Source organism: Panthera onca, chromosome C2, assembly GCF_046562875.1.
Source record: "Panthera onca isolate mPanOnc1 chromosome C2, mPanOnc1 haplotype 2, whole genome shotgun sequence".
Lineage (NCBI taxonomy): Eukaryota > Metazoa > Chordata > Mammalia > Carnivora > Felidae > Panthera > Panthera onca.
This window is the reverse complement of record NC_138347.1, coordinates 35,142,403-35,214,491: the sequence shown is the minus strand read 5'-3', so window position 1 is coordinate 35,214,491 and position 72,089 is coordinate 35,142,403. Positions and strand designations below refer to the sequence as shown.

Genomic DNA, 72,089 nt, shown 5'->3' with positions numbered 1-72,089 from the left:
GTGGGAGGGAGAGGGCATGTCTTTGGAGTGTAAAAAGGGAGAAATAGAATTGGGCAGATCTGAAAAACTCCCAACCAACCCAGTGGGGACCTCTGCGCTGCCTGGTGCAAATGCCCAAAGGGATCTCAAACACACTGTGGCTGGAAAATGTCAGCCAATGGCAGTCCTTACAGATTAAAGGCAAGTGCTTTCTTGTCACACCAAATAATAAAACATTCCTATATTAGTAAAGTGTATTTTGGAGATGTTCTCATACCTATGTAGTGAGAATTTTCAAAAGGGAGGTTTGCAGTGAGAAGATCTGCAATACAAATGTGTTCCCCAAAGCATTTATATGACTTGTCGGGTCTAGTTAATCACAGAAATCATTTATATAAATGAAATCTTACAATAAACTCCCACGCTGTAAGAAACAAAAAGCCTAAGAATTACTTTATTAGTATAAATTTATTCCATACAATCAAATTTATATGTATTTATTGCAATTTTAACCAATGAGAACCATGAGATGATTTTAGTGAACACAGACATTTAGAATTGCAGGTTATGAATGACAATGACAGTCATATCACTATTCTAGCATCCAATGTAATTTTGAGTTTTATTTCCATTACACAGAATTTAGGAAATCTGATGACCAATTGGAATTTAAAACTGTTTGTACTACTTTCTTTTTCTTAATGTTTTTAATGTTCATTTATTCTTTTGATAGCGCAAGCCGGGAAAAGGCAGAGAGAGAGAGAGGGAGACAGGATATGAAGCTGGCTCTGTGCTGACAGCAGCAAGCCCAACACCAGGCGCCAACTCACAAACTGCAAGATCATGACGTGAGCCAAAGTTGGATACTCAACGGATGAGCCACCCAGGTACCCCTGTTCTACTTTCATAATAATTGCAGAACATTGTTCAATAAGGGAAGATCGGCAAGACACAATTTTCCGTGCAGATAAAACAATGTATCAGTAGTTTTTAATTGCAAGTACTGAAGAATACACGTTACTTTTATCATAATTCCTAATAGCTACAGTATATATAAAAATAAAAACCAGATTAAAAGTATGCAGACTCTCTGAGATACACAGCTCTAAAGAAAACAGTTTGAAAATGATTAATCTTGATTATAGTAGGAGATTCATGGCAATACTTTTCTAACTCACGGGTGTTAAAAGGCTTAAATACTCCTGAATAACAATTTACATGCTGAGGAAATTAATAAAAATTAGTGGTCAATAAACTTTCCAGCATCTGTTAGGCTGCACCAGATCTTCTAAGTATTATTTTTAATTTAGCAATCAAATAAACAGAGAAAAAGGGGGGGGGGACATTATATTTATGCTTAAACCATCTAAAATTAATATCTGATATTCTCAGATATCCATAATTATTCTCTTTTAAATTTATACAAAAATATCAAATAAGTTACATTTTGGTCTGATGCTTCTATAGATTTAAAAACACTGCTGTACTGCTTTACTTCTCTTTAAAGTGTTTCAAGTTCAGTTGCTGTAGTTAGAAAAAATTATCATTTTCTACATTTGGAGATTCCCTATATACATTTTCCTTCAATAAATCTCTGTTCACTAATAAGCAAAGGGTCATAAACTCACCTATGACTATACAAGATATGAATCTCAGCAGCTTTTTCTTACCTGCAGACAACTTTATTAAGGAATGACTAGGGAAAAAAAGAGATGATAAGCCTGTAAATGTGTTACCTAAGTAATTAGAGGCTGCCTATTTCTTTGCTTTCAACTTCATAGGTCAGATCAGTATACTCTTTACAGATTTGCCCATGGGTTGGGAGGCTAGTCTTAACATAATTATCTATTGAAATGAAATTTAAACAGTAGTGGTACGTCACAGCAGAAATGAATTTCTATGAGCCTCCATTCACCCAATCCCTTGTAAATGCAAGCAAGCACACACAAGGGTCCGGAATCTATCTCTCTCTTGGTCTCTCTCTCTCCCTCCTTTCTGTCCTCCCCACTCCCTCTCTCCCCCTGCTTCCCTCCTTTTTTCTCTGTCTCACACATACACACACATTCACACACACACATTTTCTCACCAAATTTACTTTTGTCATTTTATTCTATTTCGTGCACCATGTTTGCAAGCAGAATTTCTTGGGGCACCTGGGTGGCTCAGTCAGTTGAGCAACAGGTCATGATCTCATGGTTCATGGGTTTGAGCTCCAAGTCAGGCTCTGGGCTGACAGCTCAGAACCCTGAGTCTACTTTGGATCCTGTGTCTACTTCTCTCTCTGCCCCTCCCCTTTCACGCTCTGTCTCTCTCTCTCAAAAACAAATAAATATTAAAAAACAAAAAGTTTTTTCAAAGCAGAACTTTTCAATATATTTCAAGCAGGTTTAACTATTACTACTCTGGGACACTTGAAACAGAGGTGGGTTTGGTGCAACCCCAGCAAATGAAGCTTTCTTCAGCCCTACCCTCTAAGTTCTATCTAGTGAGTACCTCTCCCTCTATGTGCCACAGTGTCCCATACAGTCATTTCCATTTTCCAGTTCTATACTAACTTAAGAAATCTTGAGAAATGTTGACAAGCATCAGCTTAATTGTGCAACTTATTTGCTTCAGTGTTTAGTTCTTCCTTTCACCTCAAATTGTGCACATCACATTAGTAACAGTTAAGCTAATACAACTTAGAAGTTATTACATGCATATTTCCTTATTGCTGATTATTGCATAAATTATAAAGATCAGATTATAGAATGACTCATTTCTTAAATGCTTCCTGGAAATTAATCCAAATGGTAGTTTATTAGCAAGCAAAAATTAGATATAAACTGTTCTATCATTTTATGATTTTCTTAATATACAAAAAGTATAACATTGTAAAAATTTTTAAAATAGAAAAAGTGGAGTAAGATTTACATTTAGTCATTATTCTATTAATTCATTATTTTTTTTCGATAGTACATTTTTATTTTTCTAAACTTTACAATATTAATATGAACATTCACCGAATTCTTTTTATAAAAATTAATATTTATTTTATTTCTGAAAGAGAGACAGAGCATGAGCAGGGAAGGGGCAGAGAGAGGGAGACACAGAATCTAAAGCAGGCTCCAGGCTCTGAACTGTCAGCATAGAGCCACAGAGCTGATGCGGGGCCCGAACCCAGAAACCATGAGATTATGACCGGCACCAAAGTTGAACCTTTAACTGACTAAACCACACAGGCACCCGACATTCACTTAATTCTAAATACTATTTCTTTGGTTTTGTGCTCAAACTTGTTAATCTGTTGTCTTTTTTTTTTTTTAATTTTATTTAACACACAGCATATTAGTTTCAGGTGTACAATAAAATGATTCAACGATTCGATATGTTACTCACTATTATCACAATAAGTACCTTTAATCTCCTTCATCTATGATCAGTATTATTTTGCCTATCACTAACATCCCTGTCCTTTAAATATACATCTTTTGCATAAAATTTAAACCACTGGATACATACATATCTACTTAATGCTTTTGCCAAGGTTGTATTGCTCTCTAAGCATTTTCTATGTTTCTATCCATTCTGCCTAATTATTAATAACTGCATAACACTCCATCAAACTGATGCACCATGTTTTCATTAACCAACGAACAAATATTCCTAAATCAAAGTATGTTTACTTAGCTTCAATTTTCCCAGTGTCTAACACCATGTGAGTATTTGGATCTGCATAGAAGCACTGTATATGTATACCAAAGTATATGAACATACCAAAGTATATGAACATATACATGGTTCTTAGTAGCCTTTGTCAAAACACTTCACAAAAGCATTCTGATGAATTTCACTGCCACCGGTGATATCTGTGCATAATATTTTAGTGGCGCTAGGTCATCAGTGAGTCTTTGCTACTAACTTTTGAATGATGTTTGGGTTAAGAAGATTGGTAGTAAACAGAAATCTAACTCTTTTCTCATACCTCATACTGACTTTGTGCATCAGCCTTTCTCTCTGACCCTCCATCATAGTAAGAGCAGCAAGAGCGACTGGTCCTCTGTTCCAACCCTTTTATTTCCTTATGATAAAATTATTTTTTTTTCATTTTCATTATTTTCATTTTTTTCATTTTTTCATTTTCAAACATCATTTCAAACGTCTAAGAAGCCAAACTATTGTCAGCCAGACCCTGGGAGCTGCTGAGAAGCAGCAGGAGGACACCAGGAAAGCCCAGGAAGTGCACATGGCAATGCCTGACTTTGCAATGGTAAGTTTCTTCTCCTCTAGGATTTGTCAATTTTGATTTTGCAGCTCAGTCAGCAATGCCATGTGCTGTTTGCCTCCTGTCTGAGTTACAAAATAAAGAGTTATTTTCTCTTCCAAGGTGACAAGTTTGAAAAAAATAGAAATAAAACCCTCCAACTCTCCATATATATTATATTTTCTACCTGGATGACATAAACTTTTGAAACATGTGAACCGCAGACACTCAAGTAGTGGCTGAGAATGTTGTATCACTTTCTCCTGCATGAACACAACTCCCCTCAAATACTATTAGCCATCATTATTAGTGGGTAAGAAGGAGATATAGGTAGAGAATAGCAACAAATTTTCTTATGATTCATTATTGATATCAAAATCTGAAAATCTAAAAAATGATATAAATAGTCTTAAAGTAAAATATGTTATCATTAATCAATTTACATAATGATAAAAGTTTTAATACAGATCTCTCAACATTTTCTTCTGTGCTTGCTTGCTCATGATATTGTTTATATTATAATTTTTTTTTAATTTTTTTTTAACGTTTATTTATTTTTGAGACAGAGAGAGACAGAGCATGAACAGGGGAGGGGCAGAGAGAGGGAGACACAGAATCGGAAGCAGGCACCAGGCTCCGAGCCATCAGCCCAGAGCCCGACACGGGGCTCGAACTCACAGACTCACAGACCATGAGATGGTGACCTGAGCTGAAGTCGGACGCCCAACCGACTGAGCCACCCAGGCGCCCCTGTTATAATTTTATATAACTCTGTTATATAAGAGGACTCTGTTCCTCTTCATTTTTGTTTTTATTATTATTTTCAACATATTTTTTAGCTGTTAGTATCACAAATCATATATATACATTATTGAAACATCCACAAATTCAGAAAAGCCCTAACAAATTAAGAAAAAAAAAATGTGCCTGTAATTCCCATGTTCAGAAATATACATCAATAGGCATGTGGGTATAATCCTTTTATGTTTAAAAACACATATGAAAAGTAATATTTGATAAACTTGGATCAAACTGAACATATTTTTTAGAGCTTTTTTCTTGAAAATTTAGTGGATTTTTTTTCCTTTTTTAGCATATATTCCTCTACTATCTAATAATTAATTGCTAACTCCATTATGCTACCATAAAAAGAAAGAAGAAAGTGAAGCCAGCAAAATGAGAGAGCATTTTACGTTGGCATCAAACAAATCTGGATGAGAGTCTATCTGCTACTAGAGAGCTGTGTGATCTTCACTTTTCTATGTCTCGGTTTCAGACAGAGATTGGACATCTCCTAAAGCCATGTCTAATCTACTAAAGGGCCCACCAACAGTGTTCTCCATTTCTGTTATAGCATTTTTTTTTTTATTTCTAGCATTTTTTTTGATTCTTTTATTGGAATGTCCATCTCTCTGCTTACATTGCCCATATGTTCCTGAATATTGTCTACTTTTTTCATGAGTCCCCTCAGCATATTGATCATAATTATTTTACATCCTTAGTCTGATATTTCCCACATCCGTGCTATCTCCAAGTCTGGTTCTGATGCCTGCTTTCTCTCTTCAAACTGCTTTTTGTCTTTTAGTATGCATTATAAATTTTGTTGAATGCTGGGTATGGCATACTCGGTAAAAGATGCTGCGGCAAATAGACCCTTAGCAATGTGGTGGTGAGATGTCAGAGGAGAGGAAGCATCCCACAGTCCTGTGTTTAGGTAACAGTCCTTTAGTGACTAGGTGCCCCTGGGCTATGACCTTCACTAGTGCTTCTCAGTTTTTTCCCTTCTTACATGGGACAGAATGACTAGCGGAGGCTGGAGTTGGCTATTGCCCCTCTCCCAGATAAGTTAGACTCCAATAACTCCAATAGACTCCAGCAGGTTAGGCTCTCATAAAGAAATTCTCCTGAGGGCGGGACTTGTCAAGAACAGAATATTTCACATGTATTTCAAAATGGCTACTTTTCCCTTCTTCCTGACAAAAACATGAAGGGATTTTTCTTCAGTTTTCAACATGAGATACTGAGCTCCTGGAGATGAACTTCACAAAAAGTGTGAGGGTCCTCTACTAAAATTGAGTCCCTCTGGAGTTCTCAACTTCCAGAATTGTCCACACAGAGTCTCGAGAAACTTGATAACCATGGTTCAGGTTTTCCTATCCTGGCACTGGCTCTCATGGAGGTCTCTACTCCTGCGCTTCTGCTCAGATGAGTTGTAATTCTCTGTCTCTGCCTGTCTGTTATTCCAATTTGGGGGACCCTGTGACCTCAATTTCCTGACAAATCTAAGAAGAGGTATTAATTTTCAACTTGCTCAGCTTTTTACTTGCTGTTAGGATTGAGTGGCAATTTCCCGGATCCTTACATGTCAAAACAGAAACTATAAAAGACTTGGAGTGTTATCAAGATTTCAAGAAATGACTCGGGAAAAGAGCTAGTCAGGGTGCCTGGGTGGTCAGTTGGTTAAGCATTGGACTCTTGATTTCAGCTCAGGTCATGATCTCATGGTTCCTGAGATCTAGCCCCAGGTTGGGTCCTGTGCTCATAGCATGGAATCTGCTTGGGATTCTCCTCTCTCTCTCTCTCTCTCTCTCTCTCTCTCTCTCTCTCAAATAAACATGTTTTTAAAGGAAAGAAGCTAGTCAATATTTGGCAATATGGTAATAACAGGAAATTTAAGAAATTATTATTAGGGTGCCTAGATGGCTCAGTCAGTTAAGCATCTGAATTCAGCTTAGGTCATGATCTTGCACTTCCTGGGTTCCAGCCCAGCATCAGGCTCTCTGCTAACAGCTCAGAGCCTGGAGACTGCTTCAGATTCTGTGTCCCCCTCTCTTTGCCCCTTGCCTACCCACAATTTGCCTCTCTCTCTCTCTCATAAAGTAAACAAACATTAAAAAATTCGATGAAAAATTATTATTATTATTATTATTATTATTATATTTATTGTCTATATATTGAATATCTCTATATAATGATAAAATCCCAGAGGTAAAATTGTTATATATATATATATATATATATATATATATATATATATATATATATATCACAAAGCTACTTATTGCTAAAGTACCTTCTTGAAAGGTTATAAAATTTTTGAGTTTTCATCAATTTAGTCACCATTATTTTTTATTTTTTTAATGTCCATTTTTGAGAGAGAGAGAGAGAATGTGAGTGGGGTAGGAGCAGAGACAGAGGGAGACACAGAATCTAAAGCAGGCTCCAGTCTCCGAGCTGTCAGCACAGCCTGATGTGGTACTTGAACCCATGAATCACAGGATTATGACCTAAGCTGAATTTGGATGCTTAACCACCTGAGCCACCCAGGCCCCAGTAGTCACCATTATTGTTAATAATTATTAATTTATTAACAAATGAGATCTTGTTATTTGAACATATCTCATTCATTAGTAAGGAAGCCAAAGAGGTTTCCATTTGTTTATTGGATACCTGTGTTCCTTTCTAATGAATTTCTTACATATGTCATCAAGAATTTCCCTGTTATTGGGGTACCTGGGTGGCTCAGTTGGTTAAATGTCTGACTTCGGCTCAGGTCACGATCTTACAGTCCATGAGTTCAAGCCTCACATCGGGCTCTGTGCTGACAGCTCAGAGCCTGGAGCCTGCTTTGGATTCTGTCACTTTCTCTCTCTCTCTCTCTCTCTGCCCCTCCCTTGATCGCGCTCTTTCTCTCTTAAAAATAAACATGAAAAGAAAATTAAAAAGAATTTGCTTGTTATTCAAGTAAATACAACCAAAACCTATATTTCAACTATGGTAATAAAGACTTCACTTTACATCATATTTTATATGATTCCACGAGGGTCATAAATACCATTCAGTAAAGCCATGATCCAAAAATATGAAGAAATCTTTACATTTGGGACAGGTAGTAATTAAAAGCCAGAACATTGCCTTTTAGTATGATTGTTAAAGTAAAAAATGTTATTACTCATTTAGAATTTAGTTCTTCTAAAAATATGAAATGTATATATTCAATTGATGCCTTAAATATAACCAAGTACCATTGTTATCATGCCATGTATGTTTCCAAAATGGATTTATTTCCATTTTCTCTGTTAATTACCTTCAAAACTTCTTGTTTTAATTACTATTCCAAAAATGTTTTTATATTTTATAACATAGTAATTATGCAATGACTTATCAAAATGAATCAAGTTTTCATTTGCTGCTTCAGCCAAAAAGAAATGAAAGAATATAACTTATCTAAAATCATGTTTTAAAGAAGAGAACGGATTTTGATAGCAAATATTGATAAGTACATTTCTTATTTTACTAGCTAGCTTAGTCTAGTCACATGAAAGATCAAACTTTGCTTTTTTAAAATATTTCTCTGAATACATTGCTACCTTTATTTCATTTTCGTTCCTTTTTCACCCTAGGATGGGTTTTCTTATTGTTATAAGTTTGAAATATGTACTTGTCATAAGTGAATAAGAAGAAAAGCTCACCTCTGATATTAGAGAGGAGTCCCAACTAAACCCAAGTCCAAATGTGGAGAAAGTCATGTTTCTTATTCAAAAGCCTCAAAATGGAGAGGAAAGGAAAGGAGAGAAAAGGGGAGGAGAGGGGAGGGGAGGAGGAAGTAAAGAAGGAAATAAAAGGAGGAAGGAAGGAGAATTAAGTGTCAACCTTATACATAGTGTATAATCTACATATGGATATGATATGCAAGAGATAATGAAAGTGTTGAGAAATTGATTCTTCACAAGCTAAATACTAGTTTTCAATATATAACTAGTAATTTTTAAAATAAATAAATAGGGGCATCTGAGTGGTTCCATTGGTTGAGGATGGGACTCTATTTCAGCTCATATCATGGTCTTATGGTCCTTGAGGTCTAGCCCTGCATAGGGCTCCCACAGCACACAGCTTGCTTGGGATTCTCTCTCTGCACCTCCCCTGCTCATTCTCTCTCTCTCTCTCTCTCTCTCTCTCTCTCTCTCTCTCTCTCTCCCTCTCTCTCTCTACACCACCCCTCCATACTCATGCATGCTCTCTCTCTAAATAAATAAAACAAATAAACAATAAATAAATAGCCAGCAGATTTATTTTCTTCTCTGTATGAGTTCTATAACTTCTACTCTGCCTCTCTACCTGACTCTCTGGTGGTGTTAGCCCCAGACAAACTGGATTAATTTGACTTTGGTTTCCTTTGAAAGTCTTTGTAAAATTATCCCTTGTAGATTCCAGGGACCTTGCCAAAAGCTTCAGCTGATGCTATGGTATGTAAAATCTCACTCACGGTGCCACAAACAGATCTGCCCTCTAAAGGGGCTGTTGCAAAAGTCACACAGATCTTGTCATACATTTTCCCTTTAGAATCATAAAATAGTGGAGCTAGGAGCCCTTTGGATTTATCAGAAAGAATATGTCAAGATTATGTGATTATTTAGGACTCAAAACAGAAATTCTGATTTCATGTTCTTTGTTCTTTGTGGAGTTTTTTTCCCTGATCATATCACACTAAGTCTTTTACACACAAGACAATTGCCCCAGTGTAATATCATATTGGAAAGTATCAGGAAAAAAAATCATTTCTGGCAAATGGAAGTGACTGTTAGTATAAAATATTGATCCTTTCCAGGGATATTTTCTATTTAACCCAGGGAAATTTAGGGCACCATACTGGGCAGTTAGTCAAGTCAAAGGAGTTATTCTATCTAAATACAAGATTGATTATGCTTTTTAGTATTGCTATTACTAATTAGGCTCACTAGGAGATTTCAATCAAAGAAAGGGAGTCTCAAATCACTCATTGATTCTGTTTTACAGTAATGTTAATGAGGAAAATAGTGACTTTAAGTCTAAAATTAAATGGACTGTTCTGTGAACTTCAACTATACATCTCATCCTTTTTACATTAATGTAATTATTTGGAAATTCCTTGTATTTTATTTTATATAATCAAGAAATCTCTCTCTCTTTTCAATTTTTAGCTGTAAACTAAATGTCACCTAGCCTTATAGCCTGTGACAAAAAATAAAAATAAAAATGGGTTCACTATGACATTTATTCCCCATTCCAGGGGATCCATGGTCAACACTTTTCCCCTTCAAGCAGTTATTTCAGCAAGCTCCCAGAAACCTCTGCGCTTGGTTGCAGTCTCCCTAGGTGTCCACCAAGCAACTTCTTTTCCTGCTCCAACTTTGCCCACAGCCTCTTCCTGTGAAGCTGCTAAAAGAAGCATCACCAGTGTCACTGTAGCTTCTGCCACTAAAAGAATGCTAATGTGCATACCAATGTCCTCTTGCCAGTAAAGCCACCAGTCCTCTGGGTACCAGATAACCAGATTCCCAAATTCCACAATTCTGTGCAACAGTAGAGAAAATAACTCCCTGTCCTCCATGCAATACGTTTCAGCTAGAACACAAAACAGCTAAGTTTGAGCTCGCAGTCTCAAAATCTTATAAAATCAACCAGCCTCACTGTGTAGTGAGTTGAAGAATTGTCAGGAAAAAAAAAGTCAAGTCATCCTATGAATGTGATCTTATTTGGAAAAAAGGGTCTTTGCATATGTGATTAAATTAATCTAGAGGAGATGGTCCTAGATTTAGAATGTACCCTAAATGCAATGACAGACACCATTAAAAAGCCACGTGAAGAAGGAAGTAGAGGTTGGAGTTAATGACAAACCAAGGAATGCCGTGATCCAGCAGAACCTGGAAGAAGCAAGGAAAGGTTCTACCTCAGAGATTTCAGGGTGAACATTGCCCTGCCAAGACACGAGTTTAGATTTCTGGCCTTCAGAACTATGATAGAATAAATTTGTATTGTTTTAAGCCACCAAACATGTGGCAATTTTTGTGTGTGTGTGGCAGCCCTAGGAAGCTAATACTTGCCTCTTGTAAGAGAACACAAACCTAGACACAGGATCAGGGCAAGGTAAAGACAACACATTACCATTCTGTTGTTTATTTGTTCAGTGCATATTTATCGGGCAGCTAATAAGTACTAGAGCTAAGGCATAAACCAGATAAACATAGCCCTTTCCCTCAAGTAAGGTTTAGTCTTGCAGAGAAAGGTATACATTAAATTAGTGAATGAGATAATTTTTATGACAAAGGTATTTAGCACATTATGAGAGACTAGAAGACAAGAAGGCTAAAAGTTCAATATCAAGATGTAGGCAGGGCATAATCTCTCTGAAGGTGCTTGGCAAAGTGCTACTCCATGTCTGTCTCCCAGCTTCTGGTAGCCACAAATGTTCCTTGGCTTATAGGTACATCATTCCCATCCTCTGTCTTCACATAGCATTCCCCCCCGACCCCACTGTGTCTTCACTTGGTCTTCTCTGTGCATTTCTCTATGTGCAAAATTCCCCTTTTTGTAAGAACACCAGCCATACTGGATTAGGGCCCACCCTAATGACCTCAGTTTTACTTGATTATCTCTGTAAAGACCCTATTTCCAAATAAAGTCACATTCTGAGATACTTAGGATAGCATTTCATCATGTCTTATTTGGGGGAGGAGATACAATTAGGAAAACAATAATAGAAATAATTAGAGAATTCTTTAAGCAAGAAAGAGGAATGAACAAATTGTTAAAAGATGATGATGACTGTAGAGCATTCTGACATTAGAAAAGAGTAAGAGTGAAAGAAAGGGGATCATTAGAGATTCCTTCTTGTACAATAAGAAGGTGTTCCCTAAGTGATACCTAAATTTTCTTTTTTACTCAAAGCTCTAGCTGAAAGGAAATTGCAAATCCTCTCCTAATTATAACACAAAAGCTTGGGACACCTAGGTGGCTCAGTTGGTTAAGCATGTGACTGCATTTCGACTGAGGTGATTATCTCACCATTTGTGAGTTTGACCCCACATCAGACCCTGCACTGCCAGTGTGGAGCCTTCTTTGGATTTTCTCCCCTCCCCCCACCTGTCAATAAATAAATAAATAATAAATAAATAAATAAACAAACTTTAAAAAAATAAAACAAAAGCTTCATGAACACCAGTGATTGCTACAAAATAGGCCTGTGTAGATGGCCTATAAATAGAGAGAGAAAAGAGAATGTTATCTATGCTATTGGTATCACTATAGTCCTTAGTTTCATTTTCTAACAGATTGAGAGGTCTATCCCCTTATAGTTTATCAACCAAAGTTCTTTGGTTCAATATTCTAAATATATTCTCAACTTATAGAATATATTAGCTATTTTAACCAATGTATTAGCATATTAAACCAATTCTAAAATGTGATTATAGCTCAGGAAAATTAATTTCTCCCACATGGTTTTCTTACTTAAAGGACTGTACAATTTCAAGATTATCTTCTTGAAGGTAGAATGCATTTTGAATTCATGTCAGGCCACTTGCCATTCAATGCAACACAATAAAATGGTCATTTTCTGTTTGTATTAGTGTGTGTATGTGAACTAGAGGATATTACAATATTCAGGGAGTAGACACAAATGCACAACCATGTTAGGGAAGTGTCCAATTTATAGGGAGATAATGAAATGTATGTTTTATGAAGGGCAAGTGAATTTTCTCAAGGCTTATTCTTAAGGGAATCGTGTCTGCTTGAAAGAGTACACTCAGAAAGCAAAATCTATACTGTTCTACAGCAGACACTATAAAAATGCAAATTAAGGTTGAAACATGCCTTATTCATGAATTTCTTAAAGTATTGAATTTGAATCTCTTAAAAATACAAAGCTAAAGACGGTTTTCATTTAAAAAGCCAAAAAATAAAATATGTATTTAAAGGGATAAATTATACATAAGCATGATTTATAATTTATTGCCCATAAAACTTTTATCAAAGAAACAAGGAGAGTGGTATGTATGCAAATACAGGGATGCAAAATAAACATATTTCTATAAGCTGTGCACCAGAAAAGAAAGGGCACTTGACTTATATTGGTTTTCTCTTTTAAATGTGGCTACAATCCAAATATTTTTTTTAATAGTAAAGTTTAAGGTATTGCTAACACCACAGATGTGCTTTTTTTGTGCTTTGGTATTAAAGCCAAATATTTTGCTTGGGTAGGGGTACCTTCTGTTCTGTTTCACACCATCTAGTTAGTGACAGAGACATGTACATTTATTAAGTCTTTAAAGACCATTTATTTTCTGTTGTTTGTACTGTTGTTGAGTCCTGGTTCCTTCCTGAATTATTTCCATAAGTGTCTCATGCTTGACAGTCCTACATATTTAATAGTCAAGGAGGATATCAAAACCATAAAGCAGGTTTAGATTTTCTAATCCACTACTCTGGCCTTTTAACAAGAGCCTTTGTAAGAACCATACAAACCTCTGTAGCTTTCCACTTTCAGTCTGCTCTTCAGGTTTATGATAATGAAAAAATATATCCTGTATCTAGGTCTGCTGAAGAAAATTATAACCATAGTTTGAAACTTAATGGGCTATAGCATCGGTTCAGATTCACTCAGGATTACTTATTAGCTTCAAGAAATTGGTTACATTTATTACACTACCTCACATTCATTTTGACAATATACAGCAAATAGAGAGAACATAAATAAAACCATTAACTATTTTTAAACTTATTTTTCTCCAATCACAACATGAGTGAATTTTCAGGATCTTAAACACATCACAAAGAGAATATAGCGTGCATTAAAAAAAATCTTTCTTGAATTGTACTTATCAAGTGTCTCTGTCTTCAAAGGGTATATTGACCATGAAAAGAATGTATTCCATCCCAAACCAAAAATTCATCAACTTCTATTAACTTTGTATATGAAAATAGAGAGTACGTAGAAACTATCAGAGACAATTACATGAATTACAAAACAATAACAGTGAATATTTATGGCCTATGTATCAAGTGCTGAAGAAAAAAAAAAAGAAACCAACTTAAAGAACTTTTTCTAATTGTAGTGCTTCATCTTTACTCCTTTTTAAGGATTGATCTGATTGTTCATACCTTTTTCTAGTTTTGCTGAAGTCAACTATCCAGATAATTCTCTAAATTACGTTAATTTTGTAATTTGCTTAAATGACATTTGAAAGACTTACCAGGTCTCAGATACCATATATCTACTATTCTTAATAATTCATTTCACTTTACCATACTATCTGAAATTTTATCATAAATTCAACCATCAGTGGTCTATTTCACAATGCTATAAGCCCTAGTTACCAGTTACATATAAGCAGGTCACTTGAATATTTTTTTTTTAATATGAAATTTATTGTTAAATTGGTTTCCATACAACACCCAGTGCTCATCCCAATGGGTGCCCTCAATACCCATCACCCACCCTCCCCACCCTCTCACCCCCCACCAACCCTCAGTTTGTTCTAAGAGTCTCTTATGTTTTGGCTCCCTCCCTCTCTAACCTTTTTTTTTTCTTCCCCTCCCCCATGGTCTTCTGTTAAGTTTCTCAGGATCCACATAAGAGTGAAAACATATGGTATTTGTCTTTCTCCGTATGACTTATTTCACTTAGCATAACACTCTCCAGTTCCTTAAATAGTATTGAGGGAGTGAGGCATTTGATGAAGAGGACAGGGCAATTTAATAGCTTGTCTATGAGACTGTGGGTATTATAGTAAGGGTAAAAGCTAAGAAAAAGATGAATATAGTGTGCAAACATATGCCAGGGTAGGAGAATTGGGGTACATGACACCTAAAGTTTATGAGATGACAATTCTAGAAAGCTGGATAGCAGTACAAAATGGAGTGGACAATGCCAACAGTACCTTATGTCAAGCATCAGCTTTCTTCATACACAGGTCTTTGGATTACTTTTAGTAACTTTCAGTTAGTACCAAATTGTGTTTGTACAAAACCTACTTCCAATTTTCCCAAATTTCCTTGCAGTGTCATTTTTCTACCTTCTATATGGTCATCACATTTTGTGTTATTGGGTCAATTCACTGTGATCCTTCAACTTTTAATCATAGATCATTAATGAGAATGGTGACCCTGACTAGCAAACACACACTAAGTCTTTCATGTCATCAATATACTCTATAGTGAATTATGAGAAATAACATTTTACACAGATCCTCCTTGCCTAGATTCAATGATTAAATTTGCTTTTTTGGCCGTTAGAGGCAGTTATCTGTCTACCCCGAGGCCTTCTCCTCACAAAGCTCTAGTGCTTCAAGCCTCTCATTTAAGCTTCACCAGCCAAATAGCATCGTAGAAGTTTGATGTGGCCTTTCCAAGAGCCTCACCTCAGTACCCTATCACACATACTTTCCATGGCTTCTGTGTTATTTCATCAATAAGATTTATCCAAGGAAGTTTCAAGAACAAGCAATCTCCAAATTTCAGTGGCCTAACCTAAAAAAAGTTTATTTAGTTCTCACATTGTGCTCTAGCTGGGTATCTGTAGCAAGTCTTCAGTAATGTTCTGCATTTCCTGTTTCCTGGAGTCCAAGTTTCTGAGCTGTTCCTTTCTCATTCTCATGGAAAAAGGAAAAATGAAGTGGCTGAACCCCTTAATAACCCTTAAAACTTCTTTCCAGCTTTTCATATCACTTCTGCTTATATTCTATTGACTAAAGCATGTCACATGGCCAAGCCTAAAGAAAAGGACACTCGCCTCACAGGGAAGCACTACAAATCGTGTAGCTCTCCCTGAAGGAGGATTATATATCCCAAACGGCTGCCATGTGACTGCAGTGCCTCCCTGGGAGAGATGTACCTTAAATGTCAGAGATGATTTTTCTGATAATTGGGAACAATATGTAATCTACCACAGTTGGAAATTGTCAGAAAAATTATTTCTGACATTTAAGGTATGTTATTGATAATTCCTGGCTTCCCTGCAGCAACTCACCTATTGTCACTTTAATTATGTTGTTCCCTCTGGGCAGTCTAGTCTCAACTGATAACATCTGTGACTAAAAGACATTTCTTGAGCAAAGTTGTCATTTGATGGGCATGGATTTCAAATACACAGTTTTCCTCCTGGCATCATCTTATATTTGGGCCCAGTGAGTCACTGACTATGTCCTACTCACTAATCCCTCAAGCCAGGTACTTACCCACTTCTCCCATACACAGTAATTAACACGTGCTTCAATACCCATTTCATTGGAGTATTCCATATAGTACCTGTTTTTCATCATCCTATGTAATCTTTACTATGTCTGCCATCCCCTTAAAATGTGATTCAAATAGCTGGACACAAAATAGAAATGAGTATATTTTAGTTCTATGCACCCTATTTCTAAGAATGCATCCCAAATTCCTTAATGGTGATTATAGTATAGTCTAGCCTTCTTCTGTACACAAGGTCTCCATCAATGCATCCTAATTTATTTGTGGTAGTCACAAGTCATATTAATTTGTAACAATCTTAGAGTTATCCAGGCCCTCAAAATAATTTTTTACATAAAGTGTCATTACTTCATTGATTTCAATTTCATTATAAAGGATATTTGTTTTGTTTTTTTCTTTTGAATGTGTTTCAGATTAAGTGTGGAATTTTGTATTATCCATTAAACTCCTTCTTGTTTGATTCAGATTCCTTCTTGTTTGTTTCACATAGGTTGACTTCACACTTGTTAAGATCTTTAGAATCTAAATTTTGCATATAATTTATTCACTACCAATCTTGATCACCCACAAATGACTTTTGTGTGTTCCAAGAAACCATGAATAGAACTGTCAAATGGGACATTTTTAAAGGAGTAGAGCTCTGAAACATATTGTTCAAGACCTTATCTTAGTAGACAATGATGCATTAATCAGCAATCACCTGTCCTTCAAACCACAGTCCTTTACCAGCACCCAGTGTGTTTCTGCATCTTATCCACAAAGATATCGTGACAATGCTACAAGGGCTGTCGACTGTAACCATCCTATCTGGTGCCAGAATCAGTTCTGTTGCTCTAATAGACACTATAGATATCCTCTCTCCCCTCCCTGCAGTTCATGTGTTCTTTCCAAAGTTTTGTATATACTTAGTTGAAGAGGACAATCTTTCAAATGTTCACAAATTACCATGTTAAATGCATTGTTCACATTCATATTTATTATGTATAACTTCCTTTAAACTACCAATCAGAAATGAAAATTAGATTAGTCTATAATGAATTCACAAAATATTTAACAATGACCCTTTGATTTTCACCCTCCTACTGATTACATATTTGAATACACTGCCTATTAACATTTCCCAACTTTGTCAAGTTTATGGTAATTTTTTTGTTCTAATATCATAGTTTTGTTTGTTAACTGGAAATTTTGTAACTGCCTGATCACAATCCAAACCACCACATTACATTTCCTTCAACAAACTGGTAATTGTTTTTTTTTCAATTTATTAGAATTATGTGTGATGAAATGCAATTTTGTTTCATGTAGGTTTACTCCAAAGTATTATATACTTCTGTTTTAGTTTTATAAATGTTATCCTGTCAAAAGACATGCTACATACCCAGAATCCAAGAAAATATACCCAGAATAAAAGACAGAGAGGGCATTGATATATGGACCCAGACTTTCTGGACTTAGGCTAAGCATGATCAGTCAATCAAAACTGGACAACTGGATGTAAGACAGGTACCGGGGCAGTTAAGTGGCATTGTCATACTGGTAAAAGGCTGGACACTCAGCTAAAAGGAAAACAAACAAGCATACTGGAAGGACTGAAATGAAAAAGTACAAGGACAAGTGCAAGCAAGTTTGTAAATCCCCACTGCGGACCTACCTGAGTGAGCTATGCACTCAGAAACTTACAGAGATTGTTTTTGTGCCTCTGCTTCCTGTTTAGGAAAGCTATTCTCTTTCATCCAGAAAAGGCTCATATCTTGGGGTACCTGGGTGACTCAGTTGGTCAAGTGTCTGACTCTTGATTTTGGCTCAGGTTGTGATCTCAGGGTTCGTGAGTTCTAGTCCTGTGTTGGGCTCTGCACGGACAGTGTAGAGCCTGCTTGGGATTCTCTCTCTCTCTCTCTCTCTCTCTCTCTCTCTCTGCTGCCCCCCAGTTCACACTCTCATATTCTCTCTCAAGAATAAATAAATTAAAAAAAACTTTAAAAAAAGAAAATGTTGGTATCTATAGAAAAATGATGCCTACTTACTGTGACTAAATGCAAAAGCATTCAATTACTCCTGATTTCTGAGGACTTGAGCTGGTTAGGGTTGGAATAATTATCTTATGCTTACTTTCTTACTCTTAAATTTCCCTTTCTTAGTACTTCTATAATGACTGTGCCCTGTCTAGAACTCAGATCTTGATAGATCAAGTGTTACATCTTTGCGTGATAAATAACTCATACCTGTTTTTTTTCATAACTACAAAGAGCTGTTTTACACACATAGCACTTGCATTTTAAATTGTTTTTAGTATTTAACTTTTAATTGTTTGCCAAATATATACTTTCTTTGAATATTAATAAATTTCTATCAAGTGGATATACTCATTAACGTAACTCAAATACATTGCCGTGAAGATGAGAAATAGATGCCCAGAGCATTTGCAATGCACACAGTTCTTAGATTTAATAGCTATTAAATGCCTATCATACCTCAGTCCAGGGCATTTTTCACAAGAGCAAAAGCTTTTAAAACTATTAGATTTTAAAATATTGCCCATTTTTACATTCCACTGATGGAAATATGCAACATTTCTTGAGAGCCATCAGCAATATGTATCAAAAATGTTAAAAATTTGATGCAGCTGTGACAAATGTATCAAATTATATGGCAAATGTTTGACAAAACCTTACTGAAAGAGATAAGTAAAAAAGAGCTGATCCAGTAACCAATGAAACCTTAACTTCCAACTCCCTTATAGAAAAATGCAAAGAGTTCAAATGAAAGAACTACAATTTTCAAAGACATTTTTCACAGAAATAGAAAAAGCAGTCCTAAAATGTGTTTGGAAACATAAAAGATCCTGAGTAAAGTGGAAACAACTAACAAAGAACAAAGTGGGGAGCATCATGCTCTCTGATTTCAAGCTATATTACAAAGTTACAGAAATTAAAACAGTATTGTATTAGCATGAAAACATATACAAAGCTCAGAGGAACAGAATAGTGAGCTCAGAAAAAACCCAACCATATATGGTCAATTAATTCACAACAAAGGAACCAAAAGTACACAATGGAGAAAAGGCAGTCTCTTCAATAAATGGTGTGGGGAAAATTGGTCACATGCAAAAGAATGAAATTGTTCCACTTTCTTATACCATATACAAAAATTAACTCAAATTGAATAAAATACTTGAACATAAGACCAGAAACAATAAAACTACTAGAAGAAAACATAGGGTAAGATTCTTTTTTAATGTTTATATATTTATTTTGTGAGAGAGTGCACCTGAGCTGGGAAGGGCAGTGACAGAGAGAGAGAGAGAGAGAGAATCCCAAGCAGCACTGTCAGCATAGAGCTTAATCCCGTGAGCCACGAGATCATGACCTGAGCCAAAATCAAGAGTTGATGTTTCACCAACTGAGCCTACCCAAGCACACCAAGATTGTTAATATAAGTCTTGGTGATGATTTTTGAAGCTAATGCTAAAAGCAACCAAAGCAAAAATAAACAAGAGGCACTACATGAAACCAAAAAGTGCCTGCACAGCAAACGTAACCATCAAGAAAATAAAAAGGCAATCTACTGAATAGGAGAAAACACTTGCAAATTATATATCTGATAAGGGGCTAATATCTGAAATATAAAAATCTCATACACCTCAGCAGCAAAAAAACAAACAAAAAAAGGCAATCTAATTAAAAAATGGGCAGATCAGGGGTTCCTGGGTGGCTCAGATGATTAAGTGTCTGACTTCGGCTCAGATCATGATCTCACAGTCCATGTGCTCAGAGCTCAGAGCCTGCTTCGGATTCTGTGTTTCCCTCTCTCTCTCCCCCTCCCCTGCTCTCACACTGCCTCTCTCTCTCTCTCTCTCTCAAAAATAAATAAACATTAAAAAAATTAAAAAAAATTTGGGCAGATCAGAATAGACATTTTTTCCAAAGACATACAGATGGCCAAAAGGCACATAAAGAGATGCTCCATATTAATAATCATCAAGGAGAAGCTAATCAAAACCACAATGAGATATCACCTCACACCTGTTAGAATGGCTATTATCAAAAAGACTATGAATAGCAAGTGTTGGCTAGTATGTAGAGAAAAGCAAACTCTTGTGCACTGTCAGTAGGAATGTAAATTGGTGCAGCCACTATAGAAAATAGTATGGAGGTTCTTCAAAAAATTAACAACAGAACTACCATGGATCCAGCAATTCCATTTCTAGATACTTATTCAAAGTAAATGAAAACACTAATCCAAAAAGATACATGCACTCCCATGTTTTTGCAACATTATTTATAGTAGCCAAGATATGGAAACAACCTAAGTGCTATCCATTCATGGATAGATGAATGGATAAAGAAGTGTGACATACACGCATAAAACTTCAGGGCATTATGCCAAAGCAAAACAAGTCAGAAAAAGACAAATACTGTATGATCTCTCTTACACATAGAATCTTATATAAACAAACAAACAAATAAAGAAATAAGAAAAATCAAGCTCATAGAGACAGAATAAATTAGCGGTGACCAGAGGCAGAGGGGTGCGGAGTTAGAGAAATAGGTGAATTGCTTTTGTTTTTGTTTAAATAAATAGAATAAATGGCAACAATAATAAATAAAATAATTAAATTGAAACACTTCTAGTGTTATACTACTGTGCAAGATTTCTGAAAGAGTAACCTCAAAAGTACTGGAAGGGATTGTTTAGGGAACTAGACCAGGGATGCTAGTGACCAACTAAATTAATTAGTGGCATATGTGAGACTGCTATCCTATTTCTTCTATGGCCAAGGCTTTCAGGATACCAACAGCTGAACTATACAACAGACACTAAGCTATTAAGATCCAAAAGTGAATGCAAAAAAACAAAACAAAACAAAAAACAAAAACACATCATTCACTGATCTCATACTCTGTGTCATGCACAGTGCTAAGCCCATTAAAGACATCATCACATAAATTTTCACAGAAAACAAACCCTAATGGACATATATTGCTCAATATACTCATCTTATTAAAGAGGAAAACCAAGTTCACCAAGTTCAAGCACAAGTAAATTGGAAAACTAAAATCTGAATCTAGGTCTATCTCATTCAAAACTCAAATTCTTAACTGCTATGGTATAAATAATTATCTATTAATCATGATTAATCTCATTAATTTTAAATGGGTCATAATATATTTTAGACCTATGATACTTTAATCTTAAACATTACTCCTCAAAAGAGAAAAAAAAATGACTATGTATTTAGACTCCAAGAGTAATTTCCCTCCCTAAAACCCATTCTTTATAAATGTGTGATTACATTGCCATGTAAAATTCAACTAAAGATTATTTTGAATAATGTGCTTGATAACGCTATTGCTCATAAAATATCAAAATGATTCAAATCATAATCATAACCAAATCCACATATTCTACCACTAAAATATATATATAATATAGCTATATTAAAGTCAATTTTTTTTCTTCCTCTAATTTAAGGTTGAGTGTGCCACTTTGCTGGCTGGTGTCCAGAATGGATTGACAAGTAGGATAATGAGGTGCAAATGATATGCAAATTGGGACATTGAATTAAGAACTTATGTAAATATAGTGTTTTTACTCATCTCAATTCCTAAATGTAGTCTTGCACATTTATGAGAAATAAACTGTACATATTCCTTAAAATAGAGAAATACATGTTTTCTGTTAATATTATTGCTCACACCAGTGTTCAGGTAAGGAACACTGCCTGCCTTCCTTTCCATTTCTCTAAGTCCTTTTCTTTCCTATAGGTCAAATTCTTACCTCTTCACAAAGCTTTTCTAGATCCTCTCTAGTCCACTTCATTGGCACTCATTTATCTCATCTCCTTTCTTAAGTGTTAATGATGATGATGGTGGTGATGATATTATTAACCATGGATTAGCTTTTGTGAAGAAATTACTGATTATACATGAGAGTGATCTCTCAAATCCCCTTGAGAGACTTGAGAGCATCTGCTATTGCTACTTGCCATTCTTCTTCCCAAATTGTTACCCACATGAAATTTTCCCTCAATCCCCATCTTTCTATTATAAAACAAAGGTCAGCAAAATCAGTGCACATAATTAACACTAAAATAAATTTAGGAGTAGATGGATGGTCCTTTCATTCATGCTAATTTCATCTTTATAATTAGCTAATATTTTATAACAAAATCTAGTAAGGAGAATTCTAGAATCTTGGTCATTTTAATTCTACCTCTTTCCAACGGCAAGAATTGAAATTTTAGTAATATTCTTCATTACTTTTCAATGTATTATTTATGAATATTGTTTACATTTGTGGATTAATTAAAAGCCTAACTATTAATCCAAACTTGTAAAATACTCATTTTTTTGTTTTTGAGGAAGTGTAAAAATAAAGATTTTTTTTTCCTCAGCTGGAAAGCACTTAATATATGCCAGAAATAATTCCAACAAATATGGTAAACATTTTAAAATTTGATGTTTAAAGTAATAAGACTCAGAATTAAAAATAAAAAAATTACCAATACCTTTCCCCTGACAGCATCAGATCATATAACTTTACTATTCTTTAGAAATACTAAACAATCTAATGACTTAGAAGGCAGAATTCCCTATACCTTTCTAAATCCTTTCTAATTATTTTAATTCCTGAAAAAAGCACAATTTTTAAATAATTACAGAATTATATTTAACACAAAGGAAAGTATATTTACTTTATACTTGTGCCACAAAAGGTCAAATTCCATCTTTTCATGTTCTCTACCTTCCAAAATGAGTAGTGTTTAAGTTTCTAAAAGACATACAGATGTTGACAGGCTTTGGGAAACCCAACCTTCTGTTTTTTCAACAATTTTTAGATGTCTATTAAATGGATTTTGGCATGAACATGAGAGAGCATGAGTTCAATTTATGGTCAGTGTTGGCACCTTAGTGGTGAATGTAATAAATGGCATACAAATGTTTTATTCATTATTATGTGCTCATTGTTTTAATGAACAGAAATAAGAGAGCAAGTAAAAACCATGTTCCATAACAAAATGCTACTTCAAATGATGTAGTTCATTATGAGCTCGCTAGCCATACTAGGTTACAAATCTGTGCATGGAATTCATAATCCTTTCATGTTGTTGTTGTTTTCAATTTGGAAGGATAGTATTTTAACAGAGGCCATGAATATAGTTGGGGGGGGTGATTAAGTGGCAGTATGAGGCTTTATCTAGGTAAATAGATAACAATTAGCTTGTTTTTTAGATTGATGTCGTTGAATTTCATTTCACTTTGCTACTGAAACTGGGTGCATTTTGGTAATACAAGAAAATTATCAGAAGTTAATTTTATATTCTGTGTCTCTTCATTATGAATTTCCATCAGTGTGGAAAATATGTGTAAAGAGCAGATGAGAAATACCATCAGAAATTCAATACACTAATAAGAATATGCCTACTAATCAGCCCATAATTATCTCTTCATTTGTATATAGTCACACTTATTATCATGCTATCTGTCCCAAATTTGTTTATATATGTGCTATCCAGTGATCTTATATACTATATGAGTCATTAATAATCACCTGTTATTTGCAAAGAAATATCTCATACAGATACTTTCTGCTTGTCAAACTTTAAAAATATATTGCATTTTAAAGATTAGCAATATCACAAGAAATAACAATAGAAGACATGGTCCTGCCTTGTATAAGTTTCCATATTGGTGGAGAAAACAGAAATGCAAATAAACTTTATATAAAACACAATCAAATGTTATTTATTCATATCACTGTTAAATTTCTAGTGATTTTGATAAGGGGACCCAAGTGAAATTAGTAGAAAAGTTTCATGTAATGGTGATTCTTGTTTGGTTGTAGAGGAAAAACACACTATTTTTACTGTTTCAAAATCCTCAGGCAGCATACTTTACTGACTTTTTTTTAATAAGACTGCATTTATTAAGCAACATCTTTGAGTGGTATCTTTTTTGATATGCTAGCTTACACAAAATCAGTAAGGATGGCTTCTGGTTCCTGATCCAGCATGTAAGAAGGTTAGAAATCTCCATTCAGTGTTACTAACAGGTAAAAAGCCAAACAAACTAAAAAAGCAACTCTTCTTAGATCCACAAGAAAAATGAGGTCATAAGGCAGAATGTTGCCCTCAAATTGGAGACTAGTAGGTGAATGCAGAGAATCACAACTTATAAGAACAGAAAACCACAAAAAAAAATCTCCACAGTAACCAGTGCCAGGTACATCATGTCTGACTAGACAAAATTTAAGACATACTAAAAGCAAAAACACAACTTGAACATACAGAACAAGCATCAGAACCAGGCTCACACATGAAAGAGATGTTGGAATTATCAGGCTGGAAATTTTAAATAATTATGATTAATATACATAGGGCTCTAATGGATAAAATAGACAACATGTAATAACAGATGGGTAATGTAAGCATAAAAATGGAAATTTGGGGTGTCTGGGTGGCTCAGTTGGTTAGGCATCCAACTCTTGATTTTGTCTTAGGTCATGATCTCATCTTTGGTGAGATGGAGCCCCATATCAGGCTCTGCACTGACAGCACAGAGCCTGCTTGAGATTTTCTCTCCCCCTCTCTCTCTGCTTCCCCCAACTTTCACTCACATACTCTCTCTCTCCCTCAAAATAAGTAAATAAACATTTTAAACAGTAAAATAGAAAGGAGAAAAAAGAATAAAAATAAATGCTAGAGATCAAAAACCAAAATGAAGAATAACTTTGATGGACTTATTTGTAGACTGCACATGGCTGAGGAAAACATCTCTGATCTTGAGGAAATTCCAATTAAAAAGTCCAAAACTGAAAAGAAAAAAGAAAAAAGACTGAAGAAACAGAATAAATAAGAACTGTGGGACAATAACAAAAGGTATAATATATGTATTATGAAAATATCAGGAGAAGAAAGAAACAGAAAATATTGAAACAATAATGACTAAGAACTTCCCCCAAGTTAATGTTAGATACCACACCACAGATCCAGGAAGCTCAGAGGACAGCAAAGAGAATAAATGAACCCTCCACACACACACACACACACACACAAAATTGGCATATCTTTTTTTTAAATATCTTATAATTTTATTTGTCAAGTATATCTCAATAAAAGTCGATTTTTTTTCAGTTATGCTTTAGGAGCAACAGGAATGGTCATTTGTCAAACATGCACACACATTTACATATGAACACATGTATAGGCATATATATATGTATATATATATATCTACAGGTATATATATATATACATACACACACACACACACACACACACATATTCATTTGTATACATAAGGAGGGCAGTGTGGTACAGAGGAAAAATCAGGATATTTTTTTTTCAATTTAAGTTATAAGTGATATACATTAGTTTCAAATGTATAACATAATGATTCTGTATTTGTATACAATGTGAAATGATCAGTGTGACAGTAAATCTAGTGAACATCTGTTATCATGCATAGTTACATATTTTTTCTTTTTCTTATAATAAGAACTCTCAAGATCACACTCTCTTAGTAATTTTTAAATATATCATACAGTATTATTAATTATAGCTGCCATGCTGTACATTACATCCCCATGACTTACTTATTTATAACTGGAAGTTTGTATGTTTTGACTCCTTTTACCCATGACAGATATACCACTTTGAAATCACACAAAGTCAAAGCTAATACCTTACCTAGAAAGAAGAAAATATAGGAATTATACATGAACCTCAGAAAACATGCAAGTAAGGAGAGAGTAGAGTGAGATATTTAAGGGGTTGAAAGAAAAAAATACCAACCTAGAATTCTGTATCCTCTTAAAATGATGAAATCATCCTTTAAAAATGATGAAAAAATAAAGACTTCCTCAGAAAAAAAATGAGGACATCTGTTGCCAGCAGGCCTGCCTTGCAAAATACTTTAAGAAAAAAGTTCTTTAGAGAGAAGAAAAATAAATAGGTCAGAAACTCAATCTGCATAAAGAAAAAAAGAGCACGGGAGAAGAGATAAATGAAGATAAAATAAAAAACTTTTATTTTTTCTTATTCTTAATTGATCTGATAATAACTTATTCAAAATAATAATAGTGACAATGTATTCAGTTATGTATGCTTACATATATAAATATGCTTATGTGTACTTATGTAAAAGGAAAATGAAAGACAATGCTTCCTTGTAATGATACAAGGGAAAAATTAGTATTATGTTTTAACAAGGTACTTACACTACCTGTGCAACAATATAATGCACTTAAAAGTGGACTTGGATTATTTACAGATGTATATTGAAAACTCCAGGGCAACCACTAAAAACAGTAAAAAGAGGATATGATATACTTAGCAATTGATATACTAAGAGAAGAGAGAAAGTGCAATCATATAAAATGCTCAATTAAAACCACAAAAGGCAGGGGCGCCTGGGTGGCTCAGTTAAGCATCTGACTTCAGCTCAAGTCAAGTCCCAGCTGTGAGTTTGATCCCCGGTCAGTCGGGGTCTGTGCTAACAGCTCAGAGCCTGGAGCCTGCTTTGGATGCTGTGTCTACCTCTCTCTCTGCCTCTCCCCTGCTTGCGCTGTCTCTCTCTCTCTCTTTCAAAAATAAATAAAAATTTAGAAATTAAGAAAAACCCAAAGGCAAAAAAAAAAAAAAAAAAAAAAAAGAGTGGAAGACAAAAATGGAAACAAAGAACAACCTAAAGAAAAAAGTAACAAATATGATATCAATAATTACTTTGAACATCAATGGTCTGAATGCACCCACTGAAAGACACAGATTGCCAGAGTAGATCAAAACAAGACCTAACTACATATTCTTTTAAGGAAGCCACTTAAAATATATGGACACATACAGACTAAAAGTAATGGATGGAGAAAATAAACTATGCTAAACCTTAATAAAAAGAAAGATGGGGTGGCTATATTAATTACAGGCATTGTAGACTTCAAAGCAAGGAGAGCTATGAGGGGACAAAGGGCATTACACAATTAAAAACGGATCAATTCCCCAAACAGATATAAAAATCTTTACATGTATATGCCCAACAATCAAGCATCCAACTACATGAAGCAAAAGCTAATAAAATTGCAGAGAAATGGATGAATCCACCATCATGGCTGGAGATTTCAACATTCCTTTCCAAGAAATGGACAGAGCCAACAGTCAAAAAATCAATCAAGACATAGTTGAACTCAATAATACCATCAATCAACTGTATACGATGGACATCCATAGACTATTTCAACCTGAAGCAGCAGAAAACAAATTTTCTGAATCTCATAGAACATCCACAAAGGTAGACTACATCCTGAGCCATAAAACACATTTTAACAAATTTAAAATAATAGAAATTATACAGTGTCTGCTTAAAGTCCACAATGTAATTAAACCAGAAATCATTAACAGAAAGATAGCTGGGAAATAATCAGGTAAGTGGAGTTTAACAAAATACTTAAAAGTAACACATGGGTCAAAAAAATCTCAAGAGAAATTCTAAACTACTTTAAATGAAAGTAAAAACACAACATAATTTGTGAGATGCAACAAAAGCAGTGCATAGCGGATGTTTTTTTTTTATTTTTTTTTTAACATTTTTATTTATTTTTGAGACAGGGAGAGGCAGAGCATGAACAGGGGAGGGTCGGCGAGAGGGGGACACAGAATCTGAAACAGGCTCCAGGCTCTGAGCGGTCAGCACAGAGCCCGATGCGGGGCTTGAACTCACAGACCGCGAGATCATGACCTGAGCCGAAGTCGGCCGCTTAACCGACTGAGCCACCCAGGCGCCCCTAGAGGGATGTTTTTAACAGTGAATTTGTGTTAGAAAAAAAGAAAGACCTAAAACCAATAACCTAATCATCTACCTTAAAAACTAGGAAAAGAAGAGCACATCAAATCTAAAGTAAACAGAAGAAATAAGAAGAAATTTTAACAGAAATCAATGAAACAGAAAACACCAAATTAGTAAAGAAAATAAATAAAATATAGGGTGGTTCTATGAAAAAATCAATAAAATAGGTAAGACTCTAGCTAGGCTAAATAAGAAAAAAAAAGAAAGAGAACACAAATTACTACTATCAGAAATGAAAGGGGTGCCTGGATGGCTTAGTTGGTTAAGTGTCTCACTCGATTTTGGCTCAGGCCATAAACTCACAGTTCATGGGTACAAACCCTACATTGGGCTCTGTGCTGATGGTGCGGAGCCTGTTTGGGATTCCCTCTCTCCTTCTCTCCTCCTCCTGCGTGCTCTCTCTCTCTCAAAATAAATAAGCTTCAAAAAATGAAAGAGGGACATCCTTACAGATCCTATTATCATAAAAAGGATAAAAAAGGAATTCTATGAACACTCTATGCCCACAAATTGATAACCTGGATGAAATGGACCATCTCCTTAAAAAACACAATTTGCTAAAACTCACACAAAAAAATCTGAATAGGTTTATATCTATTAAAGAAATTGATTTAAACAACTAATAATCTTCCAAAATAGAAAGCACCTGGTTCAAATGTTTCCACTAGTGAATTCTAACAAATAGTTAAGGAAAAAAATTATATTGATTCGCTACAATCTTTCAAATGACATAGCAGAGAGTTTACGTCCTAATTCATTCTACAAAACCAGCACTACCCTATCATCAATTCAGATTAAAACATTACAAGAAAAGAAAACTACAGGCCAATATCTCTTATTAACATACATGCAAGGATCTTCACCAAAATTTTAGCAAAATAAATCCAACAATATATAAAATTATACACCATTATCAAGTAGGATTTGTGCCAGTTGTGTAAGGCTGATTCAACATTTTAAAAATCAATTAATGTGATCCATCACATCATCAGGCTAAAGAAAAATTATGAGATTATATCAATATATGCAGAAAAAGCATTTTACAAAATTCAACACACTTTCATGATAAAAACTCACAGTAAGCTAGGAATAGAGGGAAACTTGTTCCACCTGATAAAGAATACCCAGAAAAACCTACATCAAATAATTATTTTTAGAAAGTAGAAGCTTTACCACTAAGATCACAAACAAGACAAAAATGCTCCCTCTCACTACTGCTTTTCAACCTCATACTGTAAGTATTAGAAAATGTAATAAGACAATAAAAGGAAATAAATGGTAAGCAAATTGGAAAGAAAAAAATTAAAACTATCTTGTTTACAGGTGACATTATTATCTATGTAGAAAATCCAAAATAAATGATTTTTAAACTCTAGAGGCAAAAAGTCATTACACCAATTCTGCAAAATATAAGACTAATATAGAAAAATCAATTACTTGCTTATATATCAGCAATGAACAGGTAAATTTGAAATTAAAAACATAAGGCCATTAACATTACCATTGCAACAAAAAGAAATTCTTGGATTTAAACCTCATAAAATATGTGGGTGGCCTATATGAAAAAAGTAACAAGACTGTGATAAAAGAAACCAAAGAAGAATTAAATAAATGGAGAGATATTTTATGTTCATGGATAAGAAGACTCAAAATTATTAATATGTAAGTTCTTTTCAACTTTATCTATAAATTCAAAGCAATCCCATTCAAAATCTCAGTAAATTATTTTGTGAACATCAACAAAATGATTCTAAAGTTTATAGGGAGAGACAAAAGATCCAGACTAGCCAATGCAAATATTGAGAGAAAAGAACAAACTTAAAAGACTGACACTCCCCAAATTCCAGATGTACTATAAACATACACTCATGAAGACAGTTAACGTTGATAAAAGAAAAAAACAAACAGATTCATGGAACAGTCTAAGCAAACCAAAAATAGGTTCACATGAATATCGTTAATTGATCTTTGACAAAGAAGCAAAGACAATACAATGGAACAAAGATAATCTTTGTGTTGGGCATTCTGTGGATTTGGACAAATGTGTAATAACATGTAACACCATTACAGTATCATATAGAATAGTTAATTGACAATAAGTAGTTACCATTGATTACTTAGTTTTCTTAATTCTTAGCTGACTCTTTTAACAAATAGTATTATGTTTAATGTACAATAATAAATAAGATGTAGTCTCTGACTTGTAGAAACTTATAGTTCTTTTGCAGAAAAGGGCTTATGCCTCTGTGAAATGTATGAGTGACATAAACTAACTTTAGAAGTTCCTTTGTTTGCATTCCCTTATTAAAAATGTTTTGAGGGGCGCCTGGGTGGCTCAGTCGGTTGGGCGTCCGACTTCGGCTCAGGTCACGATCTCGCGGTCCGCGAGTTCGAGCCCCGCGTTGGGCTCTGGGCTGATGGCTCAGAGCCTGGAACCTGCTTCCGATTCTGGGTCTCCCTCTCTCTCTGTCCCTCCCCCGTTCATGCTCTGTCTCTCTCTGTCTCAAAAATAAATAAAAAACATTAAAAAAATTTTAAAAAAATGTTTTGATATCTGTAAATAATTTTAAAAACATGAAAAATATTGTGGAAGGATTAGTGAACAGTTATTTTCCTCATCTATTAGAATAAATTAATTTTATGTTTTAAATTCTTAACGTTGGAAATGTTGCAGTTGTTAACATGGATAATTAATGTTATTTGCAAATATTTCACATATATGTTACTATGAATTTTCATATATTATTTTTAGAGTTATAGAATAGTAATAGCTTTGAAATAAGATGTTTCTATGTGTTATGGTTTCAGTGATAATAATCTCTACATAGTTATATACTACTTCATGTTAGGTCAGGTTATGTAGGAGAACAATTAAAATATGTTTCACTGGTACCTAATTAGTCTAAATAAAACCTGTTGAGAAGTTTAAAAAAATGAACCTAGACCCAGATGTTATACCCTTTACAAAAATTAATTCAAAATAGATCACAGACCTAAATGTAAAAACAAAACTATAAAATTCCTACAAGATAACATAGGAGAAAATTTAGATGACCTTGGGTATGATGATGACTTTTAGGTACATCAACAAAGACATAATGTATAAAGGAAATCATAGATAAGCTGAATTTCTTTAAAATTAGACATTTCTGCTCTATGAGAGGCATTATCAATAAAATGAAAAGGTAAGCCATACTTTAGGAGAAAATACTTACAAAAGACATATCTAATAAAAGACTGTTATCCAAAATATTCAAAGAATTCTTAAAACTCAACAAGAATAAAACAAGCAGCCTGATTCAAAAATGAGTCAAAGACCTTAAAAGACACGTCACCAAAGAAGACAGACAAATTGGCAAACAAGCATATGAAAAGAATCTCCACATCATATGTGGGTGGCCTCATATGTCATCAAGTAAATACAAATTAAAATATAATACCACTACATTCCTATTAGAATGGTCAAAATCAATTAACACTGACAATACCAACTGGTGAGAATATGGAGAAATAGAAACTCATTTACTGCTGGTGGGAATGCCAAACGTACCACCAATTTGGAAGGCAATTTGGCAATTTCTTAAAAAAAACTTATATAATCCACCAATCACACTTTTTGGTATTAACCCAAGACTAGTGAGGTCTTATGTCCACAGAAACACCTGCACATGGATGTTCATAGCAGTTTTATTCATAACTGCCCAAACTTGCAAGCAACAAGTTATCTTTCAATAGGTGATTGAATGAAGTGTGGTATATCCAGACAATGAAATATTATTCAGCACTAAAAAGAAATGAACCAACACTGTTTTCTGTATGCTGTTTTGCATCCTGCAATTTTACTAAATCTGTGGAACAGTTCTTAACAAAAGGCAGAAGGAATGAGCTACCAAGCCACAAAAAGACATGGAGGGGTCCCTGGTGGCTCATTCAGTCAAGCATCCGACTTTCGGCTCAGGTCATGATCTCATGGCTCGTGAGTTCGAGCCCACATCAGGTTCGGTGCTGACAGCTCAGAGCCTGGAGCCTGCTCCCTATTCTGTGTCCCTTTGTTGCTCTGTCCCTCCCCTGCTTACACATTCTCTCTCTCGCTCGCTCTCTCAAGAATAAACATTTAAAAAAAATGTTTTAAAACAAAAAGACATAGAGGAAACTTAAAAGCACTAAAGGAAAGAAGTCAATCTGAAAAATCTACATTCTATATTATCACAATGATATGATATTCTGTAAAAGATAAAACTATGGAGACAGCAAAAAGATCAGTGGTGACCAGGGGTTAGCGGAGAGAAAAGGATGAATAGGTGGCGCACAGAGGATTTTTAGGCAATAAAATTTTTCTGTATGATGTAATGGTAAAGATACATCATTATAAATTCATGTAAACTGATAGAATATACCAAAGCAAAAGTGAAGCCCAATGTAAACTATGGAATTTGAGAAATAATGATGTGTCGATGTAGGGTTATTGATGATAACCAACGTACCACTTTGATAGGGGATGTTGAAAATGGAAATTATGCATGTGTGAGGGGCAGGAGGTTTATGGGAAATCTTTGTGCCATCTGCTCAATTTTGACATGAACCTAAAATGGCTCCAAAAAATGAAGTTCACAAAAAATATTGGTAAGGGGTGATATTTGTATTTTAAAAAATAAAAGTGATAGTTTTATATAATCTATAATAGAATGAAACTTAGTCACATATTAGAGCAAATGAAGGCACTATAACTGTTCAAAGATATGGTTCAAGGTAATTCAGATTAATATTTGTATTATATAATTCTTTACATGTTTTAATTATTTTTCTCATGGTCATACTCAGAACAGCTTTTTTTTGGTTAAATTATTATTATTATCTCAATTTTATAGGTAATGAAAGTGAAGTTCAGAGTATTTAAAGAAAACTAGAAAGTGAAGAATTTAAATTTAAGTTTTCTGATTCCTGATTTTATTGTATTTCTGCACATATGGCTGGCTATGAGAAGAGTCTAGAAATACTTCTAATTTGATCCAACAATTAAATGAACTCTTAAAAACCAGAGAACCCAATGGAAAGCTATTAGTGCATATAATTAGTCAAGCAGCCAAATAGCTTTCTTTTCCCTTATTCTGTCTGATTTTTTCAAATTCTAGTATGTTATTGTATGCCATTTTATATGGTTCCTTTGTTTTTTCTCAACTTTTTTGTTAGATGATTGAACATGTAGACAAAATTAGGCATAACCAAGAGTGTTGTGCTGTAAGTTGTTACCTTAAAAAGTATTCCTTTCCTGTTAATGAAAAAAACAGTTTTGAAATGTATTCTTGCTGAAACACAGGGATGATATGCCCATGAGTTTTTATGTAACATCCTAATACTCTGGTGAGTTAAAAAAAATTCTAAGACTATTGCTCATTAATATAAATATTCCACTGCTCTTGTGTTGGTATGTAATTTTCTTCCTACCACCACTCATAGTCAGAAGGAGTTAGCTGACCAAAGCCCACGATGTCAAAGTGCATTTTGTTTTAGCATCAGCAAGAACCTGGTATTATGTCCCTGATACAGTGTTTTATATCTGGGAGGAGTCAGAAAAAGAATAATGAATTATTGCTGATCATGTTTTCTATTCAATCACATGTTAAAAGAGAACCTTGTTTGCTGCTTCATATACTAGTAGACAAAAACTTGGCAGAAGCTGGCTGAACTTAAATTAATTAATTCATTAAGTAATGAAATTAATTATTTTGTACTTTATTAAATGTACATTATATCTTATAAATAGACTTTTAAACACATTCAATTTTATCAGTTCTCTAAAACCATATCCAAAGTTTTTAAAAATACAATAATCAGAAAATTGAATTGGTGAACCAGTGTAAACATAGATTTAGTAACTTAGACTAATTCTTGATCCACTAAAGAATGAGACAGAAAAAGCCACACAAGCTTTACATTGATTATTTCTTTAAGCCTCAGAAGAGAACCAGACTTTTCACCAATAGAATTGTTACAGGTTGAACTGTGTCTCCCGCAAAAGGTATGTTGAAATCCTAGTGTCTGGTATCTCAGAATGTAACCTTCTTTGGAAATAGGGTCTTTGCAAATGTAACTAGTTAAGATGAGGTCACAATGGAGTAGAGTGGGCCCTTAATCCAATATGACTGGTGTCCAAAGAAAGGAAAGGAAAACAAAACAAGACAATATGACTGATATCCTAGTAACAAGAAACAGAGGTACACAAACAGACAATGGCCACAGAGGTAAATATAGAGATAAGAGTTGGAGTTATGTTGACACAAGCTGAGGGATGGCTAGGGCTACCAGAAGCTGGATGAGGCAAGGATCTTCCCCTTGAGGATTCAGAAGGATTATGGCGGTGCCAACACCTTGATTTCTGACTGCAATACTCCAGCACTGTGAGAGAATACATTTCTGTTGCTTTATTATTTTTTTAATGTTTATTATTTATTTTAAGAGGGACAGCACAAGTCAGGGAGGGGCAAAAACAGGGAGAGAAAATACCCAGCAGGCTCCTCGCTGATATTGCAGAGCCTGATGTGGGGCTCAATCCTACAAACCCTGAGATCATGACCTGAAACAAATTCAAGAGTCACACATTAACCTCCTAAGCCAGCCAGGTGCCCCCATTTCTGTTGCTTTAAACCACCCAGTTGTTGTACTTTGGTACAACAGACTTAAGAAACTAATATAAGGATAAAATTTTTTGAAAATAAAAAATAAGTTATTTATGAATAACAAATCTAATTTAAGTTTAATTTGAAATACAAATTTTATGATTTTCATTTTCATTGTTTTAAATATTTGAGAGAGAGAGAGAGAGCAGGGGAGGGTCAGAATACAGGGAGACAGAATCATTTTTATTTTTAAAAAACGAAATTTTTAACGTTTATTGATTTTGAGAGCAAGGAGGGGCAAAGAGGCAGGAAGACAGAATCTGAAGCAGGATCCAGGCTCTGAGCTGTCAGCATAGGGCCCATCACGGGACTCGAACTCATAGACCAGGAGATTATTGACCTGAGCTGAAGTCAGACACTTAACTGACTGTGCCACCCCTCATTTTTATTGGGAGTTTGTAATTTTAAGACCTTTTCATTCTCGACATTTCAAGATGATGATAGTAGAATTACATCTTCAAGGAGGGAAGTTGCTTAGTATGTTTAACCGAAATTATCTCATGCTTTTATAGACTATTTTCCTTCTTGAACTCATCCATTCTCAACATTTTCAGACAATGCTAAATGTCCTGTCTCTATCAGAGATTATTCTCTGTGTTCAGTTGTGTTATATAACATCTTTTTCCAAATATTTCTTGCTTTTATTCTAATAATTACATAAAAGAGGGGAGCCTGGGTAGTTCAGTCAGTTGAACTTCTGACTCTTGATTTTGGCTCAGGTCATGATCCCAGGGTCGTGAAACCAAGCCCTGCATCAGGTTCTGTGCTGAGCGTGGAGCCTGCTTAAGATTCTCCCTCTCTGTCTCTGTCTTTCTCTCTCTCCCTCCCTGCCACCCCCCCCAACCTCTCTCCCAGCTCATGCTCTCTCTAAAAAATAATTTAAAAAAGTATTACATAAAAGAGAAAACAAATTTTAAGAAATTTCACTCAAGAGGGGCACCTGTGTGGCTCAGTTGGTTAAGCATCTGACTTCAGCTCAGGTCATGATCTCAAGGTTTATGGGTTTGAGCCCTGACTGCATCAGGCTTTGTGCGGACAGCTCAGAGCCTGGAGCTGCTTTGGATTCTGTGTCTCCCTCTCTCTCTGCCCCTCCCTTGCTCATGCTCTGTCTCCCTCTCTCTCAAAAATAAGCAAACATTAAAAAAAATTTAAAAAAAAAAGAAATTTCACTTGAAAAATATTTTTTCCTACAATTATATATGCCTTATTTTGTGAAAGTTTATATTTATACATGCACAAATATTTAATAGAAATATATGTTTATATATAAATGTTCAATCACATATCCATTTAACTTTAAACTTGACCAAAGTTCTATTATTAAAAACTTAAAACAAAATTGGTTCACATATCATCCTCCTTTGTATATATCTTTGAAGTAATCTTTGGATTAAAATTTACACAACATTTGCTCAAGATCTAAGGGAATTCCATTCAATGATTAATTCTTTCATTTACTTCAGTGAGCACGCAGCCTTTGTGTGTGGAGGGGGTGGGGAAATGTGTGCATATTCAGAACCATGGCTCTAATTAAAGACAGTAACAGCAGGGCTGTTGAAATGCACCAGAGCACTTGTGTTTCGTCATTTTGGGTAGTCCTTGTGGTGGCTCCAAACTGCAGGGCATCTCCCATGTGCAATCAAACGGAAGAACATCCGTATCATAGGAATTCCAGAAGAGGAAGAGAGAGAGAAAGGGGCTGAAGTCGTACTTGAACAAATCATAGCTGAGAACTTCCCTGATCAGGGGAAGGAAAAAGGCATCGAAATCCAAGAGGCACAGAGAACTCCCTTCAGACGTAACTTGAATCCATCTTCTGCATGACATATCATAGTGAAACTGGCAAAATACAACGATAAAGAGAAAATTCTGAAAGCAGCTAGGGATAAACGGGCCTTAACATACAAAGGTAGACCCATAAGAGCAGTGGCAGACCTATGCACTGAAACTTGGCAGGCCAGAAAGGAATGGCAGGAAATCTTCAATGTGATGAACAGAAAAAAATATGCAGCCAAGAATCCTTTATCCAGCAAGTCTGTCATTCAGAATAGAAGGAGAGATAAAGACCTTCCCAAACAAACAAAAACTGAAGGAATTCATCAGCACTAAACCAGACTACAAGAGATCCTAAGGGGGATTCTCTGAGTGAAATGTTGCAAGGACCACAAAGTACCAGACACATCACTACAAGCATGAAACCTACAGACACCACAATGACTCTAAACACATATCTTTCAATAATAACACTGAATGTAAATGGACTAAATGCTCCAACCAAAAGATATAGGGTATCAGAATGGATAAAAAAATAAGACCCATCTCTTTGCTGTCTACAAGAGACTCAATTTAGACCTGAGGACACCTTCAGATTTAAAGTGAGGGGATGGAGAACTATCTATCATGCTACTGGAAGTCCAAAGAAAGCTGGAGCTATATAAGACAAACTTGACTTTATCAGACAAACTAGACTTTAAATTAAAGGCTGTAACAAGAGATTAAGAAGGGCATAATATAATAATTACAGGGTCTATCCATCAGGAAGAGCTAACAATTATAAACGTCTATGTGCCGAACACGGGAGCCCCCAAATATATAACACAATTAATCACAAGTGTAGCAACCTTATTTATAAGAATGTGGTAATTGCAGGGGACTTTAACACTCCACTTACAGAAATGGATAGAACATCTAGACATAGGATCAATAAAGAAACAAGGGCCATGAATGATACATTGGATCAGATGGACTTGACAGATATATTTAGAACTCTGCATCCCAAAGCAACAGAATATACTTTCTTCTCAAGTGCACATGGAACATTCTCCAAGATAGATCACATACTGGGTCACAAAACAGCCCTTCATAAGTATAAAAGAATTGAGATCATACCATGCACAATTTCAGACCACAATGCTATGAAACTTGGAATCAACCACAGGACAAAGTCTGGAAACCTCCAAAAGAATGGAGGTTAAAGAACACCCTACTAAAGAATGAATGGGTCAACCAGGCAGTTAGAGAAGAAATTTAAAAAAATATACGGAAACAAATGAAAATGAAAATACAACAATCCAAACGCTTTGGGATTCAGCAAAGGCAGTCCTGAGAGGAAAATACATTGCAATCTAGGCCTATCTCAAGAAACAAGAAAAATCCCAAATACAAAACCTAACAGCACACCTAAAGCAACCAGAAGCAGAACAGAAAAGACACCCCAAACCCAGCAGAAGAAGAGAAATAATAAAGATCAGAGCAGAAATAAACAATATAGAATCTAAAAAAACAGTAAAGCAGATCAATGAAACCAAGAGTTGTTGTTTTTTTCTTTTTGAAAAAATAAAATTGGTAAACCTCTAGCCAGTCTTCTCAAAAAGAAAAGGGAGATGGCCCAAATAGATAAAATCATGAATGAAAATGGAATTATTACAACCAATCCCTCAGAAATACAAGTAATTATCAGAGAATACTATGAAAAATTATATGCCAACAAACTGGACAACCTGAAAGAAATGGACAAATTCCTAAGCACCCACACACTTCCAAAACTCAAACAGGAAGAAATAGAAAACTTGAACAGACCCATAACCAGCGAAGAAATTGAATCCGTTATCAAATATCTCCCAACAAATAAGAGTCCAGGACCAGATGGCTTCCCTGGGACATTCTACCAGACATTTAAAGCAGAGATAATACCTATACTTCTCAAGCTGTTCCAAAAAATAGAAAGGGAAGGAAAACTTCCAGACTCATTCTATGAAGCCAGCATCACTTTGATTCCCAAACCAGACAGAGACCCAGCAAAAAAAGAGAACTACAGGCCAATATCCCTGATGAATATGGATGCAAAAATTCTCAACAAGATACTAGCAAATCACATTCAACAACATATAAAAAGAATTATTCAACATGATCAAGTAGGATTCCTTCCTGGGCTGCAGGGCTGGTTCAACGTTCACAAATCAATCAATGTCATACATCACATTAATAAAAGAAAAGATAAGAACCATATGATCCTGTCAGTTGATGCAGAAAAAGCATGACAAAATTCAGCATCCTTTCTTAACAAAAACCCTCAAGAAAGTCGGGATAGAAGGAACATACTTAAACATTATAAAGCCATTTATGAAAAGCCCACAGTTAATATTATCCTCAATGGGGAAAAACTGAGAGCTTTCCCCCTGAGATCAGGAACATGACAGGGATGTCCACTCTCACCGCTATTGTTTAACATAGCGTTGGAAGTGCTATCATCACCAATCAGACAACAAAAGGAAATCAAAGGCATCAAAATTGGCAAAGATGAAGTCAAGCCTTTCATTTTTTGCAGATGACATGATATTATACATGGAAAACCCGACAGACTCCACTAAAAGTCTGCTAGAACTGATACATGAATTCAGCAAAGTCGCAGGATACAAAATCAATGTACAGAAATCAGTTGCATTCTTATACACTAATAACAAAGCAACAGAAAGACAAATAAAGAAACTGATCCCATTCACAACTGCACCAAGAAGAATAAAATACCTAGGAGTAAACCTAACCAAAGATGTCAAAGATCTGTATGCTGATAACTATAGAAAGCTTAATGAAGGAAATTGAGGAAGATAGAAAGAAATGGAAAAACATTCCGTGCTCATGGATTGGAAGAATGAATATTGTTAAAATGTCAATACTGCCCAAAACTATCTACACATTCAATGCAATCCCAATCAAAATTGCACCAGCATTCTTCTTGAAGCTAGAACAAGCAACCCTAAAATATGTATGGAACCACAAAAGACCCCGAATAGCCAAAGTAATTTTGAAGAAGACAAAAGCAGGAGGCATCACAATCCCAGACTTTAGCCTCTACTACAAAGCTGTAATCATCAAGACAGCATGGTATTGGAACAAAACAGACACATAGACCAGTGGAATAGAATAGAGACTCCAGAATTGGACCCACAATAGTATGGCCAAATAATCTTTGACAAAGCAGCAAAGAATATCCAATGGAAAAAAGACAATCTCTTTAACCAACGGTGCTGGGAGAACTGGACAGCAACATGCAAAAGAATGAAACTAGACCACTTTCTTACACCATTCACAAAAATAAACTCAAAATGGATAAAGGACCTGACTGTGAGACAGGAAACCATCAAAACCCTAGAGGAGAAAGCACGAAAAAACCTCTCTGACCTCAGCCACAGCAGTTACTTACTTGACACATCTCCAAAGGCAAGGGAATTAAAAGCAAAAATGAATGATTGTAATCTCATGAAGATAAAAAGTTTCTGCACTGCAAAGGAAACAATCAACAAAACTAAAAGGCAACCAACGGAATGGGAAAAGATATTTGCAAATGACATATCGGACAAAGGGCTAGTGTCCAAAATCTATAAAGAACTCACCAAACTCTACACCCAAAAAATAATCCAGTGAAGAAATGAGCAGAAGACACGAATAGACACTTCTCTAAAGAAGACATCCGGATGGCCAACAGGCACATGAATAGATGCTCAACGTCGCTCCTTATCAGGGAAATACAAATCAAAACTACACTAAGATACCACCTCATGCCAGTCAGAGTGGCCAAAATGAACAAATCAGGAGACTATAGATGCTGGAGAGGATGTGGAAAAACGGGAACCCTCTTGCACTTTTGGTGGGAATGCAAACTGGTGCAGCCACTCTGGAAAACAGTGTGGAGGTTCTTCAAAAAATTAAAAATAGATCTACCCTATGACCCAGCAATAGCACTGCTAGGAATTGACCCAAGGGATACAGGAGTGCTGATGCATAGGGGCACTTGTACCCCAATGTTTATAGCAGCACTCTCCACAATAGCCAAATTATGGAAGAGTCTAAATGTCCATCAACTGACAAATGGATAAAGAAATTGGGGTTTATATACACAACAGAATACTACATGGCAATGAGAAAGAATGAAATATGGCCTTTTGTAGCAATGTGGATGGAACTGGAGAGTGTTATGCTAAGTGAAATAAGTCATACAGAGAAAGACAGATGCCATATGTTTTCACTCTTATGTGGATCCTGAGAAACTTAACAGAAGACCATGGGGGAGGGGAAGGAAAAACAAAAAAGTTAGAGAGGGAGGGATCCAAACCATAAGAGACTCTTAAAAACTGAGAATAAACTGAGGGTTGATGTGGGGTGGGAGGGAGGTCAGGGTGGGTGAGGGGTATTGAGGAGGGCACCTGTTGGGATGAGCACTGGGTTTTGTATGGAAACCAATTTGACAATAAATTTCATATTAAAAAATATAAATAAAATAAAATAAAATATATAAATTAAAAAAAGAAATTCACCAGAGCAACAGGTATGGAACAGGTATGGGCTTAGACAGTAGACCTTTTTTTGTTTTTTTAACAATTACAGAATTAAATTCTAACCAAATAATAGACATCTGGCCATCATGAACACAAGTTTCAAGGAATTACAGAAATGAAGAAATTATCCAGATTGAGAGCTTTTAACCGGCTATAGACTCTTCTTGATGCTACGTAGGAAAGTAGTACCTGATGAAAGCAGGAAAAAAAAAAAAAACAAAACAATAACAACAACGAAAAAAATGTATTCACACTTCCATTTGTGATTAATCTTAAAAATTATTCTAAATTTAGGTAATTGTTTTATATCTTCAAAGAAATGAAAGAAGAATGAACTCTAGATCTTAATAATATAGTATATCCTTTTTTCAAAGATTTTTTTAAGTAATATCTACATGCAAAATAGCAATCGAACTCACAACCTTGAGGTCAAAAATCACAAACACCACTGACTGAGCTAGCCGGGTGCCCCAAGAACATAGTTTATTCTTTGCTGAAAATATCACTTTGTGTGGTAGGCAGAATAATGCAACCCCACCCAAGACAATTAAAACTTAATACCACTAACCTGTGAATAAGTTACCTACATGTGAAAAGGACTTTGCAGATGAAATTAGGCTAAGGCCTAGACCTGGGGTGATTATCCTGACCAATCTGGATGTGTCCTTAAAATGGCTCCATAAAATCAGAAAATTTTTCAAGGATATGGTCAGAGAGAGAAAGAGAGACGTGACTGTATAGAAGGATGAGCAGAAAAAGGAGTGCTTGGGTGGCTCAGTCAGTTAAGCATCTGACTTCAGCTCAGGTCATGATCTTGTGATTTGTGAGTTTGAGCCCTGTGTTGGGCTCTATGCTGAGGGCTCAGAGCCTAAAGCCTGCTACGGATTCTGTGTCTCCCTGTCTCTCATCCCCCCCTAATGGTCTCTCTCTCTCTCTCTCTGTCTCTCAAGAAACAAAGAAACATGAAAAAAATTTGAAAAAAAAAAAAAAAAAAAAAAAAAAGAAAGAAAGCTACAACAGTACTGGCTCTGAAGAAGAAAGAGACCATGGGCCAAGAAATGCAGGTGTCCTCTAGAAGCTGGAAAAAACAAGGTAACAATTTTTCCTAGAAACCTGTAGAAAATACTGCAGCCTCACTAACACCTTCATTTTTAGCCCATTGAGACCCATGTCAGACCTTTTGACCTACAGAGCTGTGAAATAATAAGTTTATGTTGTTTTCATCCACTATGCTTATAATAATTTATTACAGCAGTCATAGAAAAGTAATACACCTTGATTAATACTTTATTTTCAAACACCTGATTATTCTTTAGATACGCTACATAAACTTCAATTAACTAGTGTGTACTTGATGAAAATATTATTTTGAGTCCATCCAAAGCTAGGATATAAAAACATTTGGCTATATAATTTATAATTTATGCACATAACATTTAACTGTGGTGCAAAAACTGCCGGTGCCTAATCACTTAGAAGCTGAGTTTCATCCCCTCTGATAAATTCAGTTTTGGTGAGACTACAAAATATTTCCTTGACTGGGATCATTTCTAAGAAATAAGATACTGTACTGCGCTTCACTTCTTGCCTAAACTGGTATTTGTAACTTAGGACAGTAATATACCAAGTGTCCAGGAGGGCCAGCAATATGGAATCCTTTTTCCCCTACACACATACCCAACTGAAGTTAGCTAAGCCTCACCTGCTCCTGTGTGAGTACCTTGATTTTATTATCAAAGAGCATGCGGCATGCTGCCCTTGAAAGAGAGGTATAAATTACGCTGTGTGTGCAAGGGTTCAGGAAAAGAGCATTGGGTATTGCTGATGGTCGTTTTTATTTAATCATATATCCAGAGAGAGTCCTGATCACAGCGTATGTGTTCCACATACTACTAGGCAAGATCAAAGGTAGAAAGAAGCTGGAAATAAAAATTGAAGTTCTATGAAACGCATCCTAACTTTAATGCAACCATTAATTGTGTTTGTTATTTACACATTATTATAAAGTGACTATTTCCGGTGTAAGCGCCAAGCAGGACAGGACCCTGGCACAGCAGGTGCTTACTGGGATTGTGCTAGCCTAACCAGGATGAGTGGTTCGCCCTGACCCACTCTGCTGCAGCATTCTTTTCAAGTGGAGACTTTCCAGCAAGGAAGAGAGGCATGAGGTGCCTAGAAAGGATTCGTGTTAGGGTTTCTTGCAGTGGTATGCTGGTCAACAGTTAACAACCAGCTCTTACGGTAGGGTGAGGAAATGTAATTTGTAGGAACTGCCAATTTCTGTGGTGTAAATAGTCCCGCCGCAGACAGTTTTAAGCTATCAAATTGAAATCAGTGAATATGGAGCTGGGAAGAGATGTACACATGTGTCCTAGCAGGTAGGGAGGAGCTGATTGGAATACACCACCAGCTGTCTCTGGAACCACACACATGAGGAGGCAGAGCCATGTATGACTGGATTCTAAAGATACCAGCAATGAGTACTAGAGACCAGAAATCAGAAGGTCTTCCTTTTTCTCTTGGCACCACCTGTGCCTACCAGATTCTAACATGATTCACGTGTACAAGGAGAGTGAAGTAGTCCTTGCGGGGCTTTTGAAAGTTCATTCGGTTAAAGATGAAAATACTGTATTATTTTAGTGTTATTATAAATTCATTTAAAAGCTCAAATTGAACATTTATTTCTTAGTTTTATGTTTATTATATGAATTCAAATTTAGGGTGACCATAACCTATCAGGGAAAAATATTCTTACTTAGTAAAGAAACCTATGGAGCAGACATGAATTTAGAAGGAATTGTGCACGCTCTGCTGTCCAGTGTCAGTGAGATTTTAGAATGTTTGAACATTTGAACAAAGACTTTAATTCTCCTACAATGGCATTATATGTGTTTATAAGTGAAGCTTCTAGATTTTAGTTGTACTTTCTTCAAGGCCAACTGTCAAATCTTACTTTTAATTATTCACTAAATGGCTGTTAGGGACTGAATGTTTGTATCTTCCCCAAATCCATAGGCTGAAATCCTAATCTACAAGGTGATAGTATTTTGAGGTGAAGACTTTGGGAGGTAATTAGATCATGAGGGTGGAAATTTCATGAAGGGAATTAGTATCCTTATTGAAGACCTCCCTTACCCTTTCTGCCATATGAGAACAGACACAGTGAGAAGGCAGCCATCAATTAACTAGGAAACAAGTTCTCACCAGACACTAAATCAGTTGGTGCCTTGATCTTGGACTTCTTAGCCTCCAGAACTGTGAGAAGTAAATGTTTGTTATTTAAGGTACCTAGTCTATAATATATTTGTTATGGCAGCTGAAATGGACTTAGACAATACATCATCACTAAAAATATCCAATTTTAAATCTTTTAGCAAACTGAAATTACTGAACAAAAGCTTGTAGGCAGAATGACATTAAAATTTATCCCTACAAAAACAAAGGAGGCGCTGAACACATTAAATAATGAGAATACAAAAAAATATATACAATTTAATTTCTGAAATTCTGGGGTGGGTGATGGATATTGAGGAGGGCACCTGTTGGGATGAGCAGTGGGTGTTTTATGGAAACCAATTTGACAATACATTTCATATTAAAAACATAAAAATAAAATTCTGTTTTGTGCTTCGGAATGTATCAATTCACAAAAGTGATTTTTTGATGGAGTTTCAATTTTTCATTTGAAAATTTATATGCTGGGGTGTCTGGTTGGCTCAGTCGGTTGAGCATCTGACTTCAGCTCAGGTCATGATCTCACAGTTCATGAGTTCAAGTCCCGCATCTAGCTCTGTGCTGACAGCTCAGAGCCTGAAGCCTGCTTCAGATTCTGTGTCTCCCTCTCTCTCTCTGCTCCCCCACTGCCATTCTCACTCTGTCTCTCTCTTTCTTTCAAAAATAAATATTTTTTAAAAAATTCAAAATAAAAGAAAATTTATATGCTGAACCTAAGACAAATAAAATTGAGATTGACTAAGATATCATTTATGTGAATCTGATGAACATTCTTCAATTAAGCATAGGATCATTTAGAAAGAAATCACTTCTAGGTATGAAAATAGGGAATTTTCATTACATAATTAATAATAAGACAATTAAAAATGTATTTTCAGAAAAATGCCAACAATTTAGGATTACAGAATGAGATGAATTAAAGTATGAGTATGCACCAAGAATAATTATTCTGCTTATTTTTAATATACATATAATCAAAGTCAGATAATTAAAACTGGCTTTAATATAGCTAACATGTTTTTTTTTATTTTTTAGAAATATGTAATTTTTTGAAAAAAATTATTTGAAGAATCAACCAATGTTATGAAGTCAATTGGTTGATCTATAAATATTTCAAGACATGAATTTTAATTATAAATGTTATTATATTTTTGTACCAGCCTTCACTCTCAAAATTGCCTCAATTTGGATGAGCTATCAGAATTTTTTGCTTCTCTAGGACACCCTGACTTCTATTACCCTTCAGTCCAGGAAAATCGCCTTCTATTCCTTCATTAATCTCAAAAGCACTCCCCCATTAGCTAGACTGTTCCCTCCCCTCCTCACAAACTCAGCCCCATCAGCTACCATCCCCTAGCATTAGCTCTCCAGTCTGTTTTGAATTCAGAAAATGGTAGAAAGAATTGTGGACTTCAGGCAGCTTCTGCTGTTCAGTTACCACAGAGACCATCTCTTGCACGGATGTAGAACAGGAGGAAGAAAATGTCCTACAGAGCTGATGTAAATAGCTAGAGCAATTGTTGTAGCAATTGTTACTTATCATAGCAATTGTTACTCATTGTAGAAAGGAGGTGCCAGGCCTTGTGGATTTGTGGTACGGTGATCAGGTTTGCCTTTGTTATAATGCAGAGGTACTCAAACTGATTGACAATCTTTACAGAAGGAATATATCTTGTCTGCATAAAATCATTACAAAATTTGTCAGCAGCATTCTGTTTATATTCCATTATAGCAGATCTTTTGCACTGCAATATTTGTGTATATGTCAGTCTCTCCCACTGGACTCTGAGCTGTTCACGAATTAGGATCTTATTTTAATAATCTTTGTATCCCCAGGGCCTAGTACAGTCTGGCCACAAAATAGGCACTCAGTGAGTAGTTGCTGAAGGAATCATGAATGCAATCATGTCTACAAATTCTCACATCACAAATACTACAGATGCTTGGAGAATATAATAAATTATTTGCATTATTATTACATGGCCTGTAGTAAGTCATCTGCCATGGGGAAATCTTTCTTTTGTCTTATAAGCATCAGTAAACAATGTTTACACAATTTACACCTATTTTGCAAGTGACCACACCCATACCTCCTAAGATTCAAACATTTCTTTAGTATTTCCCCTTTGTACTCAGTAACTCTCCAATCCAAACTGCAATGACATTTAAAGTATAAAAACAGAGTGAAAAGGAGAATATTTAACTTTCAAAGTTCCAAGATGCTTTAAAGATCAACCACCTAGTACAATCCCCCCAATTAATAAACTAATCACTTCTTACCCAGGGAAACTTAATTCATTCAAGTTCACATGATGAGGCCTAGAGCGGGGGTGGGGTGAGGGGGTGGGCAAAGCCTTCTAAATCTAATTTTTTCCATAATATCTGATGTTACAATTGAATTAGCAAAAAGGAAAGTAGAAAGAGAAAAAATAATGGAGAAAAAAAGCAAAGTAAAAGTACATAGGAAGAGAAGTTTACTTTATGCAGATTTACTCTTCAACATTTATGTGCAAAATTCCTTTTTCAATTATTTTGTGGTAAATGAATCCTGGCAATTTGAAGGAATCCTGTTTTAGTTTAACTTCCCCAGAGAACAGACTTTGAGCATCAGAAATTTACATGTAGGCTATTTACTGGGGTGTGGCCTCAGAGCAGACTCTGGGAGGGTTTGAAGGGCTTGGGGCTGGACAGAGGGAGAATGAAACTGTTACACAGTTGCAACAGATTCAGTGAATCCAACTGAGGGCTAGGAATTTATTTAGATGTCCTTTCAGAGCTCTTAGCAGTAGGCAAGAGGGCTAGCCTTTGTGCTCCCACATCAACCAATCAATGGACTCAGGCTGAGAGTCATTCATTTGTCTTCAGCAGCAGCTCTTCCTGGCAGCAGAAATGGTCCATCTCGCTGCTGAAAAGGAATCTGAGCAGTGCACCCGACTGTCCACTACTGTCCACTCCTTGTGCTGCTCAGATCCACTTAATTCAGATGATAAATGTGTCCCACCTGGGTACAGTTACTCCAGGATTCAAGGTAATAGCCATAGCTTAAAGTGTAATGGGACACTCAGTAGAAGCATTCCCCTTTGGAAATCAGGACCTCCAAATCTTCAGTCAAAAGGCATGGGCATGAGAGGATGGAAAATACAAATTCCCCAAGTGGGTTGTTGGGAATAATGTTATATGGGTCCACTCCTTCCCCTTTATTCTCAAATGCATGATTTCTTGTTGAATATACAATATCCTATAACTGTAATTGATTTAAATTTTTTGCTGAATTTTTGAGGATGGAATATTAGAGGACATCATCTCTAAACTAGTGCCTCAGATAAGTTTTCAAATGTCCATTCCATTGCTTAGTCCTACTGACAAAACTGGGTCATATAGCATATGATAAGACAAATGATCCAGTGGTCAGATGCCGACAGTCACATTCTGCCTGCTGTACAGTGGGTTCGTTGATCCAGAACAATATGAAGCAGAATTTTATGCTGGAACAAATAATCCAGACTCTTGGGTAGTGGAGCTGGATGAGGCCCTGTCCGTAAGGCAACCCCGATATCTGCAGCATGTATTAATATAAAATTAAGATGAGTTGCTGCCCGATAGTGCTGGGGAGCCAGTGAAATCACTTTGCTACCAAATACTTGTTGGCATCCTGAGAGGAAGTGCCTTGTTAATGGCTCAGCATTGTTTTTTGTTGCTGGAAAGTTGCACACTCTGCAGCAGCAACTAGATCAGCCCATTCAGTTGAGCCTAGGCTTGATCAACATCCCTGCCACTCATGACTCTTCTATTTATGCTGCCCCTTTGTCAAACTGGAGGAATGATGGCCAAATATGGCTTGTGTCCACTGGCCAAGATATCCTGTAAACTTTTTTGTAGTGCTTCTTCTATGATGGCTCATCTATGGCAGGAATTATCATGTATTACAAGGTTTTTCTCTATACTTTATGCTTCCCCTAGGTCTGTTTATAATACCTCCTCCCCCCAAAAAAATAATTTTTCCCAATCCTCAATCTTTCTCTTTCCAAGCCCCTAATCAATCATGATCCAGTCATCATTGACCATGAAGCCACATCTATTTCAACCCAAGCCACTTTTCTCCACATAGATGGATACTACTCAAACTTATACCAATTGGGAGGATTTCTCCTCACCCCTATCTTTCAAGCCCACCCTTATGTTGGTCTGTAGAACAGCACTTTGATTTTTAGCTAATATACAAAGCCAACCCATCTATGACATAAGCTCAGCCTTCACCTCCTTCATGAGCTATTTAAAATGAATTCCCCATACACCATTGGCACATGCTAAACGAGACAGTCCAATGCAACAGTAGATGATATGGAGTCGGAGCCACCTGTTTGTGTTGCTTATGTGTACCCTCTGGCTCTGCTCATGAATAATTCTGCAATGATGAATTGCCATTGGGCTTGATCAACCTTTGAGTAGATGAGTTTGGCAGAATCCAACTCTGCATGGTTACTTGATTTCCATTTACATTCTCTGTCTCTATCAAGACCCCTAGCATGCCACAACTGTTAATCTAATAGAAGATGATTTTCTGTTGCAGATGGCAAAGGCTTGCTGCAGAACACCAAAGGGTCTAAATTATAATTCTCCATTTGAGTCATGGTGATCCATGCTTACTACAGACACCTTCAATCTCATAGAGACTTCCGTATTATCATCAAGCAAGGGGCCCATGTGGGAGGGCTACAACAGCCAGAAGCTCCTACAGAATGCTCCTGTTATGTGTTCAACTCAAAGGTGTTGGCCTTCTGTGTCATTTCATACCAGGACTTGTGTTTTCCTTCTTAGTGGCAAGATGAAAGATACAATAAATTGTTTTTCACTGTGGAAATGATCTGGTGTATATATTAGTTCACTGAATTGTTACAAACTACACCAATGTAACAAGTCTCTGAATCTTCATTGGGTTTATTTCTCATACTCTAGACTACACAGTCTTACCAGGGTCACCAGAATAAATACTTCTGCTTCTTCCAGTCTGCTTAATATAATGACTTTGAAATAGAGGACCAATGTGATATATGGATTTCCAAGATCACCAGTTCCCCTCAGGCTATATTTATGACACAGAGTAAGAAAATTATTATAGCCCTGAGAGAAGAATATAAATGTTTATTTTTGTTCATCACATATGAATGTTAACTTCTGATCTCCTTCCCATTAGAAAGGAAGAATAATGCATTCATCAGAATACCGACTGTTTACCAAGTTTCTGAAGCTCTGTTATACAGAACCAAGACTCGAGTGAGTTGAAGAAAACATTTGCATCAGACACAAAATTTAAGGGAACATTAAAAATTCAATAATCAAGATAAATAATATTTCAATGCATTTTTTTAAAGAAATCATTATCAGTCAAAAAATCCATGATGAACAAAATATCAAAAATTTTAATAAAGAAAAAATATGCATTACTTATTTTTCCTTTTGCCTTGAGCTCTAATATGGCTTGTCATGATCCTGTTTCTGATTCTGCCTTTATTTAAAATATTGTTACATCTGGTAAAGTGCCTCCGATTGGGGTTACTGTTTTTGTGGTACTTTGTGTCATTCACTGTCACCTTCCAGGATCCATCTGATTTTTTGACCATCTTGACCAGCTTTAGGGACTTCTACTTGGTATTCTCCATTCCAGCAGTTCTGACTCAACAAAACAATGAAATTAAATGTAGTCTTTGCATTTTAAGTATATAGTTGAACACTAAAGAAATGTCTAGTAGTTGGGCTTATGTACTCAGTGTACCCAAGACTTCATTTATTACCTGGTCTCTCTATGTTCCATTCTAACAAGGGGATTGAGGGAATCCTGGTACCACTTCCAGCACTTGTGTATCAATACCAACTCAAACCCTATGCCCTACTGTTCTCTAAATGTCTTGTCATTTCCCTTTCCCTAGTGTATGATTATCCAAGTAGATGGATATAGGTCCCTTTGAGTAAAGATTCTGAATCATTACAGCACAGTTCATTTGCTTTGGTTTTGCAAGTTCCTTCCTTCTGAGCAACTGGCCTTTCCTTCAGTCAGTGTAATGTGGAACTTAAAATCAGCCCATATTATTAAAATGAGCAAGAGATTATGACATGTTATGGAGAGAATAGCCTGCGACCTCCTGATCATTCATTCTTGAATTCCTTTGATTTTTATAAATTGAGAAATATTCTTGTCAACTACTCCTTCGTGGTTTCCCTAAGACTACCATCTTCTATCAAACATCTCTGTATTTCTATGTGACTCAGCCTCCCAGGCTGACATTCTGACCCTGCACCACTGCCATCTAACCTGTGTTATTTCAGGATTCTGTTTCTCATTTTATCAGGGATATTTCAGGTCTCCAGCTGCCAGTGGCCACTCTAACTCTTTCCAGTATTATGTACCAGCATCTTCTGTCATCATTCGGGTCTTCAGAGGACAGTCGCCACTGATCTTCATAAAAACGGGGAGGCCACTCTCATCTTATCACTGTGCAAAACACTATATCCTCCACATTCTTGTAAAACATAGGCAGCTAGTGAGTTTGAAGGCTTTATGCAATTTATCCACTCTAGGAAGCCAACCTCTTTGACTCTTTTTACCTTTTATTCTACCATCTGCCATTTTAGTTATGGCATTTGTATCTCACTAAGTGAGAGCTGTAACTTTCTTTCAACCTCTAAGAGCCCACCTAGCTCTTTATGTTAGCAGTATCTTCTCTCATCCTTGCCAAAATTATGTGTATCATGGGGAAAGTGCTTGGAATAATCCAGCTCCTTTAAGATCCAATCCCACATATACATGATTCCTGCCAGTACTATTAAATTAGCTAACTTGAGTAAGTTAGCTAAATCCTGCAGTTCCTTTGGTTTGTCATCCCTTTTCTTCTTCAGCAAGCCCAACACATATCTAGCTAGATTATATTGCCATTTACCACTAAGTTTTAGTCTTCGGTCGGGACCGGCGGTAGAGTAGATCCTGAGGGGGTGGGATGGGTATTTTCTTATAAGACAACCTTGGACTGTCTTCAAGCAAGGGGAAAGACGGAGTTTTAATATGGAAGAGTAGACTACTGTGAAGACTCAGCCAATATAAAGAATTTATGGGTGAAAATTTTCAAAGTGCATTGACCCAGATTTCCTCATCCTAAGGTTTTGGGGGGAGGAGAACAGTGATATCATATGGATGACAAAATAGGTCATTCATTCCCGATATCAGTTCTCCTCATAAGAAGGCCAACTAGCAACTATCCATAGACAAGATACCATTGTGAAAATCCTGGAACCCAGGGGTGAGGCTGAAACATTCACCCTGGACCACAGACACCAAGAAGTACCACATTAGTAGGATAAAAGGAGAGTCTATGCTTTGACAACATAATCTTTCCTCCAGGCAATAAGTGCCATATAAGAGGTTCTTCTTGGGCATATAGTTTCTCCAGTGGGAAAAGAAAGACCAAGGTGGACATTCTGTTTCCCCAGCTTTGCAAGATGCTTCCTGGGAGCCCACTTGAGCCTCACATCTCATGATTCACTGGGGGGATCTGCTGGACTCAACCACTAATGACCAGACACAGATAAAGATGCAGACAAGGCTTACAGCAACAAGCACTCAGATGTCATAGATGGGTCACATCACTACTTGCAGTGGCACCTGAGCAGATATCTCAGCCAGCAGCTCTTCCTATCTTCAGAGCCAAGCCAATAACCCCAAATGGGCAAGGAAGCAAGTTCAAAGCATTGCCCACCTGCTGAGCATCGACTCCAGTCCTGCTCCACTGGGAAGCCTGGCCATAGACATCCAGCGGCCAAAAAGTATACCCTGTGTGCTTCCTGGACAGTGGAACAAGTCAGCAGCCCCACCCAACTGTTGAACATAGCCTCCAGTCCCATCTGACAGGAAATACTGTCCAGAGAACCCAAGTAGGTGCAGATTTCATCTTACAGTTTGCTCAAGCAAGGCACAAAGCCAGCTGAGCATAGCTCTGGTTTTCAGGACCAAGGTCCCAGAACAGTGACCTCAAACAGCCGGGATCTCAGTGTATGGTACCACTCAGGCACAGAGACTCACTGAAAGTTTCACTCAACAGCAGAGCCCAGCCTATGGCCATAATATATTGCTGATCATACCCTGAAGCCTCATCTAAGCAGAAAGCCCAGTCAGTGACCTCATCCATTCACAGAGCTTAGCCTGCATCCCCACCTAGTCAAAAAGCCTTGACAGTGGTCCCACTCAATCATGGAACAGTCTCTAGCTGCCATCCAACTGCAGGATATAGAAGAGGCTAAACAGAGAGCCAGGCTTCTCTGCAAGCTCACCTAACAGCAGAGCACAGCCATCAGCCAACCTGATTATGAAGCACCTGATTATGAAGCCAACCTGATTATTTGGTGGGTTGCTATCCCCACCAAACTTCAGGACACAGCTTGCAGCCCCCATCACAAAGCTCAACCTAAGTCCCTGTCTGACCACAAAGACCCTCCATGGAGTCCAGCCAATGGCATCTTCCAGTTAGGAGACATAGCCTGAGGTCCCACCTGACCAGGAGCAATTGCTGAGTCCAGCCCACAGCCCTGTCCAACCATGGAATGCAAGTGGCACTGCCTTGCCAGGCAACACAGCCTGTGACTCTACCCAAACAGACATGACTGCTGAGACCAGTTAGTGGGGCCACCTACAGAGCAGAGCCAGCAGTCTTATTCATCCTATGGCATCCCCCCACCAACACCCCCCCCATCACTCCACAGACAGTGGCCTTGCCCAGCTAGAGACCCTCTTAGAAAACCCCACCTACCCGTGGATGCTACCAGATGAACTGTCCAGAACCCCAAGCAGATCTGACTAGTAAAGGTCTTTCCCTGCCAAAGCAAACCTATAAAGTCTGGAAGAGAGGCCCACTTCCTCAAATGCACAAAAACCAGTGCAAGAATATAAGGATCATAAAGAATTAACAAATATGACATCAAGAAGAGAAACTAATACAGCTCTAATTCTGACCCCAAAGAAATGGAGAACTATGAACTGTCTGACAAAGAATTCATAATAATATTCTTAAAATACCACAAACTACAAGAACAACACAGAGACAACTAAACAAAATAGAAAAACAATAAATGAACAAAATGATACATTAAAAAAATAGAAACTAACATTAAAAAAAATCTAGGACTGGAACATACAATGGCTAAACTGAAGAATTCAATAGAGATATTCAATACCAGACTCAATAAGTAGAAGAATTAGTGAACTCAAGATAGATCATTTGAAATTATCCAGCCAGAGAAGCAAAAGAAAAGAAAAAATGAAAAGTAATGTAGAATGTCTATGGTACTAATGGGATACCATAAAAGGAAGCAAAATATACTCTATGGGAATCCTATAAGGAGAAGAGAAAGAAAAAAGGATAGAAAATCTATTTAAAGAAATAATGGCTAAAAATAGCCCTAGTTAGGGAGAGAATAGACACCCGGATTCATGAGGTACAAAAGACCCCATATAGTTTGAACCTGAACAGTGCTACAAGACACATAAGTAAATTGTCAAAAGTCAAAGAGAAAGAATTTTGAAAGCAGCAAGAAAAAAGTAATTCATCACTTACAAGGGAGCCTCCTTAAGATTATCAGAAGGTTTCTCAACAGAAATTTTGTAGGTCAAGAGAGCATGAGATAGTACCTTTATTGAAGGAATAAAATTGTCAAACAAAAATACTCCATCCAGCAAAACTATCCTTCAGAAAGGAGGGACAAAAAAAAGAATTTATCAAACTAACAAACAACAATAACAACAAAAAGCTGAGAGCTCACTACTTCTAAACTTGCTAACAGGTGTCCTTCAAGCTGAAATGGAAAGATGATCATTAACTTCCTAAAAATATATGAATGTGTGAAAGGTAAAAGTAAATATATAGTCAAAGTCAGGTTTTCTAGTATTGTATTGGTTGTACATAAATCACTTGCAACTCTAGTTTAGAAGTTAATAAACTTATTAAACTTATTAAAAACAGCTACAATAATTTGTTATCAGCTACACAACATAAAAAAGACATAAATTATAACATCAATAACCTAAAATGTGAGGGCCAGAAACATAAAAGTATTGAGTTTCTATATTCTATTAAAGTTTAGTTGTTACCACAATAAAACAGGATGCTATAACTCTAAGATATTTTATGTTAAACCCAGGGTAAACAAAAAAGAAAAAACCTATAATAGGTACACAAAAGATTATAATAAAGGAGTCAAACCACATCACAACAAAAAGTCTTCAAATCATAAACAAAGACAGGAAATTTTACATAGAAAAATGTACCTCAACATGATAAAAGCCACATATAACAAGCCCTTAGATAACATCAGACTCAACTTTTTAACAACTTTTCCTCTAAGATCAAGAACAAGGCAAAGGTGTTCACCACCATCCCTTTTCAAAATAGTACTAGAAATCCTAGCTAGAGCAATTAGGCTAGAGAAAGAAATCAAAGACATCCAAATTACTTTTAAAAAGATTTGAATTGTCTGTATTTGCAGATGATATGATCTTACACATATTAAACCTTAAAAACTTCACACACACACACACACACACACACACACCTGTTAGAATAAATGAATTCAGTAATGTGTCAGGATATAAAATCAACACAATATAAGTTGTGTTTGTATACACTAACCAAGAACTATCTGATAAAGAAATAAAGAAACAATCCCAATTATTTTTTTTACTTTTAAAAATTTTTTAATGTTTATTTATTTTTGAGAGAGACAGAGAGACAGAGTGTGAATGGGGGAGGGGCAGAGAGAGGGAGACACAGAATCTGAAGTAGGCTCCTGGCTCTGAGTTGTCAGCACAGAGCCCAACGTGGGGCTCAAACCCACGAACCACAAGATCATGACCTGAGCCAAAGTCAGACACTTAACTGACTGAGCCAACCAGGCACCCCAAAACAATCACACTTATAATTGCATCAAAAACAATAAAATACTTAGAGATTAATTTAACCTAGGAGGTGAAATCACTGTACACTGAAAACTGTAAGACATAAATGAAAGAAATTGAAGAATATACAAATAAATGAAAAGCTATTCTGTGTTCATATGTCAGAAGAGCTAATATTGATAAAATGTTCATACTGTTCAAAATGATCTACAAATTTAGTGCAATCCCTACCAAAATCCCAATGGCATTTTCCACAGAAATAGAAAAACAATCATAAAATTTGGTGGAACCACAAAAGAACTCAAATATCCAAAGCAATCCTGAGAAAGAAGAACAAAACTGGAGGCACCAAAATTCCTGATTTCCAATTATACTACAAAGCTATAATAATCAAAACATTATGATACTGGCATGAAAACAGTACACATACCAATACAAAGAATAGAGAACCCCAAAATAATCCCATGCATGTATAGTCAATTAATTTCAGACAAGGAGACCAAGAATATACAATGGGGAAATGGCAGTCTCCTTATTAAATGGTGTTGGAAAAAATTGAGCAACTACATGCAAAAGGATGAAACTGGACCAATATTTTAGACCATACACAAAATTAACTCATAATGTATTAAGGACTATAATGTAGTACCTGATAAAAACTCCTAGAAGAAAATTTGGGAATAAGGTTGTTGACATTGATACAGGCAATGATTTTTTGGATAGGACACCAAAATCACAAGCAACAAAAACTTGTGGTACTACATCAAACTAAAAAGCTTCTGTACAGAAAAAAAAAATCAATAAATTGAAAAGGCAACCTATGTAATAGAATAATGATAAATTATATATCCCAAAACAGGTAAATATCAAATATATATATATAAGGAGATACACACATACACCACTTCTGGGTATGTATCGGAATAAGACAAAATCACTCTGTGGAATAGATATCTGCACCCACATGTTCATTATAGGATTATTTCCATTATCCAAAACCAGATACAACCGAAGTATCTGTTGATGGATGAATGGGTAACAAAAATGTGGTATATTTATACATGGAATATTACTCAGCCATAAGACAAAGGAAATCCTGCTGTTTGCATCTTTATGGCTGAGCCTTAAGGCTATTATAGTAAGTGAAATAAACCAGAGAATGATAAATACTGTATAATCTCATTTGTAGAATCCTTTTAAAAAATCATAAAAACAGAGAGAAATTGGTGCTTGCCTGGGGTAGGAGGGTAGGGGCAATGGGAAGATGTTGGCCCAAGGGTACTAACTTCTTGCTCTAAGAGGAACAAGTTCAGAGGTTCTAATATACAACACAATAACTACAGTTAACAATAATGTATACTGGAAGTTGCTAAGAAGTTAATCTTAAAAGTCATCACCACACACACACACACACACACACACACACACACACACAAGTATGTGAGGTGATGGATGCATTAACTAACCTCACTGTGGTAATCATTTTGCAATACATAAGTGCATCAAATCATCATGTGCACCTTAAACTTACACAACATTATATGTAATTCTAGTTCAATAAAGCTGGGAGAGGTGAGGAGAAGGGTCCCACTCTTTCCCAATCAGGACCCTAACCTTGGCATAGATTATTTGCTGAGGCTGATAATTCAGTCTTGTCTAGAGCTCCACAATCCTTATAACTGAGTCTGACCCTCTGTTTTGTTTTGTTTGTTTTATTTAGCTGTAGGAGATGAGAGTTTTTTCATATTCTACCGAAAAAGACCCTCTGGTTTTCATGTTTCACTTTAAATTGGTGATTAACAACCTAAGCCTTTGTTTGTCTTTCCCAGTAAATGGATGGAACTCAGAAGCAGACATCAAATTCTATTGTCCTATATTTACAACTTGTGTCAAGTCTCTCAATCATTGGAATTATTGTGCCCATCAGCGCATTCCCTTCTACTGGTATGTTGTCTCAGTTCACCATTGATGAAAACTTTTTAATAATTGTGCCGCTATAGTATACCAGGAAATATCTGTACTCCGTTCACCATCCATAATGAAGTATACATTGCCATCTGACTGGCAGGTGACCAAACTTCAATGTCTCTTTCAGAATTGGTTTCCACCCCAATTCTAGTACCAACTCTCTTAGGTCAGTCTTCATTTATGGGGAAGCAGAATCGGGAACAAGGATTTGAACACAAAAAGGTAAATTTGATTTGGATCAACGCCTGTGGAGGAATGAGGAGAGCAGGAATGGACAGAGGAACAAGCCGAGCTGCAATGCTTTTATAACAAAAACTCAGTCAATTCCATGGAGACTTCTGAAGTTGCAGCGGTTCATAGTTGTCCCCCCAAACACAAAGGGGCACACATTTTATTCCCAACATGAATCCGTCAATATATATAAGCTACCCAAGGGAAAAGAACATACATGGGTGACACAACTCTCTTTGGCTGAGAGCAATTCCTAAGGGTGGAATTAACTGTCAATAGCCTGCAGGTAACTCTTGTGACAGTAGGGAAATTGATCCCTAAAGGGGGATCTGGGTGACACACCATAGCATTCTCTATAAATAACTTGGTGGAAACTTTTTATTAAAGTGATAATATCCTAATTTATTGTATCTATATATCTGTCTCCAAGTGAATTTGTTTGAAAGATAATACATCCATCCTAAACTACTTTTCAAAAAAAAAAAAAAAATGTAAAATCTGACCAAAAGGAAATTACTTTTAATTTACAATATAACCCCTCAAAGCTATAGAAAAAAGCCTTCTGTCCTATAATATAATAATGTGTTTTTTTAAATGTCTTTATGTTTCTTAGAAGTGAAGAACCAAAGAACAGAGCTCTACCTATGAAGACAGTTTGAGTTCTGCAAGAAATGTGTATGATTCTCAGGGGTTTTTGTTGTTGTTGTTGTTAATTAGTATTTTTTCACTCATATTCTCAAACATAAGCATTTAAAATTAGAAAATCCCACTCTACTCATTATTGGAACTTAAAATATAACTGTGTGGAGCATAACAAAGTTTTAAATAGAATAATAGATTGATTTTCTTTCTAAACATCTCCTTTTTCTATGAAAAGTGTTTTCTAGGATTAATTGCTATAGCTTTTAGGCCTTTTGAGAGGACTCTATGGGCTAAGAAAAGCTAAATAGGAAGGTGGGAAAAAGGGAAGTAGAGATTTCTCATTTAGAAACTTAAGGTTTCTGAATTCTAAGTTAAATATGTGGGTATATATGGGTTCAGGATCCATACCCTGCAATAGCATTTACACCATCCTAAAAAGATTCCCACATGACCCCCTTATCTTAATGAATTTATATAAATTACCTGAATATATACTTACGATTTACTATCCTCTCAAGAGTCCAAAGGCTATAAGAGAGTTTGCTTTTGACAGTGATTGTACTTGAAAGATTTAGGTAGAGCTTCCCATTAAAAAAAAAAAAAAAAAGGATCCATCCAATCCTAGTCCTCAAATCCATTACAAATGGTCAGACAAAAAGAGACACAATACAATCCTCTCTAATTGTTTTTAAATTTTATTTATTTATTTTGAGAGACTGGCAGGGGGAAGGGCAGAGAGAGAGAGAGAGAGACAGAGAGAGAATCCCAAGCAGGCTCCACACTGTCAGTGCAGAGCCCAAGGTGGGGCTCAGACTCACAAACTGTGAGATCATTGTCTCAGCTGAAATCAAGAGTCGGTCGCTTAACCAACTGAGCCACCCAGGCATCCCTATCCTGTCTAAATTTTTAATATCCATTCTACTTAATACACCTTATCCCCATCCAAACTTCTTCCTCCTTGTCTATATTTTTAATAATTAATATTTAAATTAATTTAAAAATAATTTTTATTTGAAAACAAAAGCTCCCCTATATATTAATAAATGCTAAATTATAATGGGGGGAAAAGAATATACAAGAAACCATGCACAAACCTAAAGAAGGCAGAGCCCTCTGTTTTATTTTCCCCAGTAAGATTCTGTGTAAAAGAACTCACACAGATCCTTTATATGGAGATATATATAGATATATAGACAGATATATAGATTTGGATATAGATATAGATATAGATTTGGATATAGATATAGATGATAGATTTGGATATAGATATAGATGATATAGATATAGATATAGATATAGATGATATAGATATAGAATAGATGATATAGATATAGTATAGATGATATATAGATAGAGATATAGATATACAGATATAGATATAACCATCCCTCAATAGAAGAGCAGCTAGGTGAAGATGATCTCTGCCCTTAAAAGTGCAAAACTAATCTAAACTCATTTCTGTCCTGAGAAGCTCACCAACACCCTTCAAATTCTGAGACCTCCCTGTCTCAGGCCCCCATCCTTGGCAGTAATGAAGAAGCAAGTGACCCAATTCCCTTGAGGCAGAGTATCACGATCAGTTGACCAGACCACTCCACCCCAACTCAGGCAGAACACTAAGCCAAACTCGCTAAGGTTTGGTTGTGGTCGAGAATTCAAGTCAAGAGTACTTTTGAAGAGTAGGGATTCATTATTTCCTTCCTCCCTCAAAATAAGTATTTTCTCTGAGCATGTTTTCTTCCCGCAGAGGCTGGGTGGCAGGAGGACCTTCACCTATTGCAATGATCCACGGGCATAGCTCTAACCCCACCCTTAGTTCTAATTTTCCTTCATGCTGCATCTCATTGCCAGATAAGTAATATTCAGCATATTGCATTAGGAAATGTCTAAGCATTAGAAAAAGCCTAACTCAATTATTATGGACTGTTCAGCAGTTGTAAATATAGGGAAAGAATATTTTAGCTTTTGTTTTGAAACCACAGACAGAGGAAAAAGTTTGGATGAGGTTGGGAACAGAATAGGTAGAATTGAGAATGTTATCAATCATCAATTAATAACAAAGACCCTGATAAGGACGAATTTTAGGATAATTGTTCTTCTGCCAAGAGCTTTATAAAACTTAGCCCCAGTTAGCTAATCTCATTTGATAGTGTCTGCAGGAACATTGTATTGGTTGTCTAAGTCGCATTAACAAAGTATATCAGGTCTGCCAAGTTTTGCATAACAACAGTTAGATAGAAGCCCATGACTTCCCAAGGTCACACATAATGCTCAAGGTGGTGGGGGGGGGGTGCCTCTTGAACACCCATCTGTTAAAGAAGAGAGTTCCCTGCATTGAAGGGAATAATTACAATGAAAAAGTTCAAGACCTTTGAGATAAGCTAGTGCTTAGTGGATGCACATTATGTGAAGAAGCAGGTTCTCTGGACAGACTTCTATGGAACAAGAACACTATAAAACAAAAATAAGAGTACCATAACTATCACAGTCAGTGGTATATTGGTAAACCACTTTACTATGAGTAATGTGCTATGAGTACTATGAATGAGTGCTATTCATATAGGAAGTTGCTATAGACTGAATGTTTGTGTCCCCTCACATCAAATTCATATGTGCAACCTAATCCCCAATGTGATATTTGGACATGGTGCCTTTGGTGGGTAATTAGATCATAATCTAATGTGGATCTCTCATGAATATAATTAGTGTCCTTATAAAAGAGACCACAGAGATTTTCTTTACCCCTTCAGCCTTATAAGGATACAGCAAGAAGATGGTTATCTATAAATCAGGAAGCAAGCTCTCACCAGACACTGATCATGTACCTTGATCTTCAACTCCCCAGCCTCCAGAATTGTGAGAGGAAAAAAAAAATGTTTATTGTTTAAGTCACCTAGTCTATAGTATTTTTGTTCCAGAGGTCCAAACAGACCTAGACAGTGGGAATCCTAATTTGTAGCATTTGCCACTATCCATAGATTATTTACATCATGGCCAATGATGTAAGTGATGTAAATACATGAAAAAATTCTGAATATTAACACTTGGTTCCTGAGAGCCAACACCAGCCAGCTCTGCCATGTCACTATATAGCATTAATGACAATAAAGGAGGCAAGAAACAGAGACAATTACATTAGCTAAGGATATTGCCCCTTTTCTAAAGCAGCAACAACAATAACAAAAAATCAGAGGAGTGCTACTTCAAGGTATATTGGAGATAAAATGAGAATGGCAATATAATTGGATCAAAGATGATGTGAGGTGAGGGAGGTAAGGGTAAAAGATGTGCCTTAAAAATTATAATAAGGCCCAATTATCAAAAGTTTTAAATCTCATGAATAAAGTTTGGGATTTTTCTCTAAGTGATGAGAAGCTTCTTAAAATTATCTGATCTAATAGCTGTGAATGTATAGCTTTATGCAGCAATAGTTCTGGAAGAGATAAAAAGTGACTGAAATAGAATAACTGATGGGAATGTAAAATTTAGGGTTACTATTTGCAAAGGACAAAAAATAATATCATAAATTGGTTTGTTGAAAAAAAGTAGAATTTATTGCCTCAAGAAAAAAAAAATCAAACAGCTGCTTGATTCAGAGGTTCAGAAGATGTCACCTGGACACAATTTCTCTTCATATCTCTATGCATGTCAATGTTCACTTGATTCTCAACTTCCATAGGATTACAAGACATCAACAATAGGTCCAGGCATACATCATCTCAGATTCATGATCTATAGATGGTTGAATAAAACATATAAACATTTTTTAAGAAAATTGACAAGCCTGTTCCAATATTTATACAGAAAGGAAAAGGATTTAGCAAAAAAACATGTTGAAAAGAACAGAGTTGAATAGCTTAACTACAATAATACTAATCAAGAAAGTGTGATAGAAGATAAAGGATAGACCTGGAGATCTGTGGGATACAATAGAAAGTCTAGAGCTAGATCTACATTAATATGGTCAATTTCCCAAAGTTATTCAATGGAGGAGAGAATAGTCTTTTTAACAAGTGGAGCTGGAATAACTGAATCTATATGGAAAAAAAATGAATCTAAAATTTTACCTCACAATACATACTAAAATTACCTTAAAAAAATCTTACTCTAAATGTAAAAACTAAAACAATATAATGTCCAAAGGAACAAGAGAAAAAATGTCTATGACATTAGATTAGGCAATGATTTTCTAAGTAAGACAGAAGGAGCATAAACCATAAAAAGAAAGAAATGACAAATTGGGTTTCATCAAATTTTTTTTAAAAAAATGCTCTTTGAGGGGCGCCTGGGTGGCTCAGTTGGTTAAGTGTCCAACTTCAGCTCAGGTCATGATCTCGTGGTCCATTGGTTCGAGTCCTGCATTGGGCTCTGTGCTGACAGCTCGGAGCCTGGAGGCTGCTTCGGATTCTGTGTCTCTCTCTGCTCCTCCCTTGCTCACACTCTGTCTCTTTCTCTCAAAAATAAATAAACATTAAAAAAAATTTTTAAAAAATGCTCTTTGAAAGGTGCAGTTACAAAAACAAAACACAGCCTGGGAGAAATGTTTGCAAAACATACTTGGAAAGAGATGTGTATCCAGAATACATTAAGAACTCCTATAATTCAACAATAAGACAAATAACCCAATTAATAAGTGGCAAAAAGTTTGAAAAGATATTTTACTAAAAAAAATACCCAAGTAGATAACAAACACATGAAAGATGATTCACATTACTAACCCTCCAGGAAATACAAAGAAAAGCCATAATAAGATATCTTTATATATTCATAAGAATGTCTAAAATTAAAAAGACTAACATTACCAAGTGCTGGGGAGGATGTGAAGCAACTAGAACTCTCATTGTAGGTGAAATCAAAACAGTACTGCCACTTCTGAAATGATTTCCAGCATCTTATAATTTAAGATTATATTAATCTTAATATATATATTAATATATATAGCAATCACACCTCTAATTACTTGCCCAAGAGAAAGAACATATGTTCTCACAGAGACTTGTATACAAATGTTTATAACAGAATTATTCATAGAAATAAAACATGAGAAGCACTCAAAGTCAACAACTGTAATAAATTGTGATATATCCGTGCTGTAAAATACTACTCTGAAATAGAACTATTGATACATAAGGGGCACCTGGGTGCCTCAGACTGTTGAACATCCCACTCTTGATTTTGGCTCAGGTCATCATGATTCCAGGGTTATGGAATCAAGCCCCACATGGGCTCTGCACTGAGTATGGAGTCTGCTTATGATTCATTCTCTCTCTCTCTGTCTCTCTCTCTCTGTCTCTCTCTCTCTCTCTCTGCCCCCCTCCTCTGCTCATGCACTCTCTCTTAATATATATATACATACATACATACAGATAGATAGATGCAACATATAGATAGATATAGATACATGCAACAACATGGATACATCTAAACTGCATTATGGTAAGTGAAAAAGTTAAATACAACAGACTACATGCTTTAATATTCTTCTTGTGTCTAATTATGGTAGGGTGAAACTAAAGTGAAAGAAAGCAGATAGTAGTTAACCTGAGGCCAGAGGTCAGGGGAGGATGAAGGCACATTTGAGGATGAAGAAAATGCTCCCTATCCTGAATTTAAAAGTGGAAATTTTCTTGTACTTATATTTTACCTCAATTTATTTGAGGAAAGATTATTCCCAAGCCTCTCCTTTTTCTTTCCCTTCTCCTCCTCCTTCTCCAAAAGTTTAGTCCTAGAAAACTAAAATGTGGTACTGAGCTTGAAATGATAGTTCAGTGTACATGCATATTTTTTAAGTTTATTTATTTATTTTCAGAGAGAGAAAGAGTGTGGGCAAGCAGGGAAGGAGCAGAGCGGGAGACAAAGAATCCCAAGCAGGCTCCACCCTATCAGTCCAGAGGCCAACATGGGCATCTATCCCACAAGCTGGAAGATTATGACCTGAGCCGAAATCGAGAGTCAGATGTTCAACCAACTGAGCCACCCAGGCGTCCCAACACATAGTTTTTGAGCTTAACTTTAACACTCAGTATTCAAAATTGTCAAGGACATGAAAATTAAGGAAAGACTGAGGAACTGTTCCAGATAAAAAGAAACTAAAGAAACATAACAACTAAATGCAATGCATGATTCAAGATTTATTATTTCACTCTAAGGGGTGTTATTGGGTAGGTCAATTGATAAAAGTTAAGTATGTGTTCCCTATCTTGGTTCACTGAGAAATTCTAAAAGTAATCTTACCCCAATAGGAGTAAACACACTTAACATTCAGATATTGGCTTCTAATTCTCATTCTCTAAGAAAATGAGCCAGTGCTCCTTGAAGAAATGACTGATACAAGAGCACAGCTACAAAACACAAATTTACTCAAAGCATAATGAGGTCATGAAAACACTGAAACTAATGTAAAGGGACTTCCATTGTATAGAGACAATGTGAGCTTCAAAATAAATAATGATAGTAACAGATTAAAACCCATTAAATAAAATAGTAATTAACTTTACCATTATATCCCTACTGATATAAAGACATTAAAAAATTGAAAGTTTGAGAAATGGCATATTTATATAGTCCCCAAATACTTCCACATAGAGTACTTATTAATAGTAAAACAAAAAGGAGTAGCTCTAAAATAGAGAATTCTAGCAGATACCACTTTGAGTGATCATAGTGAATATTATCAGCAATATGACTAGTTAACAAATGTTGTTACCTGATAGGATGCAAAATAAAAATAAGGATTTATAGACTAAGCCAAAGTGAGAAATACATTTCAAAATAACACTCAGTCTTCAAAATTATCAAGGACATGAAAATTAAGGAAAGACTGAGGAACTGTTCCAGATAAAAAGAAACTAAAGAAACATAACAACTAAATGCAATGCATGATTCAAGATTTATTATTTCACTCTAAGGGGTGTTATTGGGTAGGTCAATTGATAAAAGTTAAGCTGGATCTAAAGATTAGAAAGTGGTCCCTTAAAGATGTACACATCTAATCCCCAGAACCCATGACTATGGTACTATGCATGGCAAAAGGAACTTTGCAGATGTGATTAAATTAAGGATATTAAGATGAGAGATTACCTTGGATTATTCAAGTGGGCCCAATGTAATCTTTATAATTGAAAAAGGGACACAGGTGAGTCAGAGTCAAAGAAAGATTAAAAGATGCTATGTTCCTGGCTTTAAAGATGGAGGGAGGGAACCATGAATCAAGGAATGTAGGTCAACTCCACAAGCCAGAAAAATCAAGGAAACAGATTCTCTTCTAGAGCCTCCAGAAGAAATGCTGCCTTACCAATACTTTCATTTTAGCTGAGTAAGACACATTTGGCTTTCTGGTCTCCAGAACTCTTACATAATAAATGTGTGAAATTCATCCAGGAACAACAGCAAACTAATATGAGTGGTATTAATGCATTGATTAATTTCTTGATCTTGATAGTTATTATGATTCTATGAAGGAGAATGTTGTTTTTATGAATTACATATTATAGATTTAGAGAATAATGGAGAATTGTCAACAACTTAATCTCAAATGGTTCAGAGGAAAAAAAAATATTTGAACTTCACTTCAAACTTTTCTGTAAGTTTGGGATAAATTTGGCCTAGATTCTCATATATCCCTAACTAAATTAAGTTATTGTGGACAAGGGATGGAATCTCAGATTAATCCTAAAATTAATAGCCATGAATAGAGAAGTGTTGCCTTAATTCTACAAAAAGTACTTAATATCTAAAGTACATTTGGAAAAAAAAAAAAAAAAAAAAGGAAGGTAGACACAGAAACTGTAAACAAAAATTTAACAAGGAGTTAGAACTAAGAAAAATAATTAGAATAGCTTTTCACAAGGAGATTCAGTTGAACTTATGAAAAAATGAGAAAGGAGAATTCAATCATAATTACATGGTTTCAAGCTGGGATAGTTTATTTTTTATGACATTCATTGAAATATGGACTTCAGAAGAAAAAGCAAATAAATACAAATAGATGATAAATTCACATTTTGGCATGTTGAGTTTTGAGATGCTAGAGATTCACTTGGAATTGCCAATCAGGCAATTAGTGATATTAGCCTAAATATAAGAATAATATGGAAAAGCTGAAATGCATATTAGATATTAGTTGATAGAGAATAGGTGAGAGAGCTAGGAACAGATAAATGTAAAAGTACACTAAAAAAAAAATATTGAAAATTGGAGAGAATGACCATTAGATAGACATATAAGAGAAGCTACTGAATAGAAGACAGAGAGGTAGACATGAGGATAGGAAACAAACTGTCACCAATTACAGTAAAGCAAAAACTTAAACAGGATAAAAAATGAAGATCATCAATTCTTACAAACTAGGAAAACACTGATGATTTTTATGAGAAAGATTTTAGTGATGTGCTTGAATGTGAAAGGGTAGAATTAAAGGGTTAGTATGTATTGAGGAAATAAAACCATCAAATACAAAAAATATAGATATTTAATTATTTTGGATATGAAAGGAAAGACAAAAGATGAAGGGATATCTAAAGGTATAAGAAGTGTCCATGAGGGGCTCCTGGGTGGCTCAGTCAGTTGGGCGTCTGACTTCAGCTCAGGTTGTGATCCCACAGTCTGTGAGTTCGAGCCCTGCGTGGGGCTCTGTGCTGACAGCTCAGAGCCTGGAGCCTTCTTTAGATTCTGTGTCTCCCTCTCTCTCAGTCCCTCCCCTGCTCATGCTCTGTTTCTCTCTGTCTCAAAAATAAATAAAAACATTTAAAAATATTAAAAAAAAGAAGTGTCAATGATAGCATTTTTTTTTGTTTTGCATTTCAGATAAGAGAATCTTATTTTAAAGGACATAGCCAATATAGAGAAAAGCACAAGAGAGAAAGATTGATAAAATCAGATCACAGAAAACTGAGGAGACAGAGGATAAAGCCTGTAAAAGTCAAAGAAGGCTAAAAAGATAACAGAGGAAGGAAATACTGTGAAAAAATGAGGCAAATTCTATGTCGAGTAAGTAAGGACTATTAGTGATGTCCAGCAATATTCAAAGTTCTTTTTCAGAACAGGTTCCTGCCTCTAGAGTTAGACAGAGTCATGATTTCCTTGAACAAATTAAAAACAAAGCCGTAAGAGCTGTTTTGTAATTAAAGGTCTTTCTTTTTCTGTGATGTCTGCATAAACATGGTAGTGCAGATGATGGCTGCGATATCAGAGAGCTGCGGAAATAAGGAAGGCGCGGAGTGGAGCCACTAAGTGTCCATAGTACACATATTGTGGGACTAAGAAATAAGCCTTGTTTAGGGCACTGAGATTTGGGAACTACTTGTTACTACAGCCATCCTGACTGATACGAATTGTGAATGCAGCTAAGAACAGGCAGAGATGTAGAAGAATATCAGTAAGAATATTATTCCGATGCCTTTGATTGTCTTAGTAGAGAAGTATAGGCCTCGGTCAGTAGAAAATCCTTGATTAATAGAATTGAACACTTGTATATATTTATTGGCTACTTACTCTCTTTTTCAAAGTATCTATGCAAATATTTTCCATATTTTTATTGTTTCGTGTAATTCTTCTTGAACAGCTTCACCTGGTTTTAATTTTCTTAGACGTTTAAAATGAACCATACTTTCACTTGTTCATATTCCCATTTTGTTTGCTATTTCATTTATATTTCATTTATTTCTGCTCCAAAATTATTTCCTTTTATTTTGCATTCTCTAAGATGGAATATATTATTAAGTTATTGATTTTTAGCTTTTATGATTTTCTAATTTATGCATTTAAAGCTATACATTTTCTTTCCAATGAAGCCTTAGTTACATGCCACAGTTTTAATTTTTAGTATTTCCATTATCATTTAGTTCAAACGTTTCTCTAATTTTATTGTTATTTCTTTATCAATATCTTATTTAGAAGTGCACTCTTAATTTATAATCATATGACAAATTTGTGGTTACATTTCATTGTACATTTCCAGCTTAACTGCACTACAGTTGGAAAACATACTCTGTAGGATTTCAATCCTTTAACGATGATTTTAACTTTATCTTAATATTTTTGTACGTCTTTGGTTTTCAGTAATTTGTTCTAATATGACTATGGTTGATTGGTTATTTTAAACTACATGCTAGCTATTATATGTGACAACGTTATAGAAATCATTTGAGTCCTGGAATGGTGGTGTATTTCTCCAAAGAGAATTTATATTTAAGCTGAATTTAATTTTCTACCAGGAAAATTGCTATAGTGTACCCATCAAAGCCCAGAGTATGGAGCATTTATGAAGGTCCTTTTCCCTGGTGCACCTGGGATTTTCATTTTTGTCTCCCTATTCCCACCAATCTGTCAAAAACAAGTTTCAGAATATTTAAATTCCTTTCAATTGAAATTCCTTGCTGGAATTGTCAGGTAACAAGGAAAAGAGCAAATCCAAAGGTCAGTTTAATCACTCTGTACTTCCTTCTTTCCCTGGAAGTTAGCTCTGTAATTCTCCACTGCTTTGTAGGATCTTTATGTGCCAGGTGAACAATAGTTACAATATTTTATAGCTCCTCTAATCAAAACATGGAATCTCAAATTCTATGTCCCCACCTCTTAAATCTTGTCTGGCTTTTTGGCTTGCTTAGGCTAATTGAAGGGCACTGGAGAAATGGCACTGTATGAGTTCAAAGCCCAAGACTCAGTTGTTCCTTGCAACTTACACTCTTGCTGTTCGTGGGAGCCTTACAGTGAACATACGAGCAAGCTCAGACTATTCTGCTGAAGAATGAAAAACTATGGAAAGACACTTCAGTCATCTCAGCCATTCCAGATGAAGTAAATAAGCCAAGAAGCTTCATGTAACACATTACCTGAAAGATAGGAGTGTCACCATTATCAGCTAAACCTGGCTCATACCAGAATGACACTCAATATTCCAAACTCACAGATTTGTGAATTAAATAAATTGTAGCTGGGTGCCTGGGTGGCTCAGTCAGGTCATGATATCATGGTTCATGGGTTCAAGCCCCACTTCAGGCTCTGTGCTAACAGCTCAGATCCTGGAGCCTGCTTTGGATTCTTTGTCTCCCCCCCTCTCCCACCGTCTCTCTCTCTCTCTCTCTCTCTGCCCCTCCCCCACTTGTACTCTCTCTCTTTCTCTCTCAAAAATAAATAAACATTTAAAAAATTTTAAATAAATTGTAGCTGTTTTAAGCTGTTAAATTTGGGGTTCATTTGCTATACAACAAAATGTAAATAGTATATCTGCAAATAAGCTGGTTTCATAAATATATTGTCCAATTTTTAACTGATCCCAGTGGAGAATTGGTCCTAGTTTCCTAGTTCTCTATCACCAGAAAAGAAACTCACTGAAAAACATTACCATTTTAAAACTTTAAACTTTCAACTTTAAAATATCTTTTGATTGGAAATTTTTTTGAAGTTAAAAAATAAAGTTAGAATAACTACATGCAGCACATTATAGCTCACAACAAAGTGTAATAATCTCTAAAATTCTTTTTTTTTAAACTTTGTTCCTCATGTTTTTAAATTTTTTTTTAAGTTTGTTTGTTTGTTTGTTTTGAGAGACAGAGAAGGAGAGTTGGGTAGGGGCAGAAAGAGAGAGAGGGAGACAGAGAGTCCCAAGCAGGTTCCTCTCTGTCAGTGCAGAACCCAATGCAGGGCTCAAACCATGAAGCGTGAGATCATGACCTGAGCCAAAACCAGGTTGCTCACCTGACTAAGCCACCTAGGTGCCCCTAATGTCCATAATTCTTAAACTTGAATGACTGTTCATTTCAAATTTTCCCAATCATTAAATAAAAATGTCTTGTATACATATCATACATAAGCACAATAACAAAGTACTAATTGTATGATTTCTTTTTGAGTTTCAAGGTTGCCAAAGTATTGAAAAGTAATTTTTTTTACTTTAAAAAGTTTAGGAAGAGGAAAAAATTATACAATAAAATAGGTAACATCAAAACCCACAATGGTTACATTATACAACAAACAACCTAATGATCCATAGATCACTCAGCCTTAGGAAAAATAAATGATAGAAACACAAAAAGAGAATTTGTAAAAACTAAACAACTTTGATAGTATATTGTTAGAAGTAGGTTAGACAGAAAACAGATAATTATTGAGTTTGAGGACAGTCACAAAAAATGGTACAATAGCACAAAATCAATCATAATAAACTGAAAAAAAATAGTTTTTAAATAAAAAAAACCAGTGAGAAATTTTCTTCACTTTTTCACAGGGGAATGCAATGATAAATGTCTGGAAAAACAGTAACAAAGGCTTTGTTACTTTGAACTGAGAAAAAACCTCCTGAAAAAGGATGCAGAGAACAATCTACAGGAAAAGAAAATTAAAATAAGCAGTTATAAGAACACAAAAATAATTATACCAAATGACCAATGTCTTTTGTTTTATGATGCCTCTTATGAAATACTTTAATACTGCTTGCTCAGTCTGATGCTAACAATCTCCAGCTTTAAATAAAATAATTAGGGACAAAGAACACTAAGAATTAACAATATAGCTAGCTTGCCCACAGGAAGTAAAATAAATGCCTACTTACTTCAACTGTAATTACAAAAATAGCTAGTGTATTTATAGACTAATTACACATTATAATCTCATCACCACTGGATAACCTGTTATTGGTGTAAGATACATCTAATGCACATTTCCAACACCGTATCAAAAACAGTAATTCACTGACTACCCATATCATTTACAAGCTCTAATTTAGGTTGTAAGAACAACTGCTCCCGGTATAATTAATTCTGGCCAGGGAGTTAATCAGGCATTCATCTTTATTGGTTCACTACATGATTAATATGATCTTGTTTGTTAGGGTGGAAAAAACAGCATTTCTGAATTGGACAGGTCAGATCTTGTGGCTCTTTCAAGCTCTGAAACAAACCAATACAAAAAAGTTTGGCTTTGTTTATTTTACGTGGAAAATACTTCTGAAAAGTGTCTGAAATTTAGGGAGACAAATCACAAAAAGGCATTTCCGATTTCAAGTGTAGATTGAGAAGAAAGAACCTAAGTTAGATATCTTCCACAAATTATATGATAAAAGGAAACTGACACTGGTGTGTAGATAAGAATGAATCTATTACATTGCAATATGTGGAAACATATCTGTTTGCAGAAATAATTAGGGCTAAAATATGGAAGTGAGGTGGGAGAGGGGTAAAAGCACTATAATGGATCCTAACAGTTTTTAATGTTTGAAGGATGCCAACAAAGAAATGTTGAAAGGTGAATTATTCCATTTATCCTGCTAGCTAACTCACATGTGGGTTTCACTAAGGAATACTGCTGAATGTATCTAGAAGTTTTCAAATGAAATCAAAGCAAATTAATTCTCACAGGGTGGTAATTTTTCTTTGCATTTATTTTCCCCAGCATAACACTCTTCCCATCAAACACTTTGGAGGAATGTCTTTTAAGGGCTGTGATGTATTCTCACATCACAAGACAGTTAGTACATGTAGATAGATAGGAATTCGCAGAGATCATATATTTATTTCACTAATGATCTGTCAACTACTTTTCCTATTGTAATAAATGGCTAACTGGTTACCTAAGCAACAGACGAAAGATTTTCCAGGAAGGGTGTGACTACCTTGTCTATTTTAAAGAAATCTGGAAGGAAATATATTATTCCAGGTTTAATATAATCCTAATAACAGATCAATTAACAAGTGATTACCTGCTTTACAAAGCTCTTATTGCCTCATTAAGTTTTTGAAAAATGCTTGGGGATGTAATATCTTTTTCCATTTGTTACTGTTATAAAAGTAGTCAATTAACTTTTAAACCACTCATTAGAAGTAATTTAATGTTATCATCCCGGGGTTGTATTAAAGTTGCTAGTATTTTTCAATTTATTCATCAAGATTTACAAATAATCCCGGTAATATTTCTATTTACTTGTGATTTATGCTGCATCCAAGAAATACCAAAAATGTATAAGTGAATCATAATGGTCTTAAAATCAATTATTAG

The 72,089-nt window shown here is 35.6% G+C and overlaps 1 long non-coding RNA gene across 2 annotated transcripts; it reads left to right on the top strand.

The window, feature by feature from the left end:
- Positions 1–34,174: 34,174 nt before the first annotated feature.
- LOC132683844 (uncharacterized) lies at positions 34,175–49,171 on the top strand. Of its 2 annotated transcripts, none has more exons than XR_013557755.2 (3): positions 34,175–34,316; positions 42,037–42,178; positions 48,891–49,171. It is a non-coding gene; the product is annotated as an uncharacterized LOC132683844 (long non-coding RNA). The 2 variants fall into 2 exon arrangements; XR_009612414.3 differs by having other exon boundaries at positions 34,175–34,472.
- Positions 49,172–72,089: the final 22,918 nt, after the last annotated feature.